This window comes from Equus asinus, chromosome 2 (genome assembly GCF_041296235.1).
Source record: "Equus asinus isolate D_3611 breed Donkey chromosome 2, EquAss-T2T_v2, whole genome shotgun sequence".
Classification (NCBI taxonomy): Eukaryota; Metazoa; Chordata; class Mammalia; order Perissodactyla; family Equidae; genus Equus; species Equus asinus.
In genome coordinates, this window is record NC_091791.1 from 162,299,382 (window position 1) to 162,371,470 (window position 72,089).

The 72,089-nt window shown below is 36.7% G+C and overlaps 3 protein-coding genes and 2 pseudogenes across 3 annotated transcripts; 4 read left to right on the top strand and 1 right to left on the bottom strand.

Annotated features, from left to right (window-relative positions):
- Nucleotides 1–10,693: 10,693 nt before the first annotated feature.
- On the bottom strand, nucleotides 10,694–11,680 carry LOC106833373 (olfactory receptor 11G2-like). Its single transcript, XM_014844563.2, has one exon. The coding sequence runs from the start codon at nucleotides 11,678–11,680 to the stop codon at nucleotides 10,694–10,696; it is 987 nt and encodes a 328-aa protein (XP_014700049.2).
- A 16,204-nt stretch (nucleotides 11,681–27,884) lies between these two features.
- Nucleotides 27,885–28,871, top strand: LOC106833372 (olfactory receptor 4Q3-like). Its single transcript, XM_014844562.3, has one exon. The coding sequence runs from the start codon at nucleotides 27,924–27,926 to the stop codon at nucleotides 28,869–28,871; it is 948 nt and encodes a 315-aa protein (XP_014700048.1). The 5' UTR covers nucleotides 27,885–27,923.
- A 10,953-nt stretch (nucleotides 28,872–39,824) lies between these two features.
- LOC123283020 (olfactory receptor 4S2-like) lies at nucleotides 39,825–41,671 on the top strand (annotated as a pseudogene).
- Nucleotides 41,672–57,245: 15,574 nt separating this feature from the next.
- LOC106833371 (olfactory receptor 4N2-like) lies at nucleotides 57,246–58,169 on the top strand. Its single transcript, XM_014844561.3, has one exon. The coding sequence runs from the start codon at nucleotides 57,246–57,248 to the stop codon at nucleotides 58,167–58,169; it is 924 nt and encodes a 307-aa protein (XP_014700047.3).
- Nucleotides 58,170–70,141: 11,972 nt separating this feature from the next.
- Nucleotides 70,142–71,093, top strand: LOC106833370 (olfactory receptor 4K2-like; annotated as a pseudogene).
- Nucleotides 71,094–72,089: the final 996 nt, after the last annotated feature.

The following is a 72,089-nucleotide window of genomic DNA, read 5'->3' on the forward strand; positions in this document are numbered from 1 at the left end:
AAATATAGAAGCACAGCAATAACATGATAATATCAAAACAGAGGCCAAGGGACGGCTCCTTGAGAAATCACTAAGAATTCTTGGCATTTGCTAATTACTTCATCCAGAACACCTGTGTATGTTTAACAGCTGTAAGCTATGTATATATTGAAATGCTGGTTATAATAAACTCAGAGTGGTCATCAGCCCTCTCCGCATCTATCCTGATGTATACATTGGATTGTGACACCGACATCATAATCCTTTAGTCCCTAGAAACTCCTAAAACATAGCCTTGATCTTATTGTTTGCTCAAAAACCATCAATGGTTTCATTCAAAAATTCTCAAGTTCTCCATAAATTGGGCTCAAATTACTTTTCCTGTCTTATCTTTCCCTACTCCCTTTTGCAGGTAAATTGGACAGAATTTCATTCTCTGAATAGCTTTCATTTTCCTGTGCTTATTTCTCTGTGGTCATTTTCTCTATTTGGAATCCTCCTTTCCCCCATCTACACCTGCATGAACTCCATCTATCCTTCAAGATCTAGTTCAAACGATGTTTTTCCATAATGATTTCACTTATTCCCCTAACCAAAGCACCTTTTCCATCTCTGAATTTTATTTAGCCATCTTTGTATCTTTGTTATGATACTTATCTCAAGCTGCTTTACGTTACGCTTATTTGTGTACTTATCTTTTCTCTCCTTTCAGACTGTACGGTCTGTGAAGGCAGAGAACTGATGTTATTGAACTTTGAATTAATCAAGATAATAAAATATGTTGCATTTATTGGTCTTTATTAAGTATTTGTCGAATAAATGACATTCTTCTTTCTTATTTTATGTTTTATTATTTGTGAAATAAACATCTGGTGCAGCAAAGTAAAAAAAAGACCTCCCAGATGCTTGGCAATATTGCATTATATTTACAGATGCTAAAGAAATTCAGAGGAAGGCATAGATCTTTATAGGTCAAAACTCATTATGAGAGACTTCTTAGAAAGCCATTTGAAGACTTGGCTTGAACTGCAATGTGGAACAGTGCTACTCAAATTGTGACCAATGGACCAATGTACTTCTCAAATTGTTGTTACCTGTCAATGGCAAATACAGAAATTAAGAGTAAACATGACACATTTACAGAGACTAGCTTTATATCTGGTGAATATAATATTTTAAGTATTTATGTTTTTATATTTCATTTTCTAGTTATCAATTTTTATTTTACAAAACTATTAACTGCAATGAGTTGGAGAAAAAAACTGCTAATCCTTCACTTCAGTTAGTTTCAGAAGCAGTGATTTAGAGAACAAGTAGAATTTATACTGAAAGAGGAGGGCAGTCTAAGAGAAACTGTGTGTGGGGAACTTGGGGGGAAAGGGCGGTTAGGCTCTGGTGTGGATCTTGGGGCTGACAGGAGAGGGGACGAAGGCGACAGGAGTGGGTGGGAAGAAAGCCTTAGGATAAGGAAGCTATTTTGGTTGAACCAGAGAATGAAAGAGGAAGAAGCAGGTTCTTCATGTATTCTGGATATCAACCCCTTATCAGATACATGATTTTTAAATATTTTCTCCAGTTCTGTGGGTTGCCTTTTCACTCTGTTAATCGTGTTCTTTGATATACCAAAGTTTTTAATTTTGATAAAGTCCATTTATCTTCTTTTCCTTTTGTTGCCTGAGTTTTTGGTATCATACCCAAGAAATCACTGCTGAATCCAATGTCATGAAGATTTCTCCCTGTGTTTCTTCCAAGAGTTTTATAGTTTAGCTCTTATATTTAGGTCTTTGATCTATTTTGAATTAATTTCTTTTATATGGTGTAAGGTAAGGGTTGTACTTCTTTCTTCTGCATGCAGATATCCAGTTTTTCCGGTACCAATTGTTGAAAAAACTGCCCTGTCCTCCATTGAATGGTCTTGCTGCCCTTGCTAAAAATCATTTGACCATACACATGAGAGTTTATTGCTGAAATCTCTAGTCTATTCCATTGCTCTATGTCTGTCTTTACACCAGTTCCACACTGTTTTGATTATGTTTCAAAATCAGGAAGTGTGAAGTCTCCAACTTTGTTGTTTTTCGAGATTGTTTTTGTTATTTGAGGTCCCTTGAGAGTTCATATGCATTTCAGGTTGGATTTTGCTACTTCTGCAAACAATGCGGATAAGATTTTGATAGAGATTGCATTGAGCCCATCCTAAAATGCAACTGATTTTTGTGTTGATCCTGCAACTTTGCTAAATTTTTTTATTAGTAGCAATGGTTTTCTTGTGGAGTCTTTAGGGTTTTTTACATATAATGTAATGTCATCATCAACAGAGATCATTTTACTTCTTCTTTTCCAATTTGGATGTCTTTTTTTTCCAATTATTTTATTGAGGCCATAATGGTTTATAACATCTTGTAATTTCAAGTGTACATTACTATTTATTATTTTTTGTATAGACTGCATCATGCTCAACAACAATAGTCTAATTTTTATCCATTAACATATGTATGTGCCCATTTACCCCTTTTACCCACCCCTGAACTCCCTTACCTCTGGTAAGTACTAATCTGTTCTTTTTATCCATCTCTTTCCTTATCTTTATATGAATGAAACCATGCAGTGTTTATCTTTCTCTGTCCGGCTTATGGCTTATTTCACTTAATTCATACCCTCAAGGTCTATCCATGTTCTTGCAAATAGAAGAATTTGGTCTTTTTTATGGCTGAGTAGTATTCCATTATATATATATATATATATATAGTTCCTCCATTGCTTCTTTATCGATTAATCAGTTAATGGGCACTTGGTTGCTTCCACATCTAGGCTATTGTGAATAATGCTACAGTGAAGATAAGGGTGCATAAGTCTCTTTGAATTGCTGATTTTAAGTTCTTTGGATAAATATCTAGTAGTGGGGTACCTGGATCGTATGCTATTTCTATTTTTAATTTTCTGAGAAATATCCATACTGTTTTGCATAGTCGCTGCATGAGTTTGCATTCCCACCAGCAATGTATGAGGGCTCCCTTTTCTCCACATCCTCTCCAACATTTGTTACTTTTTGTCTTGGTAATTATAGCCATTCTGACAGGAGTAAGGTCATATCTCATTGTAGTTTGATTTGCATTTCTCTAATAATTAGTGATGTTGAACATCTTTTCATGTGCCTGTTGGCCATCTGTATGTCTTCTTTGGAAAAATGTCTGTTCAAATCCTCTGCCCATATTTGATTGGGTTGTTTGTTTTTTTGTTGTTGAGTTGTATGTGTTCTTTAAATATTTTGGAAATTAACCCCTTGTCAGATATATAATTTGCCAATATTTTCTCCCTGTTGGTGGGTTGTCTTTTTTTTTTTTTGTTCCTGGTTTCCTTTGCCTTTCAGAAGCTCTTTAGTCTGATGTAGTCTAATTTGGATGTCTTTTATTTCCTTTTCTTATGAAAGGAAAATTGTTCTGGCTAGAATTTCCAATACTATGTTTCATAGAAGTGGTGAAAGTGGACATCCTTGTCTTATTCCTGATCTTAAGGGAATAGATTTTAGTCTTTCACCATTGAGTGTGATGTTATCTGAGTGAATTTCATATGTGGTCTTTATTACGCTTTCCATTCCTAATTTGTTGAGTTTTTTTTTTTTTTAATCATGAAAGGGTGTTTGTCAATGATTTATTGATCTATTTTTAAGTTCACCAATTCTTCTATTATCTTCATTCTGCTATTTAGCCCATGCAGTGATTTTTAAAAAATTTTTACTATTATATTTTTCAGTTCTAGATGTCTACTTGGTTCTTTTTTATATTTTCTAAATCTATGCTGAGATTTTATGTCTTTTCATTCATTATAAGCACATTTTCTTTTTGAACAGAGTTATAATAGATGCTTTAAAGTCTTTATATGATAATTATACCATCTGATGTTGGCCTCTTTTGATTACCCTATGAATGTATGATATTTCCCTGGTTCTTCATATGTCAAATATTTTGGATTTTATCTTTAATATTGCAAATATTGTAGGTAATGTAATGTTATGAAGACTCTGAACTATTTAATTTCCATGAATAGTTAAAAAGCTTTTGCTTTAGTGGTTAGTTAACTTGGCAGACTCAAATTGCAAACTCTTTCTTGCCCGTGGTGGGGGGCACCTCAAATCTTACTTCAATTCTTTTAAATTTAGTTTCAAGCTGCATTGAGTTTGAATGTGTGGTTCAGGGATCAGCTGGAGACTTAGGCAGAGATTTCACATGGATCTTGGGACTCTCCATCTCTTCTGCAGTCTCCTTTCAGGATTTCCTTCTCCTGCTCTGAAGGCTGCAGTTTCTCTGGGGTCTGTCTTCCTGCTCTGAGGTCAGACCTGAAAGACACTTGTTTCCTGTTGGAACCTTAGTTGCTCCATGCTGTCCTGTGACTATAACTTGCTCTCAGGTGAAAGCCTTAAAAATGTGAAACTCACCTCATGTCTGTCCCTTCTTCCAAGTTTCCTTGAAAATTTGTGGTTGATTCTCTAGGCCTTCATGTAGTGGCTTTTTGGTATTTTTTCCAAAGATAATTGCTGCTATCTGAGATATGGTTGATGTATGAGGAATTTATTTTACACTGGAAGAAAAACTACATAGTTATTTTGTATACAACAGATAGATATAGATTTGTATATAGACATAGACATAGTTATGTTATATACTTGCATATAAAATTCAAACGTAATCAGCATTACCTTTATAAAGAAGCTGGGATAAATAGTGAATATATTGCTTACAGAATATCATCTAGAATTCTTTAATAGCCTGACAGAATAGGTAATCTATCACAATGTGTTTGCACAGAATAAACATGAAGTCCTATAATCATGGTAAACAGTACGAGTGTCTGTACACATTCCAGGAATGGAAAATATTACTAAGGAATGCATGCAAAAGACACAAATTTTAATTGATGGCATATTGACTTTGGTTGCCAGAACAAGTGAGATTTCTGGCTTGTGCTAATAATACACTACATTGGTAAAGAGAAATTATAAACTCTGCTCTCCTGTGTACTACTCACAGTTCTGGAATCTTGGTTGAAAAGAAATGTAAAAAAAACTCTAGCAAAATTAGAGGAAATTATGAAGAGAATGAGACAACTTGAAATATATTATATGGGAATTTTTAAAAAATATATAAAACTAGAGATATTTGACTTTCAGAAGTGACACCTTGAGGTTAACAAGACCTCTGACTTAGAATATTTTAAATATTCTTAAGTGGAAAAGAAATTCAACTGTTATATATGGCCACAAATGGTGGAACCAAACCCAGTGGAAGGAAGGTCCAAGGAGTGTAACTTCCTATGGAGAAATACTCCCTGAGCCCTGTGGCCTGAGGTATGCTCCTATATAAATCTCTAATGCCTGGAGAGGCCAGCCTTCTATCTCACTATTATCCTCTGTTCCCATTACCCTGAAGGACTTTCAGTTTCCTGAATATTCTATGTTCTGCTTCGTCTCCAGGTTTTTGCACATTCCATATCTCTGCCTAGAACATTCTTCCTCTAATTCTTTATCTTGTCCTTCCTTCTTGTCCCTCTAGTTTCCTCTTGGTGCCACTTACACTGAAAGCCCGGAACAAGTGGCCTATGCATTCATTCTGTGTGACTCATAGCATTTGTACTTCCCTATCATAACATTTTCCTCATAACACAGAAATTATTTGCTTGTTTCTCTGTGTCACCCACTGGTTGTAAGCTCTATGAGGACAGACTTTAAATACATGACAGAGTTCAGTGCCTGACATCTACTAAAGCCTCCATCAATATTGTTTGAATAGATGATATCAAGACTTCAGAGATGGTTTTTAATAATCTCACCACTCTTCCTTCCTCTGGAGACTGTATATTGACAGAATTATCTGCACAAAGAACAACAGATCCATGGGAAATGGAGTGCCATTTTAAAAAATAGCTGGGCACATGCAAGATTATACTCATTGAAGAAGCTGGTTCAGGCATAGGACAGAAGGGTATTTTTAAATTTTCTCTTGAATCTAAGATGACTGGGTCTATAACTCAGATCTCGTGCTTAAAAACTCATCTAGGTGCAAGCCCAGATAAGCTGGAATAGAGGAAGGAAGAGTTTCGAGAGGAGAGGCCTAGTTCAGATGGAGATAGGAAGCGAAGGAGATATGATTGGCCCTTTTAAATCTGCTTTTACACGAAGGAGAAGAAGTGAAATAGAAGAGGTGACAGTCCTTCCATGAGTGGGTAATACCATAGCTTCTTACCTCACGGGTAAAAGAAGTAAAAGACCAGGAGGAAAACTGGGTCCAGAATTTTAGAGATTACTATCCTACTTCCATAGTAAAGTATGACTACAATGTTTCAGGCTTTGACTAATCAAATTAGTAACTCCTCTTTCTTTGGGAATTAGCCATGAGAGTTTGGGAGAAGGTTGAAGAATATGGAGAGGACACTGAGTAGTCACTGCCTCTTAACAAGCAAACCAAAAAAGCATATTGTGTTATTGATTTACTTGTCCATTTCCTCCATGAATTATTTTTTGTATCTTAGATCTATTATCTCAGGACCTAGTTGGACATTTGAAACACTTTACAAAGTCTATAAATTGTGTTTAATTAATGAAGGACTGAATTATGTAGAAGTATTTTATTTTGGGGCAGAAATCAAATAACTTTCAAAACATGTAGTGGGTGACCTCTGAAGAAAGTGACTTTCCCTTCACTGGGGGGAATTCAATAGGTTAGGCAATCAATCATTGGGGTGAAGCAATAGATGTATAGCTGAATGGGATTATCTAGAAGTTTCTTTCCATTTTTGAGAACCTGTGACTGGATGACATGTAAACCTTGTTATTTGGTAAAGATGGCTCAACAATGATTATTCGTTATTTGGCAAATGCTATCCTGATTGTGGCCACTGTGCTTAGAAGGAAAAAATCCAAAACTGTACAGAGAGTTTTTCAATTATAAACATATTTTATGGCTGTGCAAAGGTGCCAAGGGGGGATGGTTTTGTCTTTGTATGACACCACAAGAACCAGACTGGGTGTGTGGGGCTTTAGGCTTGGAAAGGCCATGTTACTGAAAAGCTATCTACTTCTGGAAGTATCTTAGTCCATTTAGGCTGCTGTAACAAAAATACTACAGACTGGGTGGAATATGAACAAGAGAAATCTTTTTTCACAGTTCTGGAAGCCGGGAAATCCAAGATCAAGGCACTAGCAGATTTAGAGTCTGGTGAGGACCAGCTTCCTGTTCATAGGTGGCTGTCTTATCGCTATCCATCTCACATGGTGGAAGGGGTGAGGGAGCACTCTGAGGTCTCCTTTCTAAGAGCACTAATCTCATTCATGATGGCTTCATTCTTATCACCCAATCACCCCTCAAAGGTCCCACATCTTAATACCATCCCATCCCACTGGGGATGAGGTTTCAACATATGAATTTTGAGGGAACATATACATTCAGTCTATAGCATGAAGGTTATAAGGATTCCAGGGCAAAAACATTTTCCTTGTTCAAAAATGGTCCTTTCCAGATTTAGCAGTGGAAACAACTCTGATTCACAAATAACAATAGTGAGTTTTTCTTTTGATATGTAACACCACTTCTACAAAGAACATGATAGTATTAAATAGAACTGTGGCTTGCCACAGCGAGGAAAGAGTTCAATTTTGTAGCAACAGGATTATCAGAATGAATGCTGTAGAGTGGAGTATGGGGTGTATAATATTTTGTTACTTGATTTTCACAGTCTAAATGCTATGTAAAAAAGTGCAGATTTAGACACAAATAAGCCTGGTTACGCAACATTCTATAAGGGAGATTCCTTTCCTGGTTTTGTCACTCTGTGTATCAAGATCTTGATGTCAAAAGTTGAGTAAAATACATTTGGATATCTACCAAAAATTGCATTTCTCAACTGGGGTGTGCACACAAGACTGGTCTATAGACATTTTGTTACAAGATTGACATGCTCTAGATCCATCCTTTATCCTCTGAATTAGAATCTCCAGGGACAGGGTTCTGGCATGTCTAGTTTGGAAAAAACCTCCCACTGATTTTGATATATATTCCTAGTTGAGAATCAATGATCTATAGCAATACTTGAAGTGGGGAGGTTAATTAGGAATTTGAAGAAGACAGAGAACAGATTAGCTGTGAAAGACCCACCTATACATCAAAATAAGAAATATAATTATGATCTTAGACACAATGTGTTCAATAAACTGTATGTATTATACAAGAAACTATTTAAGTGGAAATTTGACATCAAGTTCCAGTTTCTTCTCATGAAATAAGAGGGTATAATAATAACATATAATAATATATTTTGTTCTGGGCTGCATTTATTTATTTATTTTACAATGTCTTAACTATACTAATAATTTTATGCATATCCTATGCTCCTCACATAAGGACAGTGGGTTTTTCTGTGTCGGAAATTCAGTTTTTCCAGTTTTCCATAACTCATGTTAAGATGCTCTTTGTCAGTTATATTGCTGAAAAAGCCTGCTTTTTCTTCAACACACTAATATTTCCACTTCATGATTCAGGAATGTCTATATTATTGGTATACTCTATACTCTTTCTCTCTCTCTCTTACCTGAGCGTACATTGTTTTGACTAGTTAATTCTTTGTTCTAATGCCCATGTTTTCAGCTACATTCTAGTAATTGGAAATTTTCTTTTGGACAGAAAATTAATTTCCAAAAGAACCTGTACTGAGAACAAATTCCCTGTGGACCAAAGCATGAAATATCATAATAACGAAAATATTTTAGTGTTCCCTCTTTGCTAGGCTCTCTAGTAAGCAAATTAATTCATTTCATCTTCACAACGGCATGATGAAGAAAATTCTATTATTATTTCTACTTTAAATATAAGGTAATGGAGGCATATATGAAGTCATGCAATTGGTGGAGGCCAGGATTTGAATTCAAGCAGTCTGGTTCTTATCACTACCACATGTTGATTATTAACTACAAAATTATTTGTAATTATCTGCTACCCAATCAATTTAGTAGCCTATGTAGTGAATGATTTTGGGCCTCTTGACCCACCTCTGATTTTAATTGCAGAGTTGGTGGGCAGTCCTTGGGGGGCTCAGAATCAGTCTGTTGGCAACCTGCCCACCTCAAGCCATGTCCATGTGTCTTTCTGCTTTCTTCCTAGGGACTTCTCTGAAGTCACAGTAGCTGGCTTGGTGCACTAGGCAATGCATTTTGGAAACATGAGGCATTAAGATCCCCATGTACAACCATGGTTAGATGATATGCCATAGCCCCATGCCATTCAGACAGACAATTCTCAGACGTTCCAGTGGAATCAAGTCCTCATTGATTACAGTAGCTTCTTCTCATTCCTCATTCCTAACTCCTAAAATCACTTCCTGATAAACTACCTGCACCAAGTCCTTGCCTCAGTTTCTTCTTTTGGGACAACCTCCTTTAAATCTGTTGGAAATGAATAATTTTAAACAACTTGTTACAAAAGGATTTATTACCTGACAGTTAAATTCACTCACTTTTACAGTAGAGAGATCGGTATTTTAAATTATTCACTTAATGCCACAACTAGAAGTCTGTATGTTTAGGCAATGTAAAATATTAAGGTCATAAGAGCTGAAAGGCAGGGTTTATATTTGAAGTGGGAGAAGAGTAATTGTGAAAGAGGATGTGTGAAATCAGACCATTTGAAACTTCAGCAACAGATGTATTCTTGGGTGCAGCAACTTTAGGAAAATGTACATATATAAGTTGAGGATTTGGAAGTTGAACTATCCATACTTGTGTATCTCTTGGAAAGTCTTCATGTATCCCAGAGGCATAAAAACCCAGTTTGAAGACTAATTCTCTAGAACACTGTGTGCACACACACACCCCAAACCCAAACCAAAACAAACAAAACTAAACACAGGGTATTTGGGGTATAAATGGAAGAAATCTATGTTCCAAGGAAAGTTGAGAAGGAGATCTGTTTTAAAAGGGCTTTGCCAAAAGTAATAGGAGGGGACTTTCATGGGGGAGTCTGCAATTTCTTTTAATTCTGATAAAGAACATGAAAATACAGAATTCACGAACATTCATTTTCAATGAATAATTATTGCATACTTTCTATGTGCTAAAAATTGTTTTAGCACTTTTATACCCATTATCTCACTAAAACCTCACACAAATTGTTCTCTAGGGTAGGAATTACCATTCTAATTTTAGTTGAAATTTACTGACATGCTAAATTCCCATAGTTGATTAATGGAAGAATCGATTTCTTATCCAGATACCTGATTTAAAGTCCCATATCCTTACAAAGATATCACAAGATTGAAAAAGAAATCTAGCTAAAAGTTGAACAGAAATACAAGGCTCCCTCCCACCACAAAATATACTTCTCTAGTACTTTGTTGACTGATGTTTTCCCTAACACTAATCCCTATCTGCCACAACCCTAGACTAAATTAGTGTGTTTTTCCTTTGTGTTTCTGTGACAAATTGTACATATAATGATTAAAACATTTATTGCATTTTATGGTGATTATTTCCTTACCTGCTTTTCTCCCCTATTAGACTGTTATTTAAGGAAAGAGACTGTGCCTGAATTATCTTCATAATTATCTTCATAATCCAGTATCAAGCACAGTGTCTAACATGGAGGAGGCAATCTGACTATTTATTGAATGAATAACTTTACAAATGAGTGAAGGTAAAAGGGTGGCCATTTCACCCATAAGACACTAAAGTAGATTATTCCACACTCCTCCTGGGCCTGCTGACAAAGACTTTTACAGAAATTTTAAACTTTCCCGGAACTTTCCAGAGAGCATTTTTCATTTCCTTATTCCTGAGACTGTAAATCAAGGGGTTGAAGAGTGGAGTCACCATTGCGTAGAATAAGGTCATGATCTTTGGCATCAAGGTAGAGTGGCTGGATCCTGGGCTTACATGCATCACCATTATGGTGCCATAGAATAGCAGCACCACAGCCAAATGGGACCCACAGGTTGAAAAGGCCTTATGCCGACTGGCTGCCACAGGCAACCGAAGCACAGCAAGTAGAACCAGGGCGTAGGAGATGAGGATGAAAAGGAAGCTAAGGAGGATGATGAGGGAGCTTAGGGTGTAGCTGGCAAGCTTGGATATGGGGGCAGGAGCACACGAAAGGGTCAGCAATGGGCCCGAGTCACATACAAAGTGGTCAATTGCATTAGGGCCACAGAAAGGTAGTTGGGAGATGAGAATAACGGGCACTAGATACCAGAGAAAGCCACAAACCCAACAGGAAATCACTAGGTTGAAACAACTTTGTCCAGTCATAATTGTGGCATAATGCAGAGGATGACAGATGGCAAAGTATCGATCAAAGGCCATTGCTGAGAGAAAGAAGCACTCAGTGGAGCCCATGGAAAAGAAAAAATATAACTGCAGGAAACAACCAGTGAAAGAGATGGCCTTGGTCTCTGAGAGGAAATTGACCAACATGTTTGGGACAGTGGAGTTGACATACCAGATCTCTAAAAATGCGAAGTTCCCCAGCAGGAGGTACATGGGGGTATGGAGATGCTGGTTCCAACACACAGCACAGATAATGGCTCCGTTTCCCATAAGAGTCAGGAAGTAGATGACGGAGAACAATATAAACAGGACGACCTGAATCTCCTTGCTGCAGGGAAAACCCAGAAGGATGAATTCACTCACTGACTCAGAATGGGATCCTGATCCAGAGATGTTCATTTAGTCTGTAAGCTGTGATGCAATGAGACATTATCACCATGAGACCAAATCCAAACTGAGCATAACATATAAGGCCCTTCATGAGCTGGTCTTTATCTACATATTTAACCTCATCTCTTTCCCTGTGTCCCCTTAAGTCCTGTGCCCCAGTAAGAATAGTTGCACTTCCACCAAATGACATGCTAGTCTCCTGTTCTCTCTCTCTAAGATGTCTGATGCTTCCTCCTTCCTTCCTTCTTTCTTTTTCTATTTTCTTATCCTTTCTGGATCCCTTCAATTCTCTTTCTCATTCTTTTTACTTATTTATTGACTCACTTTTTCCCTCCTGCATAATGCACCTGCAATGTACACTGTTCAGTGATTGCTTCCCTCATTAGGTGTTGCTGGACTCCACCATCATGTACTAAGCCTTTGTTCCGCCATAGCATCCAAAGTATGTGTGTGTAAATTTACTGTACTATGTCCTATCATAACTGGTCACTTTTCTATCTCTTTACCAGTCTGTGAGCTTCGTGAAAGCAGAGGTTGTATTTTTCATCTTTATACTACTAATGCCTAGCATGGTGCAGTCTACTTCAGAAGCATGCCAACATATTTGCTGAATCAATACTAAACAAAAACATCACTATTTTTTAAGCTAGAAGGAATAAGAAGTAACATTCTAAAAGCTACAGTATTTTTCTACATTAAAGAATTTACACCTTATTATTCATATTATGGGTTTTTTTTTGTCTTCATTTACCTACTAGACTATAAACCTCTGGCAATAGAGGACAAATGTTAATCATCTTGGATTGTTTTTAGTATCTAATATGCTATCTTTTAGGCAACATGTACTTTGTAATTGCTTGAATAAATCATTATTTGTGTCTCCAGTCGACTCTTAATTCAGTTAACTTTTTACCTGGAAGCCTTAATCATTCCACATATGCAAGGAAATAACCATTCCATCAGACCTTGAAGCTGGGAGGGGAGTGGAGGGGGTATATGAGAGCAAGGTCATGCCAAAAGAGGAGGTGGTAGGCCAATATGGTGTGAGATTAGAGTAGCCAAATGTACCTGTTTGCTTAGGACTGTTCCAATTTTAGCTTTGAAAGTCTTGTGATTCAGGAAACCTCTCAGCTCTGGGGAAACAGGGACGGTTGGTCACCCTATATGAGATCCTGAGGTTGACCCAGCATACCTCAAAAGTGCACATTCACTGGTCCCCTGGGTCCTATTGAAGTCCTTTCCTTTCTCTCAGTTGTCCAAAAAGAGAAAGAAAAGGGCCTCAATATGACCCATGAGCATATTGAGAGGACACATGAAAGTCCTGAGAAGACACTTTGGAACAACAGCAAGCGGGTGCACAAACTACGTTCCAAGAACTGCTTGATGCCCTGTACAGCTGAGTATGAAAATCGTCCACCGAGGCCACACCCTGGATGTATAAGCAGTGTGGAAATACATGGCCAGGGTCCTAGGGTGTGTAGATGTACCTTTAATACTCTTTTTTCCTTCAGGACTGAATTACTCAGTAATTGCAGCACTTTTGGACCCCAAACGTTTCCTTTGAGGAACCCTGCTTTTTGCTTGCTGCTCTTGAGTCTCCTCTAGGCCACTGCTACTTTAATTCAAATTTCTCTAAAGGTATTATTAGAAGAAAAAGACTCCATTAAGTCCTTGGAAAGGGGAAACAACTGGAGAAAGCAGCCAGTGAGATAGATTGACTTGGCATTTAAGAAGAAATAGGGGCTGGTATTCTGATCCAAATTGAGTTGATTATTTTCCAAATCATTTAATGATCTATTTCTGATGATCAATCCAATAAAGAAAATATATAGCAACCTGGGGAAAACAAAGACCTAAAATAGTTTAACTTGGTCTCCTTACTTAAGGTAAAGACACACTGTACTTCACTTCTCCCAAGGAGCCTTCTGTATTGGTATAAGTACATTTGTGTCCAGCACTTCCTTCAGAACTCTGAATTTCTCCCTGCCAATAACTTGGTTTGGCCGGGTTTCCTGCCTGGGTCTGCTTCTCTCAGCTTGCAATGATATCATGGAATCTATTTCATTAGTTAAAAGTGTTACTGTAATTTTCCCAGCTCTGGCTATGTAAGAGTTAAGAAATCATATATCCATGGAAGTAAAAACAAAACAGGAAGAGCTAGCATTTCTGTAGTTTTTTAAAATGCATCTATGAAACATCAACAAACTAATTTTCTTTTCCTAATTCCATAACCTACTAGGACTTCCTCATGGCTGGTGATTGTTTATTGTAGCTTTTGTCTTCAATTCTGTGTCTCTCTGGAACCCTGTAAGGATGTGTAGATACAGCTCCTAAAATGGAACCAGGGAAGCAATACTTTTAATCCTGTTTAACATTATCTTCCATGGGTTATTAGTCATAATTGAACCCTTATTTTCAAAAGAGAGTACAATGTAACCTATTAGAGCTGTGAATAAGATAGAAAAATTAATGTGCTAGAAAACAAACTAATCTATACTTACCTTAATGACAAACACTGCAACTTTGCCCAGAATTGTAGCTATTTGAACTTTGTCCTTCAGATCTTTTACCAAGAACAGCAACAAAAAATTAGGATTATTTCTAATTCTAGAGATAAAAGACTGGGGACATGATGTGATTTTTGCATACCTGGGAGCTATGCCAGGGAGGAACCAGACCAGCTGTGTCCTTTCTTCTCAGCCTCAGTCTCAAGTGTTGATTCCCAGGACTCACGGAACAACAACCCCCCTTTTGTACAATTAACTTGGCAATGACTGCCAGGAGCCTCATCAAGGGAGATGTCTGACAGATGACGTAGATGAGACTTTGGGAGTAGTTTCTAATTTTTAATTTGGAAGAAATGATTCAAGTACCAGGTATACAAAAAATTTAATTGAGAAATGGAGTTCTGGAGAGTACTCTCTTCTCTATTTTTGGTCAGTTTCTCCATAGATTTGGCCCCTTGTGTACTTAAAAAAGTGATTTCTCATTTCAGTAGTCCTGTGGGCAGGTTAGTCTCTCAGGCTAGCATCCACCTTTGCTTTCTGTGATTAGATGCCTTCAGGAGAGGAGCTAGGAAACATAAGTAGTTATGTGAAATGAATATATGGCTTTGTCTCCTTAACTCAAAGCTAATTATGACTTATCCTTTGTTTTGTAAAACCAAATTTCCTCTAGGGAAAGGTGACAGTCATATAGTCAATTCCCAGAGAGATGTAGAAAATTTAAAAAAATATACTTCTCTTTTGTAAGGAAGAAAAAAGGGACAACTTAAGAATATGAGACCTTTGTTTTTAGTGCATAAAACGAACCCATTATGGTACACTTTTGGTTTTCTTCATAATCAATGGTCTAATCTTATTAGCTCTGTACTGTCATAGCATGATGAGTTCTTTCTTAAGATTCTTGAAAATATTCCCAATGTTCTTCTAAGCTTGTGTGTATATGTGTGTATATATTATTTTTTCATGAGTATAAGGGGCGAAAATAATCATATTCCAAAAATATTCCCTCTAACATGTTTCCTACATATTTCTTTAATATCTTACCATCTGAATTACTTTTTAGAGAAATTCTGGAATCAGGTGTAGTAACACACAATAATATAATGTCTATTAATGTCTATTTCTATTTGGTAGTGAGAGGTTGATCAAAAAATATTTAAAATTTGAAGCATTTATAGGTCATTACAGTGCAATGTGGGGAGCTCTAAGCATCAAGAGTCAGTTTGGGGTGCCAGAACCACAATATGTCCATGTGATTGGGAATGGAGGTACAAAAGGTAGAATGAACAAGAACCAAAATACATTTTCCCTACTTAATAATTTTGTCTAGGTTCTTTCTATTTTAACTTCATCTGTAGTAGGCATGCCATAGGTTGCCAACCATTGGCTTTTATACTATCCCAGCTGGAAATATTTCCACATTGTAATGAAGTGAGGCAAGTATTTCCAAATTTTGTATATATTCTGGTGGGCAAATTTTCCATTCTGATGGAGATGGTTTTATAACATCAACTTTGCAAAGATGTCCATTCTATTTCACAAATTGGGAATTCACTGGAATTTTCTTCTGCCTTAGTGGACAGAAAGATTTGGCACGTAGATTTGTTTTCTATGATATTTAGATACATTTTAGCTGACATATTCCTTCTTCTTGCTGCTTGGGGAAGCTACTGTTCCCCACCATTGGAGTTAGCAACCAGGAAGCATTTCTTCTCTTCTCTGTAAGAACTAGGGGGCAGCATGCTTTTTAACATCCAGCCCTCCCAGCCCTAACAAAGTAGGAGAGAGTTAAGAACCTGAGCATATTTTTTTAAAGGCTAGACCTCTGCTGTCCTACTCACTTTGGCTCATGAGGGAACCAAGAGCTTCTTCCATTCCATCATGGCAATTGATTTAAACTTCTCTATCATTTAACACCTTCATCCATTAACACCAGGTAGATGTATCAACATGCTGGTTAATGGATATGGAAATATTTTTTTGAGAAATGATAAGCAACCATCCCCAAAAAATACAATAACCCACATTAAAAATTCAGTGGCCCCACTTGGGGCCAGCTCCATGGCCTGGTGGTTAAGTTTGATGCGCTCCGCTCCACCAGCCCGGGTTCATCTCCTGGGTGCGGACCTACACCACTCATTTGCAGCCATGCTAAGGTGGGGACCCACATACAAAATAGAGGAAGACTGGTACAGATGTTAGTTCAGGGAAAATCTTCCTCAATCAAAAAAGAGGAAGATTGGCAGGAGATATCCGCTCAGGGCGAAACTTCCTCATGAAAACAAAAAAATCAATGGACTGGTTTAACAGCAGATAGGAGACGAGGTAGGAAAATAAATTAACTAGAAACTACATCAGAAGAATTTTTACATTAATGCATTCTGGATAGATAAAAAGAAGAGAAAAAGGAAAGAGAAGTTAAAAGTGAAGGTCTTACATTAATTGAAAATTATGGAGAAAAGAAGAGAGTCAGATAGAAGAAATATTTACAGAGATAATATATGAAAAAATTTATAGATTTGGTTAAGCACAAAAATCTACCACTTCAAGGAGTGAGCCCAACATATTCCAATCATATAAATAAAAGTAAATTCATACCTCTACAAGTTATACATAAGCAACAGAAATTAAAGAAAAAATAATAACTGAAAAGGAATGAGAAAAATATAAATTACCTTTCCAAAAAACAACATTAGGCAGAGAGCTGATTTATCAACAGTTGCATTGAAAACTGGAAGACATGCAATTGTATCTTGAATGTTCTGGGAATAGGAGGGAAACTGCCAAACCAGTCGTTCCAGCAGGAACAACATCTGTAAAACATAATGCTGAACTAATAACATGATAAACAAAAGCTGCCTGGATAAGGGTGGAAAGTCTGCCCTTCCTAACTCTGATAAACATACAAACCTGTGTTTTGCTTCTTTATACATAATTACTAAAATATCTAAGCCTGAGAGTTCTTTTGTAAATGATGTATGCTTAGCTCATTATCTGAAGTCTGGGTCTGTTTCATCTGTCTACGGAGCTTGTTGGCTTTTAATGCATGGCACCTTGTTTCATTGTATATTGTGGTAGATAAAATGATGGCCCTCAAAGATGTCTGTGGCCTAATCCTCAAAATAACATATTCAGAACCTGTCAACCTGCTACATCACTTGGGGAAATAGACTTTGCAAATATGATTAAGATTAAGGACTTTCACCTGGGGAGAGTATCCTCGATTACTCAGGTGGGCTCAATGTAATCACATGCATCCTTAAAAACCGTGAGCCTGTCCTGGCTGCAGGAATAGGGATGGTAGTGTGAGGACTTGACTCGTCTCTGAGGGCTTTGAAGATGGAAGAAATGAGCTACCAGCCAAGAAAAGCAGGCAGTCCTTCAAAACTGGAGAAGGTAAGGATACAGATTCTCCTCTAGAGCCTCCGGAGAGGAATGCAGCCCTGCCCACACCTTGATTTTTAGGCCAAAGAGAGCTTGTCAGACTTCTGACCTATGGAACTATAGATAATAAATTTATTTGTGCAAGTCACCAAATTTGTTACATTGCAGTAGTAATAGAAAAGTATACAGTTATCTTTGGCTTTGTCAGCACATTGCTCTTGAAAAGTTATTTGTGGGATTCTCTAAGACCTAGGAGGAAATGCCTTCATCCACAGAGGATTTGTGTTTCTGCCTGTTAGGCTCTTGAGGACACTATTTGTTAGGGGTATCCTTAAGCGAAGGCAAAGTCTGAGGTTCCCAGTATATGTACTAAGTTTGTCACCTTTGAGAGGGGCTCTGTGTGGCCCCAACTTCTCAAAGATCTTTTCCTCTCCTTTGTTTTCTCCCCCTCTGCTCATTGTCCTAGCAACCCACTGTACAATTCTCTACAATTCAGATGGGAGGCAAGCTTAATTCTGTTTTCCACTTATCCTGAAGACATATCTCTTTGTGTCCCAGCTTAAGATGAAGAGTGTTCTCCTATAAGGCTCCGCATCAAGGGAAGACCCTGGGCCTTAACTTCTGTCCCCTTAGCAAAACTTCTGAGATGAATCCCAAGTTTGCCATGATTGGAAATGCTGTCAGGGAAAACGATAGCTCGGTGCTCTGGTGTTTTGCTTACCTCTCTGGGGCCAGAATTACCCTAAGAATCCAGCATTGTTGTTTCCTTCTATCTTGTTAGTTTTTTGATGCTTTTTATTTATCTTTTCTTCCTGTTGGTAGTAGATCTAAACAATTCAGTTTTCTATTACTAGTAATTGAGATAGCCCCTGTCATTTCTACCTCTAAAAGAAAAAAACCCCATAATTTGTCTGTTTCTCTTCATTTCTGCTGCTTTCGCATTAATCCTTGCTTAAAAATATTCTCCTGGCCCGGTGGCATAGTGGGTAAGTTTGCATGCTTCACTTTGGCTGCCCGAGGTTCACTGGTTTGGATCCCAGGCATGGACGTGTACACTGCTCATCAAGCCATGCTGTGGAGGCATCCCATATACAAAATAGAGGAAAATTGGCATAGATGTTAGCTCAGGGACAATCTTCCTCATCAAAAAAAAAAAGAGAAAAAGAAATATATATATATTGAATCTTTCCATTTATGCCTATTGCCTTTGCCAGTACACCATTATTGGTTCCTTTTTGGAAGGCAGCCAGTTACCTGCTTTCCCATTTTCCCTGTCTGATCCTTCCAGAGTGATATTATAAAAAGTTTTATGAAATAATTTCAGTAACTTTTAAAAAATTCTTTCAAATTCTTTCCACTCTTCTTAGAATAAAGCCAAAATTCTTCACCATGACCTGTAAGACTCTGCAGGATCTGACTTCTGGCTCCCTATTCAAATTCATACTCCCCCTTGTTCACTGTAGTTCAGTCACCACGCAGTCTAAAGTTAGCCCCTCTCAGTGGCTCTCAATCACATTATCTTGTTTTATTCATTCATACCAGTTATCAAAATCTGCAGTTATTTTGCACAGTGTCGTTTTTCCATGTTAACATGTTTACCCGGTGAGCAACAGTACCTCTTCTATCCTGTTCAAAACCATAATCACCTCAACAATTAGCACAGTGCCTTGCATGTATCTGCAGCTCAATAAATATTTGTTGAATTAAAAAACTTGCTCTTTTGAGCCCATTTCCATAAGATGTTAATAGGCATTGGTGAAAGAAGTTTGATGTTGAAATAAATGTGGCAAATCCTAGTTTAAATAAAGTTTAATAGGTCTGGTTTTCTCTAGGGTATCTCAGAGCCTTTGCTATGTTAAGATGTATGGGGGATCTCCTAAATGAGATGGTATGGTGACGTGATTCTTAACTTATTTGAACCCAGAGGGTTTGTTTTCATTTTCATTGTTCTTTCAGAACAATTCTCAGGATTTGTGTTGTGTGGAATATAATTTGGAAAATGCTGTCCAATGCCATCATTTAGAAGCTTATAACATTGCCTTCATTTTGTTTTCTATAAAAGTTTTATATATGTACCCATCTTCTTAGTCCCAATTAGGAAGTATGTATCATGACTTTTTACATTCCTTGCATAGAGGTTGCTCAATAACTCTTTCCTGCTGATTACAATAAATTTACAAACATTAATATAATTAGATATTACTATATTAAGAAGTATTACCAAAAACTTAGAAATTAGACAGAATAGATGAGAACACTACATTAAAGAATAATCTAACAATCCCAGCTAGTGAAACTGGCAGGATCTGCTTGTCTAAAAAGTAAGCCTTAAATCCAAGAGCAGCCCTTGGATCAAGAAACATCACAAAAAGCGTGCCTTTGAGAGTCTTTATGTCTCCTTGACTTGCTTGATTCCAGAGGTTCTATAACTAATCAGAAAAAACAGATGAGGTTCATTTTCAGAGTTGTCATGAGTCAGATTGCTGTCCATTTATCTGTCTAAATTGTCTTTATCTTTCAAAAGTTAGAAAGAGAATGCTTTGTAAACCAAGGGTGACTTATACTTGGAGACTGGGAAGACCCAGTTATCCTGGGCAGTATATATTTCAGACAAGAATATGAAAGACCTGGCCTACTTTGGTGAGAAAGGGCATGGCAGTAATCTTGTCTCCAGGGCAAACCTGTGGCTGCCAAGTGCTTCTCCTATCAGAGACTGGAGTCCTGTCTGTGTGCCCAATATTTGCATCTGAAAGTCTGTGCAACCTTCAAAATGTGAAGTAGAGCAGTGAACTTGCAGGCGTCTCTCTTATGCTGAGGGCTCGAAATTCCAGAGTGAATGGGAGATAGAAGGGGCCAGAGCCATCTGGTCTGTACATTTTATGTCTCAATAATGGGTAAAAGCCTAGTTTTTTTTTTTAAATAAATAAATATGCTTTCCCAGGAAATGGCTTCCTTGCGCTGTTCATTTTTGTTGATTTTATTTTTTTCTGTAGGAGTGTTCACAAGTTATCTGTGTTCATATTTTTCACCGATCGTTGAATTTATAGACTGAAACTGAAAGTTCTCTGCATGTCCCTGAATGATAAAATATTTTATCCTCCTTATACGAGTGTCAAATATTTTCTTGCTCTAGGAGAAAACTCATAAATTAGATTTTAAAGCCTCTTCAATTTAGTACAGTTCCAGTTCTGATTGGCTACAGAGAATAAGTGCTCTCATAAATTTAAAATGAGGGAAAGAATTTCCAGAGAAGAAGGAAATTGAATTTCTAATAATTTAAATGTGCTAGACTTTTAAGGAAGAAAAACCCAAAAAGCTTCAAACAGAAACTGCTAGCCCAGAAGCGTTTACATGAAAGAATCCAAGTTCAGGTATTCAGAAGGAGCCCTTGAACAAATCACAACAGGTTGGTCATTTTGGTTTAGAAAGAACTATGTTTTTCTTCACCATTTTATGACAGATTGGAATATAACACAAACATGCATTTTATTTTTTCTGACTTTGTTTTCACATAGAAAAACTGGTTAATCTGAATTTAATAAACTTCCTATACTGGTTTCATTGATGAGATGAGCTAACATTACTTCTGGATATATAGCATTATTAAAAACATAAAAATTATGTGTTCAACCAAACTGAATTTTATTTCTGATAAATGTTTCTGTTATCAACAGCAGTTGTGTTGCTCTGTAATGTATCATCTTATATGTAATTTCCAATATCCTTTGTTAGCTTTCATACCTTGGACTAACACTAAATTGAAAATTAATGAAAAATGTTTGGATACCTAGACAATGTTTAATAAAATAGAATGCAAAAGCATTGATTATCAGATATAGTTTTAACTTGCCTACTATTTTTATATATTGGAGAATGGCCATCAGATAAGTTTGATAGGCTGTTTAGCTACCTTTAGACCATATTAAGGCATATGTTTATTTTCACCTCTTTAAGAAACATGGAACAGGATGTGTGTGACTGCAGGAATTCATAAAATGTGTGGTAATTGCTGATCTGCTGAGATGCTTGTGTGTGACAGAAATTCTCAAGTATCAACCTCCTGTTTCTCTCTATGCTAGTGAGGAAATAGAAGTTCATTATTGTGTTGGTCCATTCGGGCTGCTATAACAAAAATGCCATAGATTGGGTGGCATATAAAAAGCAGAAATTTACTTTTCATAGTTCTGGAGGCTAGGAAGTCCAAGATCAAGGTGTAGGCAGATCTGGTTTTTGGAGGGCCCAATTCCTGGTTCAAAGATGTGTCCTCACAGGGAGGAAGGGGCAAGAGAGCTCCTTTTTTTTTTTTTTTTTTTTTTTTTTTAAATAATGGCACTAATCCCATTCATGAGGGCCCCACCCTCATGACCTATTCACCTCCCAAAGGCCTCACCTCCAAATACTATATAACACTGGGGGTTAGGTCTCAGTATATGAATTTTGAGGGATCACAAACATTCAATCTACAGCAATTACTTTGGTTAAAGTCTGTAATTAACACGGGCAGTTGAGATTCTACTAAATACACTGGTAGCAAGGAAATATAAATGTATACGCCAAATAGTGGACAAATTTTTGTTTATTAAGAACAAAGAAGATTATTTGTTTTAAAGTATAAATGTCTGGTTGTGCTAGGATGTGAAATAAAGTGATAAAGGACAAAACTTGAGATGAAAAAAGTTGAAGTTTGAAGGAAAGTGAACTTTATTTGTCTTAGTTTAAAGTACCTGCAAATATTTTTTTCTAAGGATAAATTTTATCTTGGGTTAATTTTCTAGCTCTGTTCACTGAAAACCTCATAATGGTGGACTGTCAACTATTCTACTAAGAAATATTTCTCAGGGAAAAAAGGGTTTAATTGGTAAATTTGTCTGGAGTAAAAAGATGATGAATCACCTATTAATTCTTAGTGAGAAGCCATAGATTTGGGCATTCCTGAGAACAGTAACTCTAGTGACTAGACATGTCACTAGAGGGACCCTGGAAGCTATGTTGATGGAGCTGTGACAGGAGATACTGACTCCTATGGTGGTTGTATAGTCTAAGCCAAGGTGAATCCTACACCCTCCTCCGTATCTCACCTTTTTCCCCCTAAGGTGTCACTTTGCAGGGGAAGGGAAAAGTCTAGCAACTGGACGGCTATGAGAACTCCTTCTGTAAAAGTGAAATTTCAAATACTATCCTGCTGGTGTGCTGTACCCCTGTCCTATCCTAATGTGAAATCTGAGTATATATGTGACCTTTTGATGCCATGTTAAAATATTGTTCAACAAGCTCACTTAAGAGTCATCTAACTCTAGGGAGGCGTAATTTTGTGTAACTTAGTACTTACTATTTATGGGATCTCAAACACGTACAATTATATAGTTAGATATACTAGAAACTGCTAAATTGTGTTAATTTTCTTCTTAATGTAGAAAAAAAGATAATCCCAAAGGTTAAGATTGTATTACCCTTTAGTATATTAACCAGTTTACATATAACTTAGAAATTTTATTTCAGTGTTCTTTTTTATACTCTGATTATATAGTCACATTTTTATATTCTCTTTTGAACTGGCGTCATCATCCTCCCGTTTCTTATTACAGAGTTAAATATAATTTTGGCATGTGTTCTTCATCTACTTGAGAATTATGCTTTATAACATTAAAAAATTATACTTTGACAGCAACAATTTATAAACAATTTTCAATTACTAATGACAACAGCTGTGTTTTCTGTATAAGATCCACAGATAGCCACCAATTCGATAAGCTGCTTGAGGTGTCATCAGGAGACTCAGTTGTTGTATTGAGGCTCTATAACACCTTGAAGGAAGTGTTTCCACTTCTACAACTTCCGGTGATAACTTGGTATTTATAATTCAGCCTACCACACTCCAGAAATCACGTTGAGATAGTAACCAGAGAGAATCGTTTTACTCAGGTATAGACTGACACATAGAAAATTGATAGCAGAGATAAGTGCCAAATTATCAATCCAAAATAAGTAAAAGGTGTGTGCTGTGTTATGCAATAAGGTCTGACTGTTTCAGACTCTGCAAGGCCTAAGGCCAGCTTTCAAGTAAGAACTGAGATTCAGACAATCAAACAATAGCAGCCTAGGGAATCCCAGGGATCATTAGGCTGAGCAGTGGCATAAGGACCATAAAAGCCTGACACAGGCTGAGCCCTAGGGACAAGTCTTTCCAATCCATACAGCAGCTCTCAACTAGGGCTTGACTTATAAGGAAGCAAGTAGGGCACAGATTGGTCAAGTGAGATGATCATCTGAGAATTTCTCATTTTGCTGGCCTGAGACTATGAAGAAGGGGCTGGTGGGATAAATATTCTTTCCTTGAACCCACACAGCTCCTGACAAGCAATGATGTAAGTTTCTCAGATATGTTTAGTCAAAGTTCCACTCACCTCACTTGTTCCTCTTTCTGTCTCTGAAACTGTTTTATACCTCCTGTTGTCCATACTCTTTTTCTCTTTATACTCTGGCATTTATCATTTTTAAATTTAAGAAATCATTTGAGTTTTGTTGCTCTATGTTTGTACACTTAGAAGCATTCACAAAACGATGAAATTCCTACAACCTCGGGATTCTAGGGCTGGTGGTGTCTTGGAAGGTGGTTACAAGTTTTGGATAAGATAGGATCAACTTTATATAATAGAAGACACCGGATTCATGGTAATATTGTTTTAAGATTACCTAATTCTACCATAGTCCCTCCTAGATCCTATTTTCAATTTCTTGAGTTATTTCAATTGCTTTATGCTAATCTTCTTCACTTCCCCCAAACACAATTTAAAATGCAATATTATAAACAAAGCCAAGGATATTTACAGCAGAAAGATGGGGTCCATTTCTTGGTGTTTCAGGAGAAATTAGAAAAGGCATCAGATGCCTCCAGAAGGAGTTCACATGGTGTTTATACTCCAACTAGCAAATCACTTTCCATCATTTGTGAGGTGAAGTTTTTTTCCTTGGAGAATCCTTTTAGTTCAACACAGACAAAAATAAACAGATAAAATAGTAAAATATAACATACTCTATTGTTTAAAAAAAATACACACACAACTCCCATGAGGAAAACTTTACTCTCTTTTTTGGTATTTTCTGCATGGTCCTCTCTGGTTGCTGCTTAGACAAACTGAAGAGTAGCTGCTCAACTGTCCATAAAGAGCCCTTAATTATTTAAAGGGCTTAATTTTGTCCTCTTCCTTCCATGCTGCATTAGGCCCTTCTGTAAGGACTTTCATTTCTTATTAAACATTCTCAATGTGTTTGGCTCATTTTGTCAACTTAAAAACATTTTTATTGACTTCTGCAAATTCTTAGGTTATTCTTGGGATGCAAAGTATGGTAACACTTGATAGGGCCTGATCCTACAGCTAGGAGTGTGATAATGCAGCTAGCAATTTTGGATGTTGTTTCCCAGGCCCTGCAGGGGTTTGGCATGGGAAACTATGTTGTGGTGGAGGGTGGTTTTATGGATAGTCCTTCATGCTGATGGATACAATGCTGTTTTTCATTCTTCACAGAACATTCACAGGCTGAATTTCTTATTGTGATCAGAGACTTCAGAAATGTAGAAGTTGGAAGTGTTTCTACCAAGCATGGCAATTTTAATAACACTGAAAGCGAACTTTCCATGTCAGCTGGCATTATGTTTTCATATTATCTGAAGGCAGAAAATTTCTTAAGTCAGGAAGAAAATCTAAGAATATCCAGAATCCAGCCCTTACCTTAATTACAAGTCAAATAACTAAGACACATGGTGGCCTATTTTTGTCTCATGAAATTTAAAGATTTTGAAATTATTATTAGTCAAATCTTGTTACACTAATTTCCTAGGAAATATCCAAAAATATTTATTGTACTGAAGATTTCCAATATTAAATGTTACTTTAAAGAGGTAGATCATAGACTAGGGCTTAAAAATGTTTTGTAGCAATTTGAATTATAATATATTTTACACGTTCCTGTTTAATCTACTCTTCTGATTCATTTAAATTTAATATTATCTGTCTTAATACAGGCTTATCTTTTTTCTATATCCTGTGGAAACAATAAGTGCATAACAGATGATTGTCATTAGCATACTATGTCTTCACATTAGGAAGTAATCACGTTGCTTCTCAGCCATAAATTACAACAGTGCTTCAGATTCTGCTTTTGCATTTGTTTTTTTCTTCTTCCTAGTTTTCAGAAACCTCTTTTAAATCTTTTTATAATTTTGGTTGTTCTTTTTTAGTTTCCCTAAGATGAGGTTTGATATTAGATCCAGGATTTTAATAAGAGCTGGGCCTCTGCTAATTAGACATTTTAGATAACTGGAAAGAACATCAGAATGCCATCTCCATGTGGAAACTGACAATCCTTGGTATGTCCAAAGAAGACTGGAAAATTTCCAATGTATCCGAGCTCAAGTAGGGCTGCACATATTACAGCAAATGGTTGTCTGTCGTCTTTGATTTGTTTTGTTTTCCAAATAATTCTAGAAAGTGAGGTGGTTCCTTCCATTAGCTATGAGACTGTAGAATTAGATATACCTGGCTCTATAGGAAGATGAAGAGGTTGGTCATATATGTGTGTGACAGAGACATCCAAATTTCCTTGGGCCTCAAATCTCTCTCCCACTTGCTTATCTTGAGATAATGTATGGAGAGAAATTTCTTGGTATTAAGAATTTTTCTTTTTGAAATTCAAGTTATTTTCTGCATTGTCTGTGGAAATCCTTGACATTTAGTACCAATAACTATCAGATAGCAATCCCTGAATGATTTGAGGAAGCAGAGTGCAACATGGAATAGGCAACTGGGACTGGGGACAGAAAAATAGAAATTTTGTCTCATTTAATATTTTGCCTAGAGCTAGTTCTAGATTGAAAATATCCTAATCTACACAAAGAGACATCTGCTAATTCTTAACCATTTCAATGGAAGAAACGCATCAATGTTCCCTGATTTTTTATTTGTAATCCAAGATATTTCCATCCAATGTTGGGGATGAATGTAAGTGCAGAGCAGGAGAAAATGGATAAAACAATACCTTAGCTTATCCTTTATTTCTGTTAAATACACCTATGGTTGTTGAAAAGTCCAAAGGCAGCATACTTCAATTTCCATTTTTATTAAAATTTATTATTTTTTTGAAAGATTGGTACCTGAGCTAATAACTGTTGTCAATCTTTTTTATCCCCCTTTCTTTGCCCAAAGACCCCCAGCACATAGTTGTATATTATAGTCGTGAGAGCCTCTGGTTGTGTTATGTGGGATATGCCTGAGCATGGCCTGATGGGTGGTGCAACGTCTGCACCCAGGATCCAAACTGGCAAAACCCTGTGCTGTGGAAGCGGGTGCACGAACTTAATCACTCGGCCACGGGGCTGGCCCCCCAATTTCCCTCATAATCCTTTCCTACAAAATGGGTCATGGCGAGCCTCTTTCATACATGCCTCAATGATATGGATCATCGCCCTTGGTCTCTTCTTTTGGTGATTAGTGTGTTCCAGGTCCTATCCTACTCATCCTGAGTCTGATGCTTCCCTAAACATTAAAGGTAAAGTTTTTCTTTCTTATTTCTTTTACAACATCCCAACCTCTGTCACCTCAGATAATAATGACAAAGAACATGAGCTTCTTTTCAATCCTTCCTAAATAATTTGCTTCCCAATATGTACATTTATAATAACTGCTAATCTTTGTACAATATACCAGTTCATAGTACAAAGCATTTTTCCTTCAATATGATAAATTATTTTGCATTAAGCATTGTGATGTGAGTACAAAGATGAATAAAAAAATATTCCTTCACTGGTAGACACTTAGTCGTTTTTTTGTGTAAGTGTATAGTGCTCATAGACAGATTGCATTTGATTTTCAAAACATTAGGGGATACTATTATCTCTATATTAGACTGAATAAACAAAGAGTAAAAGTCAGATTTAATACCTTGCCTGAGGTCACTCCATTGGTGAGTGGTAGATTGGATCTAGATCCTTCATTCTGGAGCTCTTGTCCTTAAAGGATATAATTCTGTTTAATAAAAACTGGAATGATTCTCATGCTCTCATCACTTCATGCTCAGGTCACTGTCTCCCTTCCTAATTTGTTGTAAAGGTAACTTAAAAGCATTACAGGAACAAAGAGTTGGAAGTGATACAAAATGTTCCTTGTTCTGGCTACACAAGAATGTACATTTCCTACTTCACAGAACTTGCTTAAAATTTTTTCATCTTGAAATATGATTCTGTAAACACCAGACTCAAAATCTGATGACATAAATATATATATATGTATCTGAGCTTTCTCTAAGTTAAATCTCTCTTGTTTCAATTTAATTCTTCTTTCTCTAGGTCACTTGGTATTCTTGACTTGATGAAAAAAGACAATGGTTCTAAGGTGACAGAATTTGTTCTTCTGGGTCTGTCATCGTCCTGGGAGCTACAGCTATTTCTCTTCTTAATATTTTTGTTGTTTTACATAGCTATTGTGCTGGGGAACCTCTTGATAGTGGTAACAGTGAGAGCTGATGCCCACCTGCTCCAGTCTCCTATGTACTATTTTTTGGGCCATCTGTCCTTCATTGACCTATGCCTGAGCTGTGTTACTGTGCCCAGGATGTTAGGGGATTTCCTACAGCAGGGTAAGATCATCTCTTTCTCAGGATGCCTGGCCCAGATCTACTTCCTGCACTTTCTGGGAGCCAGTGAGATGTTTCTGCTGACAGTCATGGCCTATGATAGGTATGTTGCCATATGTAATCCTCTGCATTACCTGATAGTCATGAATCGCCAGCTATGCCTTCAGTTGGTTTTTGCCTGCTGGTGTTGGGGTTTCATCCACTCTATAACACAGGTTGCACTGGTCATCCAGCTTCCCTTCTGTGGCCCCAATGAACTGGACAACTTCTACTGTGATGTCCCACAGGTCATCAAGCTAGCCTGCACGGACACATTCGTGGTAGAGGTGCTGATGGTCTCGAACAGTGGTCTGCTATCTCTTATTTGCTTCTTGGTCTTACTATTCTCTTATGCTGTCATCCTGATCACCCTGAGAACTTGCTTCCACCATGGCCAGAGCAAGGCACTCTCTACCTGTGCCTCCCACCTAATAGTGGTCAGCCTGATCTTTGTGCCGTGTGTATTCATCTACCTGAGGCCTTTCTGCAGCTTCTCCATGGATAAGGTATTCTCCATCTTTTACACAGTGATCACACCTATGTTAAACCCCCTCATCTACACACTCAGAAATGCTGATATGAAGACAGCTATGAAGAAGCTGAGAAAAAAGCATGTGGCATCCTTCTGCCACGTTAAAGGATGAACAGGAACAGAGATTTAGAAAACATACTCTCTTGAGGCATTCTTAACGCATCTGTACATCAGTACATGCATGAAAGCCAATTTGGTATAAAAGACAAGCCATCATAAACATCTCGCTGCATAGCTGGGAGGCATAGGTGGCTTTCTCAGGTATTAAATATTACACAGGGAACTCATGAATATTTACTGGTCCATGAATGATAACAGGAAGTAATTGAGCCCTAAGTTCAAGAGGACAACTTTGAAAATCAACTCTTCTATCCTTTTGTCTATACATGGTCTTCATTTATCCATTCATTTCACTTTTAAACTCTCTTCAAATGAAAGAAGATATTACATCTCCTTTTTGTACTGCTCCAGAGTTTTACAACTCCAAGTATCAGGAAGTTCTTTATGACATCTCATCAGTGTCTCTTCCGAAGCAGCATGGACCCCTTTTGTCCCATCTTTAATAATGCCTGAAAATAGCACTAATGACCCTATATATTAGAGTTCACTAGGAACTGTGTTTTATATTGTGCCATATTTGAGAAATGCACTTGTACTAAATTCACTTGAATGAACATATGCTGTTAGCAAAGTTTATGTGTGAAGGGATAGAAATCTGGGAATGCTGGGGTGATGGAAGCTCTTAGTGTTCTGCCATAGAGGCTTCTCTAGGAGAGGTGTTCCATTTCACCTGAAGTTTTCCTTTGAGTGGAATTATAGTGGGGCCAAGTTGATAAGCTGGCTCTTCAACTGATTATAATGTTTAAGAGCTCTAGACTCTAAAGAAAAAGACGAAAAAAAGAAAATGAGTTGTGGTTTAAAGCATTCACAGTTATTACCTCTGAGTCTCAAAAGTGCTTTGCGGAGTAGGTAATGCTATTCAACTTGATTTTTACAAATGAACTCAGATTTGTTAAGTGTCTTGCCCAAGATCATGTAGGAAAAGTATAATCAACCAAGAAACGTAGTAATTTTAGATAATGATGATTAACCCAATATTTTTCTCCCCAGAAAGAGTATTTATCTTAATTAGATGGGCCAATTACTTAATTTCTACTATATCTATATAGGATCTCCAGAGCTAGAAGATGTGTGAAAATATTCACTGGAACATTTATATTTAAGGTTACTTATTTCTGACATAAGCACTCTTTGAAATTTTTAGGGCTATGGACAGGTGTTTATTCTATTTAATAAATGACAATATAATGATAGATTTTTAGCAATATTTTTGTATTTTCTCACTTTATTTCCTAATCAATTGCTATAGAGAGCCTTTTCTGATTACTTAGTTGAAAAATATACCTCAAGAAAAAGAAGTCTGAAATTCCACCTAATCTTAGGATTTGCTAGGTAATTTGCAATACCCCTGGCAATGTAAGAGCTTGGGCATCTTGTCATTTGGGTGTTCCAGCAAGCATCAATAGATCATCCAAATATCTAATTATAAAGTCTCCCAATCTCCACAAGATGAAAGTTAGTGCATTCTAAGATAATATATAAGCCCAGATCATTGGGAGAAGTAGAACAGAGAGGTCAGAAGTGTGGACTCTGGAGTCAGATAGCCTCATCATGGTCCAGCTCCATGACCTACCAGAAGGCAAGGGACTTAACCTCTTAATGCCCCTTTGTCTGTACAATGGGGGCAATAATAGTATCTGCCTCATTGGGTTCTCAGGAAAACTCAACAAAATAACACTTGTAAGGCTCTAATAAGCATGTCTACATATGGGCAGCACTCAATAAATATTGACTGCGTATGTTATCATTATTACCAATTGTTCTGTTAAATTAAGAAGGAAATAAGACTGAAAAAATATTGTGTAATTGTTTGATCCTAGAGCTTGACAGGGCAGAAAGATGGACTAGAGCTCTGACTCCAGATTCCTGCTATATGATAGTAAAACGCCTAGTAACTCCCCCGTTCATATTGAAATTAGCCTCAACACAAGAAATTTCATGTTAGGTGATATATGCGTCCTCAAAATTATGTAAAAAATAACATTTTACCTACTTTTTAAAATGTCCTGATTGACATCATTCTTTCAAGTCTTTTACATCATTGTTTTTCATTTAAATGATTAAAGCAATTTTAGAATAGTTTTAAATTTTAAAAAAAGTCGCAAAGATAGTACAGAGTTTCTATATGCCTCATACCATTTTGCCTATTGTTAACATCCTACATTAGTATGGTACGTTTGTCACAACTAATGATGCAATACTGATACTTTATTATTAAGTAAACTCCACATTTTATTTAGATTTCCATAGTTTTTCCTTAACAAATAGGCTTACCCAAGTTATCTATTGTTGATTTATTATCATGCTAGTTGTTGATTTATTGTCATTATGCTCTTTATGTTCTCAAGAAGCTTTTTGTAATTACTCTATAAACAAACAAGCACTTTGTAAGCTTCTTTCACTTAGAGGAAATGATAAAATCTATGATGTAAGTATATAATGTAAGTGCTCACAGTACTGTCTGGTACCATTCTTTTTTTCTTTTTTTTTTTTTGAGGAAGATTAGCCCTGAGCTAACTACTGCCAATCCTCCTCCTTTTGCTGAGGAAGACTGGGCCTGGGCTAACATCCAGGCCCATCTTCCTCTATTTTATACGTGGGACGCCTACCACAGCATGGCTTTTGCCAAGCAGTGCCATGTCCACACCTGGGATCTGAACCGGCGAAACCCGGGCCACCGAGAAGTGGAACACGTGAACTTCACCCCTGCACCACTGGTCTGGCCCCTGGTACCATTCTCTTGAGTGAAGAACTCTGACTTCCTATCCCTACCAATATTTCCTTCAAGTCTACAGTTTCTGATCTGTAAGTTCTATCCTGACCCAGACTCTGGTACAAATATTATCATGGGAATCTGTAGGGGTATGAGGTGGACATGGTGATAAGAAAATCTTGGATAATACCTAGGAGTCCCCATATTATAGATTTTGTTACAGTACCACTCTAGACCTTGGGCCCAGTTTCAGTGACTAATGATCCTAGTCCCTGCTTACTGCCCCAAGTTCTGTCCCATTGTATAGACCTCTGAACCATTTGTAGTTTCCTCATACCTTTATGCCTCTGAACATGTTGCTTCCTCTGCTGCGATTGCTGATCCAATTTTTGCCTTCAATACTCAAATTAAGAGTCTTATCTTTTTGGAAGTCACCTCTGATCCCGTCCTTGCAGAGTTTTATCAGCTAATTTCATATGAATTCTCATGGCATGCTGTACTTATCTTTAGTGAGCATTTACCATTTTTATTACAATTTTCTCCTCACTTGTTGGTTGCCCCATTATTCAGTGGTCTTTGTAACTAGAGTACTGAGCACAATGCCCAGCCAAGAATAAATGCTCAATAAATGTTTTTTTATTGAGATATAATTTACATAAAACATTGTGTAAGTTTAAGTTGTACAGTATGTTGACTTTATACATTTATATATTGCAATGTGATTACCACCATAGCTTTAGTTAACATGTATATCGTTTATGTAATTATCATTTCTTTTTTGTTATGAGAACATTTAAGATCTAGTCTCTTAGCAACTTTGAAGTATATAATATAGTGTTATTGACTATAATCACTATGTCGTGCATTAGATGTCCAGGACTTATCTTCTAGTGACAAGTTTGTACCCTTAAACAACATCTCCCCACTTCCCCCAGACCCAGTCCCTGGTAACTACCATTCTACATTCTGTTTTGATTTTGGCTTTTTCAGATTCAAGATATAAGAGATATCATACAATACTTGTATTTCCCTGTCCAACTAAATGTTATTTTGAAGGAAGGAAAGAAATGAAAAAAATAGAAAAAAGAAAGAACATAGGAAGGGAGGAAGGAACAAATGAAGGAATGAAAGAATGAACAGAACAAGACAAGGGAGGGAGAGAAAGAGAGAAGCATGTGACACGTCCTTCATCTCAAAAGGAATCTGAGTGGAGAAACCCCGTAAAAATAGGACTGCCTCAATTAACTATATCCGCGTCTAAGCATCTTCTTCACTTATAACACCTAGAGTCATAGAACAATAAACTGTTACCAACAACAACAAAAATCACTTTTATGCTGCAACATCATAGTTCTTTTTACCTCAGAACATCGCTAGCCAAGGTGAATTCTCTTTGGGTTCCTACATTTTTCTTATGTGTCATTCAAACACGCAATCCTAACATATTCAAACTTTAGGCCTGACCTGAAAGTTCACACTGTAATTTAGTGATAAACTTTATACTTGATTTCAGAGTTGTAATCCTCGACTCTAGTCCAGCATCCTAGACCTAAATCCCTTAGAAATTCACTCAGGTAATAATATGGCTGAGGCAGTATCGTCACAGTGTCACTAAATTAAACATTTTGCTTGTCTACTTGAGCTTCAGCAAATTTTAAATTGAAGTAAAATATTTTAATAGTTTTATAAACAAATGCACAATTTTGTCATTAGGCTACCGGAACAATATAGTGATACTGAGCATCATTAGGCTACCGGAACAATATAGTGATACTGAGCATCATTAGGCTACCGGAACAATATAGTGATACTGAGCATCATTAGGCTACCGGAACAATATAGTGATACTGAGCATCACTTTCCCCCTTCCCTTGCCCCGACTTTAAGTCAATTGTGCAAAACTGTGGAAATGGCCCGAATCTTTATGAACTAGATCATTTCCAAGTAGCTTTCAATATAGTTTTATAGGGAGTAATGTAGTGGGAATTACACTTGCACTTTCTTTGCCTAACAATACTCTCCAACTGCTACCCAATTACTGGGCCAGCAATTCCCTGAGGTTGTGCTGAGGCATAAAGATTGCTGACAGTTTCTCTCTCTTGGAAGCCAGGAACATAGAAAGAAGCTCTTGTAGACCAAGATCAGAAGCCATGGCATGGCTATAAACTCAACACCCTATCTTAGAAAAAGAAAGAGAGAAAGAAAAAATTAACAAATGCAGAACTCAGGACCTCTTCTTAGGCTGCATGTGTAATCCTTTTTTTGTGTGAAATGTAGCACATAAGAGAAACATCACTATACATAACTCAATCTTTTAGTGTGAACATCTGGATATAGATCATGTTTCCATCTCAGAAAGGTGTATTGACCCAAGAATATCTCAGGTTGTCCAAATCCATGTTGTGGGGCTTCACTCAAGAAGAAGGCCAGAGTAAGTTTCCCTTCTGGAATGACAAGTTAGTAAGGTGAAAGAGGCGAGGGCAAATTTCATGGAGCCAAATCGTATTCAAGGATAAAGAGGAATCTTTAAATTCTTCACTCACTTTACATCATCTATTCTAGTAATTTTATTAAATAATTTAGGAAAAATTTAGTCCGATTTAAAAGATGTATCAATATTATTTCAATTGATTTTAGTCCTAGCTTTATCATTAACAGTGAAACCTATATAATTCAGTTTCCTCTCTGCACTCCATTTGTTTCACCAACAGTTAAATGAGTGGAATAAAGTCAAGTGATTGCTAAGATCCTTTTTACCTATATAAATATAGATTTTGCATAAGCTATAGTCCAGTCTAAGAGAATTTGAGGAGATCATTTAAAGGTATTATTCTAAAGTGAATGGTTTATGGTTTTTATATTCGCAGCAAAGTACCAGACACAGGGAATGTGCTCAGTAAATATTTATTAAGTGAAAGGATAAATATCGGTGCTGTGGAGACTATATATATATATATATATATATATATATATATAGCATTATGTTACACTAACTCATTTGCAGATTTTTCAAGATTTTATTTGCTCAAATACTATTGTACAAAGAGCTTGCCATGGGATAGAGCTTGCTGTTAGGAAAGAGATCCAGAATGTTTGATCTCTGCCCTTTGCAAATTGCTCACATGAGAAATTATGACTAAATACCTTTCCCAGAGGATTTCCAGGAGCTGAAGTCTTGCTGTTTATTCTATTTGAAGTAATTTAGATGGGCTGACAGAGTTAAATAAAGGAGCAACCTTGCTTCTTTAACAGCATAGATCCCATTATAACTAGCATACCTTCTTTGGCATCATCCTCGAGAAAACAAATTTGACCTAAAAACCTGACTGGACCATTGGAAATAAACAGTCCCACAGAGGCCCTGGTCCATAGAGTTTAGGTGTCTGACACTGATGTTCCTGAAGTTCCACCACTAAAATGATTATGACTTAGATTTGCAGATAACTTATTATTTTCATGTCCATTAATTAATTTGATCCTTTCCATGGATGGCATTGTTCTCTCACAAGGGAGAACACTGAGGTTAATAGAACTGAGGATTGTGTGAAGATTGCACAGCCTGTGAGAGGCAGAGCTGTGAGTCAAGCGCTGTTGCTCTATCTTTAAATCCTGTGCTCTTTCTCCCAATGAAGATAATAGAAAGATCTTACGTCTTGGACTTGGATTAGTTTTATGGGATCCTGAGGGGGTATCCCAGATAAAGTTGAGATTGTTACCACTTAGGAAGAATAGGCCAGCTACCCAAACATCTGTGGTTATCCTTGCTTGAACTCTTAAAGTCATGCAAGGATGTGGACTATACTTTATTATCTCTCCAACCAAAGGAATATATTTGAGAGGGCAGGTGTCAGCACTAGAAGCATTTTCTAAGATTTTAACAAGCACGGAAACACATATAAATGAGAATTAGGAGATGAACATAGTAAGGAGTTTAGCATCCTAAGATGGCTTCTATCCAGTCTTCTCTCCTTCCTTTCAGTGTGCATGTACTCCAGTCACTAAGATGGGTAATGATAACTATATATTCACCACAGTGTGCCTTTATATGTAATGGATATTTAATCCTTACAACACTTCTGTGGTATGTACTATACTTATCCACATTTTACACTTGAGAAAACTGAGGCAAAGGAAGTTAACTAACTTTCCTAAAGTCATAGTCTTATCAAGTAGTAAAGCTGGAATCTGAACCTAGGCAAACTGGATTTCAGACTTCTTTTTAACAACTACTCTTCACCACCTCCCATTCCCACTGCCCTCCTGCCACTGGAGTGATCTTTCTTTATGAGCCTCCAAATCATTCAAGATAAATTCCAACTCCTCAACTTAACTCACAAGATTCTTTATGATCTGAGCAATTCTTCCTGTTCAGCCTCATTTCCTGACACTTCCTTTCATGTGTGGGGACCTGAAATTGGCCACCCCAATATATGTCTCTGGCATCAGGATTATTTTAGGCTGATTGCTTTTGATAAATTGGGACAGGGAAGGAGGCTCTGAGGAATGGAACTTGCCCTTTGTTAGGACACATTTACATTTGTAAGGTAAATCTCTATCTGTAACAGGTGCCTCGCTCTCTGTACCAGGAAGAAGAAAGGAGATGACCTTCTCTCTAGAAACTCTTAATCAATACCAAAGGCAAGGACTTAAAATCTGCATTTTATTGTGCTTCTCTGGTAACCTCCTGTAACTGACTTCCCTCCCCCTCCCAATGTTGGCATCTCCTTAAAGATTAAGCATTGCTCTTTAGGCTGGGAACCGATTGCAGCGCTCATCTGTGACACCCCATCCCGAGGCAAAACATCTGCCACCCCGCGGCGTTCACTGAGACTGCAGACCTGTCTGCTATTTCCATCAAGAGCTGTGCTGACAGAGCAGCCTTGTGACTATTGTAAAAGGGACATTTCAATCATATGTGAAACACCCTGTTTGGGGGTATATAACCACTCTGTGCACCCCACTTCTTCGATGCCCTTTCTTCCTTTGGGACGAAAGGCCCAGGCCATGGTTCCTCATAAAGCTTTGTTTAATTTTCTCTTGCTATTCTGTCTCATGTGAATTTAACTCATTCTCCGGCCAGACGAACCCACATTTGGGAAGAAGAAATGCCTTCCTCCCCTACACATGAATCCTGTGCTGAATCAAGTCAACCTATTGGCATTCCCCGTGGAGGATGCTATGATGATTTATACCCGTTTATCTTCATATATCCTATTCACTAACCTGGATATCCTTCCTACCCTGTCTGCTTTGCTGTGGCCATACCCTGAAATCCTCTTCATCATCAGGTTAACACTAACTCACATTTCAAAATCCCACTCAATGGTGACTTTCTCTGGAAAAGTGTCCCTGACTGTCCTGGGCTTCCTTTCCCTTGTCTCAGAGAACTGTGATTGTTAGTTTGTGTGCAGACCTCCTCTATCTGATTGCCAACACGTCAGATGAAATAATGTCTAGATTAATGATCAATATCACATCACTTGTTATTGCATTCCCATTGTAAGTTTAATTTGAACAAAGTTGGGCATAAACTGTGGATTTGTGATGATCTTACCAGTTCCAACTGTAGTCTATATTGGATATAGTTAACACTGGATACAGTTAAATATATATAAATACTGGATATAGTTAAAAAAATAAAAAACCCAACTCTTTAAGATTAGAATAAAAGGAGACTTTTAACCATTACAGAGGGTTTAAGATTTTCAAATGAGAAAGAAGATATGATGAATTTGATGCCATCAGCCCCAGTGGCATGCATATGCATTAAAATAAGCTTCGAAGTCCCATTGCCTAGGTTCAAATACCAGCTCTGCCAACGACAAGCTCTATGACCTCGAGTAAGTTATTTACTCTCCGTGCTTCAATTTCCTTATGTCTGAAAAGAGGATAATAATCATAGCCTACCTCATAATATTCTCATGAGAATTAAATGTTATTAACACTTAGAATAACACCTGGCACATAGTAAGTACAATATAACTGTTTTCTATTATTACCTAAATATTTTTTCAACCCTTATGATTTCGCCAATTGGTTATGACTGAACAAAATTTGGTTTTGCTGATATAGTGTCATGGTATTTTCAAAGATTTTTAAGTGTCGATGAAAATAATCCATAATCAATCTATAAATGAAAATTTGGGTGAGTTTATTCTGAGCTTAAATCTTAGGATTATAACCCGGGAGAGTCTTTCCACAAAGGAACAGAGCACTCCAAAGAAGTGGGAGTATAAGGGTGGTTATATACCCTCAAAGAGGGTGTTTCAGGTATGATTGAAATGTCCCTCCCACAATAGTCACAAGATTGCCCTGTCGGCACAGCACTTGATGGACACAGCAGGTAGTGGGTCTGCTATCTTGGTGGGCGTAGCAGGAGGCAAGTCTATTGTCTCTAGCTGGGCGGTCACAGGTGAGCTCAGCAATCAGCTTCTAGCCTAAGGAAAGATACTTAGTCCTTAAGGAGACGCCAATTTTGGGAGGGGCAGGGAAGTTGCACCTTTATCTCAAGGGCCTTTTGCTCTTGCCATAGGGAATCTCTAAAGCAGATATACAATGCATGCTCAATAGCCTTGGTCAGGCCCTTTTGGAAAGACAAGGTCAGGCCGAATTAGGTTTACACCAAAATGGCTTCCTCATATATTCCAATATATCCTATTACTTGTCATTTTTATTTGACAAAAGACATGGATCATATTCTCTCATCAAAGGACTTTGCACCATACGAGAGCAAATGATGATTTTTGTTTCCTTTGGAGAGGAAGATTGACCCTAAGCTAACATCTGTTGCCAATCTTCCTCTTTTTTTGCTTGAGGAAGATTGTTGCTGAGCTAACATCTGTGCCAATCTTCTTCTATTTTGTATGTAGGACGCTGCCACAGCATGGCTTGAGGAGAAGTATGCAGGTCTGTGCCTGGGATCCGAACCTGTGAACCCTGGGCTGCTGAAGTGCAGCATGCAAACTTAACCACTATGCCACAGGGCCGGCCCTACAAATGATGTTTTAAATGCAATTCTTTTTCATGAGAAGTTTGTCTGTCCCTCTATCATCTCGTTCCCTCTTTCATCTATCTTCTTCATCATCATCATTTTTTTTCTATTTATTACGTCTTTCTATCATTTTTTTAAAGGGGATGTGTACTGCACGGGATCAGGAGGCTACAATTTAAATACCAGACCCTTCACTGACTGTATTGTATTGGATGATTTACCTAACTTCAAACTTTCCTGTTCTTTAAAATGAAGTCAAAGATTATAATGTTTTTGGGAGGATAGAATGAGGTAACATATGCTAATAGTTTAGCATACAATCCTGTACATAGTAATGTGTTTAATAAATATTAGCTACTATTAATAGTATCTCTTTAATGGAAATGGCGGATACTATAGTTTATTATTTCAGAAATAAAATTATGTATAAATTTTAATATTTTATATTTTTCATCTATATAATTTTTGTATAATAGCTGAATAAATCAAATTGCAAATTCTGTTTAATAAAATGATCCCACTTCATAGATTCAAATTGTAAAGTAAAACACTTCATAAATGCAAAAAAAGGCACATAGAGGATCCCATTTTATTTTTGTAATAGCTTTGTGAGGTAGAAAATTTTATCATCCATCTTTTATAGATGAGAAAACTGAGATTCAGAGTGAATATAGACTAATTTACCTAAAGTTATCCAGTTGATGAGGTGCTCAGGCTGTAATCACTCAGCTTCTGGCCAGTGCTCTTTACACTATCCACACAGAAAAGAGGTATTTCTAGTAGAGAAGAAGGATAGCTAATAATGCTTCAGAAAATCCCTTTTTATTCCAAGGAACTTCTTTAGACTTTGTTTCCTGATTCATCTCTTTCAAGAATTCTTCCCTGATTATTTTTATCCAATATTTTTCTCTATATGCCTTAAGCATTTCTGTATATAGTTTGTAAAATGGTATCAGACATTTATTTTTTAAGTACCATTTATAGCATTATCTTTTTGGGAAATTTTATTCCTAATTCTTAACTATGATTTCAGGGAAGAGGGCTTTTTCAAGGCAAATGGACTGAGGGTAATAGGATACTTAATCATTTTTAAACTTTTCTACTCTTTAGAGCAACATAGGAAAAAAGTATTTCTCGGTATCGTTTGACCTTTCGTCAGGTATTCTTCGTGGACAAGCAAAGTGGAATTTTCACATGCAGCCTGAGGCTTAGGACTGAAATTCCCCCAGTGATTTATAAGCATGGGTTTTGGTAAGCAGGAGGCCACTGTATATGTTGTTCTCAGTCACTAAAAATGGTTTAATTTCTAATTGTTTTGAAACTTCCGATCTAATTTAGGAACTGGAAACTGAACCTGCTTTACTCAAGTAGAACATTATTCTTCTATAGTTGATCTGTGTATATTATATTAAAAAGATTCATCTGAGAATTTTGACAGCAGATTTCTGATTCTGACTTCTTGCTTTTATCTTCGGTCTCAAAAATTAATTTATTTATTTAATAATTAATTCAAGTTTTTTCATTCCAAAAAGAATTTCTGACAAGAGAGAGAGGGAGGGAGGGAGAGATAATAGAGATACAATTAGGGAAAAACGTTAAATCTAATAGAAAAAACCTCAATCTGGATTCTTGTGTGGGAGAAAGGAACTGTAGATCTAAGTGTAACAGAAAATCAAATGTGAGTCAATAATGTAGTAAGAAAATTAATAATGAGAAAAATATTAATTAACTGTAGTCAAGAAATAGGAAGAATTTCCTCTACTATATTTAGCATCACTTTTTTTTTTTTTTTTTTTGAGGAAGATTAGCCTTGAGCTAACATCTGCCACAAATCCTCCTCTTTTTGCTGAGGAAGACTGGCCCTGAACTAACATCTGTGCCCATCTTCCTCTGTTTTATAAGTGGGACACCTGCTGCAGAATGGCTTGAAAAGCAGTGCCATGTCTGCACCGGGATCCAAACCTGCAAACCCCGGGCTGCCAAAGCAGAACAGGCAAATTTAACTGTTGCACCACCAGGCCAGGCCCTAGCATCACTTATATATGTTAATAAGGCTGCTCCTGTTAGACTTTACCATGCTTACAATGGTTTTTAACATTTATTTATTTTTACAGGGAATCAGAGCCACTCAACCAGTCCTGCCTGGGTCCCCATGGAAGTGGTCAAAAATGTCACTGAGTTTATATTCCTAGGACTTTCCCAAGATGCCAGAATCCAACAGATTTTCTTTGCCCTTTCCTCCTCTTCTACCTTGTGATTGTGGTAGAAAATCTGTTTATTTTGCTTATGGTCTTTTCTGATCCCCAGTGCCACACACCCATGTACTTCTACCTCAGTAGCCTGTCATTAGTGGACATGGCCTATTCCTCAGCCACAGCGCCCAAGATGATCGAAGACTATTTCTGAGAAAAAGACTATTTCCTACTGGGGCTGTGTAACTCAGATGTTTACCTTCCACTTTTTTGGTTGTGCTGAGATTTTTGTTTTGACTGTCATGGCTTTTGACGGTTATGCCGCCATCTGCCAACCTCTTCGTTATACCACCATCATGAGTGCCAATGCTTGTATTGTGCTGGCATCACTGTCCTGGTCAGGAGCCCTGGGTCATTCCTTTTTTCAGACCCTCCTGACCTTTCAGCTGCCTTTCTGCAATGGTCAGGTCATCGACCACTACTTTTGTGATGTCCACCCAGTCCTAAAACTTGCCTGTGCTGATACAACCCTAGTAAATATGTTGGTGATTGCCGATACCTGTCTTATCTCTCTGGAGTGTTTCCTCATTCTTCTGGCCTCCTACACAGCTACTCTATTTAATCTTCAGAAGAGGTCTGCAGAGAGTTGTCACAAGGCTCTCTCTACCTGTGGATCTTATCTGATTGAAGTAACTTTCTTCTTGGTCCCTTGTATCTTTATTTATCTCCATCCGTCCACTACTTTCCCACTGGATAAGGTTGTGTCTGTGTTCTATACTACCATCACTCCAATGCTAAACCCATTCAGCTATACTCTCAGAAATGAGGACGTAAAGAATGCCATGAAATGACTATGGAGTTGCAAGCTCTCCTTGAAGGAAAAGCAGAAGGGTTAATTTGTCAGAAATGCAGTCAGAGAATTAGCTGATACCTTCAGTGGTCTCTACCTTATTAATAACTTTAAGGAATAATCTCTAAATTCAACTATCTTGTACCTTTAATTTAACAGGGAATAATTTGAGGCTATTTCATTTCTCTACCTTTAGGTGGACTAAACTTAAGCCATCCATACTGGCAAGATTTTTCCCCTCTTGCTTCTATAGTAGGAGAGTAAGCACTCCTACTCAGTATCTCATTTAACTGCTTTAGATCCCTTCAATTCAAATCAAACTCTCTTAAGCTATAATTTAATGATTTAGAATGAGGTTACAAGAGAAAGACATCTCTGAGGAATCAGATCATTTCTCCTAAAAAAGGTGTAACTTCTCAGGAGCTGCCTTTTTGTTTTCCTCCCTGCCTCTTTCCTCCCTCCCCCCCCTTCCTTATTCCTTCCTTCTTGTTTTCTTTCTTTCCTAGTATTTTCCCACAAAATTATCACATAATCTGGTAGATGAAATAGATTCATAAAACTATAGTACAATGTAACAAATGCAGAAAATGTGACATACACTGCATACAATGAAGAAGTTGATATAAACTGACAAACTGCCCAAAGGATGGTTTCTGTATAGGAAAAGAAAGAAAACAAAAAGAGAAAGAGAGAGAATTTCACATATCATGCTGGGGAGCAATTTTTTTTAAAGAACTTCTTGGAGAATTTGAATATTCTCTATCACCCCAATACCATCATAATATTTTTATTGGAAGCAATCTTTTTGGGTTATTTTTGCAATACAAAGAACAGATTAATTAAAGCAACTAAAATGAATTGACCTTTGAACTAGTGAAATGACTAAGTCAAGGAGATGTATTTCTATTATGAATTTTTAGTTAAAATTGTGTTAAATTTTTACAAAGTAAAAATGGAGTAAGCACATTTCTTTTGTGTGTTATTCTTAATAAAGTTGGAGAGTTGCTGGATATTCCCAATACTTCAGCAAAGGCATTTTTATTCTGAGGAACTTTTTAGGTTTTGTTTCATAATTCATATCTTTTAAGAATTCTGCCCTGATTATTTTCATCCAATGTTTATTTCTTGTGTACCTTAAATGCTCCTATATATAGTTTATAAAAGCGTATCAGATACTTATTTTTTTCTGGTTTTTGTTTTCTAATGGATTTTATTTAATTTTAACAACTTATCAAGGATATAAATAGTGTATCTTACTTCTTTCCTATTCTCTCTCCATATAGCACAGAAATGGCTGTGCAATACATACTTGTGACAGAGTCGGCCATTTGTCATCCCAATATCCATTGTTTCCTTTTTCCTTAGTGGCAGAGACTTGACATTATTTCTGGTCACCCAGCTAAAATATTGTATTTACCAGGCTCTCTCTTGCAGCTAGGGGTGGACAATATGATGTTAACAGTAGCTTGTGGGTGGGACATTTGAAAATTCTTTAAAATGGTTTCTCTACACTTTAGCCCTTCTGTACATGATCACCATGAACATTTGCTGCATTTATTTACAGTTATTTTTCATGTTACCTTTCTTCTGAAGAAAAGATCGTTCTATCCTTTTTGTAAACAGAGTTTTTAAAAATAAGCAATAAATAAACTGAAATTACATTTAAAATGGCAGGCCACATTATTTTTCTTTTTCCCTCTTAAGATCTAAATAAAATAATAATAACAACAGCAAAAGGGAAAAGAGTTTAGACTACAAGAACAAAGAGAACAGGATAGAAGTTAGATGCATACAAAAGATTCCAGTACATGTTTGGAAAAGAGAAGGCAAAGGTGTGGCAACTGATTTGGCAGAGTGGAAAAGACTAACTCTACAATCTGAGAGGAACACAACAGAAACGCACAGATTTATCTCCCAGAATCCCTGACGTGTTTGAGATGCCAGGATACCAGGTAAAGGAAACAGTGGGGTTCAGGACTGGTAATAGTGAGATTAACAGAAAGGAATATTTCAGTCTCCCATCTGCTCTTTCTACATCTCACTCCCAGATACTCACATAGACATATCATTCACAAACAGAATATTGGCATCTTTGTGTTAAGAAATTGAATGGTATTGGAGAAAAATCTTTCACATTCTGCCTTTGGAGATCACAAATGCGATGGCTGCCTCTCTACTGGAACCCTGACAAGAAGCCTACCAATTAGTGAGCTCTGTTCCATTGATCCAGAGCATTTAGTCAAATTTTTGGTGTTTTATTCTTTAATATACATGAGGCAGTTAAAGAAAAAAAAGCGAGTCTTTAGGAAGACCAAAAGGACTCTGGTGGAATCAAAGATAAGACAAGAAGAAATAGATTTTACAAAACCATTCATATCTTCAAATGATGAGAGAAAATACTTTCAATCTTGAAATGAGAAAATGATGCCATAAAAAATAAACAGAAGGCATAGGATGCAATAGAGATGAACGAAAGTAGAGACATAGAAGCCCCAGGCAGGGAAGCTTCAGAAAACAAAGAGAGGAGAGTAAGTATTATCTAAAATGATGTTGGAGCATCTTTGTCATAAATGTATAGTCAATCAGATGGAACAAGTTTGTTTATTTAAGGAAACTATATATATTATTTAGAACCCTAACAGAAATTGATGACACAGTCAAGATAGCATAATTGGAGGATGGTTTATTCACAAAGAGACTGTCTGTAAAATTGTAAGTATAGGGATATGGAGGTATGGCATTAGACAGTGCCATAACCAGGTGTTAGAAGCTTCAGAGCTGTTAACACTGTTATGCCTGAAGGGACTGTGAGAAATTGAAAAGGAGAGAGATTTGACATAGACCTTTGAGAGGAACAGTGACCTTCAATGGAAAGACAATTGGCAGGAGGTTAAGGGAATAAATAGCCCTATCTTACTCTTTTTTCTTGAATCACCTGTCAGGGAATATTGTTGGCTGAACCCAACCACAAAACAGATGACAGAAGAGACTTGTTGATAAAATCCATAAAGGTCTTCTGGGACAGAGTGAAGGAGAAGAGGGTAGTGAGAGGATCTGGTGGGGCAAATGAAGATTTTCAGCATATCTTCCAAAAGAAATATGACATGACTACTAACTTAGTAAAAAGAAAAAGGCATACAAGAAAGAAAGTATAATTATCATTCAATACTTGGCTTTATGGAGAAAAATATAAAATCATAGTAATGTTATTCTTACTATATATTTAATTTAAAAATTGATACAATTAGGAGAATGTAAAGAAGAAACATTAGACAGGGTTATATTTGAGAGCTAAATTCTTATTTTGCCATGACAGAAATCAAATGATAATGTTTAAAAGGAATTTACAATAAATAACAAGGTGTGTATTTTATTTAGATAATACAGAGTTAATACTGAAAGTAATAATTTTAAAAAATAATAGAGTATAGGGCAGAAGTTAGCATAATGCCTTCCAGGTTCATCCATGTTGTTGCAAATGCCAGAATTTCTTTCTTTTTAAGGCTGAATAACATTTTCCATTCATCTGTCAATGGACACTTAGGTTGTTTCCATGTCTTGGCTGTTGTGAATAAGGCTGCAATGAACATGGGAATACAGATACCTCCTCAAGATAATGACTTTGTTTCCTTTGGATATATACCCAGAAGTGGATCACATGGCAGTGCTATTACATGAAGGAAGCATCATACCGTTCTCCACAGTGGTTGTACCAGTTTGTTTTCCCACCAACAGTGCACAAGGGTTCCCTTTTCTCCACATCTTAACTAGCATTTATCTCTTGTTTTTTAGTGATAGCCATGCTAACCTGTTTGAGGTAGTATCTCAATGTGGTTTTGATTTGTATTTCCCTGATGATTAGTCATGTTGAGCACCTTTTCATATACCTGTTGGCCATTTCTATGTCTTCTTTATGTATCTTCAGGTCCTTTGCCCATTTGTTTTTTTTTTTCTATTAAATTGTATAAGTTCCTTGTATATATTAAATATCAACCCCTTATTGGATATGTGGTTTGCAAATATTTTCTACCATTCCATAGGCTGCTTTTTAATTTTGTCGATAGTTTCCTTTGCTGTACAGAGCTTACTAGTTCAATGTAGTCCCATTTGATTATTTTTTCTATTATTTCCCTTGCCCAGTCAGACATGGCACTTGAAAATATACTGCTAAGACTGATATCGAAAACTGTACTGCCTATTTTTCCTTCTAGAATTTTTATGGTTTCAGGCCTTATATTCAAGACTTTAATTCATTTTGAGTCAATTTTTGTGCATGGTGAAAGATAATTGTCTGCTTTCATTCTTTTGCAAGTAGATGTCCAGTTTTCACAACATCAAATCTTGAAGAGACTTTCCTTTCTCCATTGTACGTTCTAGGCCTTTTGTAGAAATTAGCTATCCATAGATGTATGGGTTTGTTTATGGGCTCTCAATTCTGTTCCAGTGATCTGTGTGTCTGTTTTTGTGAAAGTACCGTGCTGTTTTGATTACTATAGTTTTGTAGTATATTTTGAAATTAGAGAATGTAATACTGCCAGTTTTTTCTTTTTTCTCAGGATTCTTGTGGCTATCTGAGGTCTTTGTTGTTCCATATAAATTTTAGGATTCTTTATTCCATTTCTATGAAAAATGTTGTTGGGACTTTGAGAGGGATTACATTGAATCTGTAGATTGCTTTGCAAAGCATGGACATTTTAATTATGTTAATTCTTCCAATCCAAACATGGAGTGTCTTTCCTTTTTTTGTGTTTTCTTCAACTTCTTTCAACAGTGTTTTATGGTTTTCAGTGTATAGGTCTTTAACCTCCTTGGTTAAATTTATTCCTAGAGATTTTATTCTTTCTGTTGCAGTTGTGAATGGGATTGAATTGTTTTTGTTGTTGATTTTTTTGAGGAAGATTAGCCCCAAGCTAACATCTGCTGCCAATCCTCTTCTTTTTTTTGCTGAGGAAGACTGGCCCTGAGCTAACATCCGTGCCCATCTTCCTCTACTTTATATGTGGGACACCTGCCACAGCATGGTTTGGCAGGCAGTGTGTAGGTCTGCACCACGGATCTGAACTGGTGAACCCCGGGGTGCCGAAGCATAACATGTAAACTTAACCCCTGTGCCAACAGGCTGTCCCCAGTGGGATTGTATTCTCAATTTCTCTTTCTGCTACTCTACTGTTAGTGTATAGAAATGCAACTGATTGTTATATGTTGATTTTGTATCCTGCAACTTTACTGTATTCATTTATCATTTCTAAAAGATTTTTGGTGGATTATTTAGGGTTTTCTATATATGATGAAATCATGTCACCTGCAAATGGTGATAGTTTGACTTCTTTGTTTCTAATTTGTATCTTTTTAATTTCTTTTTCTTGCCTGCCGGCTCTGGCTAGTGCTTCCAATACTATGTTAAATTAGAGTGATGAAAGTGGACATCTTTGTCTGGTTCCTGTTCTTAAAGGGATAGCTTTCAGTTTTTCTCCGTTGAAAATAATATTAGCTGTGGGCTTGTCACATATGGCCTTTATTTTGTTGAAATACTTTCCTTCTATACCAATTTTATTCAGAATTTTTATCATAAATGGATGCTGTATATTCTCAAATGCTTTTTCTGCATATATTGAGATGATCATATGATTTTTGTTCTTCATTTTGTTAATGTTGTGTATAACATTGATTGATTTGCCACTGTAGAACCATTCCTGCTTCTCTGGAATAAATGCCACTGGATCGTGGTGCATGATCTTTTTAATGTATTGTATTCGATTTGCTAGTATTTTGCTGAGAATTTTTGCATCAATGTTCATCAGTGATATTGGCCTGTAATTTTAATATTTCATGTTGTCCTTGTCTGATTTTGGTATCAGGGTAATGTTGGCTTTGTAGAATGAGTTTGAAAGCTTCCCCTCCTCTTCAATTTTTTCAAAAAGCTTGAGAAGGATGGGTATTGTCTTTTTTGAATGTTTGGTAGAATTCACCAGGGACTTTTATTTTTGGGGAGGTTTTGGATTACTGTTTTGATCTCCTTACAGGTCATTGGTCTATTCAAATTCTCTATTTCTTCTTTATTCAGTTTTGGAGGGTGGCATGATTCTAAGAATTTATCCATTTGTTCTGGATTATCCAATTTGTTAGCATGTAGCTTTTCATAGTATTGTCTTATAACATTTTGTGTTTCTGAGGTGCTGTTGTAATTCCTCCTCTTTCATTTCTGATTTTATTTATTTGAACCTTCTCTCTTTTTTTCTTGGTGAAGTTAGCTAGGAGTTTGTCAATTTTGTTTATCTTTTCAAAGAATCAGCTCTTGGTTTCATTGCTTGTTTCTGCTGTTTTTACAGTCTCTATTTCATTTATTTCTCTGATTTTTATTATTTCCTTCCTTCTACCAATTTGGGGCTTTGTTTTTTCTTTTTTCTCCACTTCATTTAAGTGCACTGTTAGGTTGTTTATTTGAATTTTCTTTGTTTGTTGAGGTAGGCCTGTTATTACTATAAACTTCTGTCTTAGATATGCTTTTGCTGTATCCCATTAATTTTGGCATATTGTATATTCATTTTCATGTCTCCAGGTATTTTTTGATTTCTCCAATAATTTCTGCATTGACACAATCATTGTTCAGTAGCATTTTGTTTAATCTCTGCCTGTTTGAGACTTTTCTGGTTTTCTTCCTATAGTATAGTTGTAGTTTCATACCATTGTGGTCAGAAAAGGTACTTGGTGTTATTTTAACCTCCTTAGACTTACTGAGACTTATTTTGTGGTACAATGTGTGACCTATCCTGGGTAATGTTCCATGTGCATTTGAAAAGAATTTGTATTCTGAGGTTTCTGGATGGAATGTTCTAGATATATCTACTAAGTCCATCTGGTCTAATGCGTCCTTTAAGACAAATGTTTCCTTATTGATGTTCTGTTTGGATGATCCATCCATTGGTGTAAGTGGAGTGTTAAAGTCCCCTACTATTATTGTGTTGTTGCCTATTTCTCCTTTTATGTATGTTAATAGGTGCTTTATATATTTAGGTACTCCTATGTTGAGTGCATAGATATTTACATGTGCTACATCCTCTTGTTGGATTGTTCCCTTTATCATTATGTAGTGTCCTTCTCTGTCTTTTGCTACAACTTTTGTTTTAAAGACTATTTTGTCTGATATAAGTATTGCTACCCAAGCTTTCTTTTCATTGCCATTTGCATGGAATATCTTGTTCCATTCCCTCACCCTCAGGTTGTTTGTGTCTTTAGGTTTGAAGTGTGTCTCTTGTATGCAGCATATATGTGGTTCTTGTTTTGTAATCCAATCGGCCATATTATGCCTTTTGACTGGAGAATTTAGTCCATTGACATTTAAAGTAGCTCTTGATAAGAATGTATTTATTTCCATTTTACTACTTTTTTTCTGAGTGTTTTAGTAGTGCTCTATTCCTTCCTTCTTCTCTTGCTCTCTTCCTTTGTGGTTTGATGGCTTTCTTTAGTATTATGTTTGTGTTCCTTTCTATTAATTATTTGTGTATTTATTATAGGTTTCTGGTTTGTGATTACCATGAGTTTCATATATCATAACCTATGTGTATAGCATCCTATATTAAGTTGATGATCTTTTTATTTGATCTCTTGCTGAAAACTCTACTCTTTTACTCCCCTCCTCCCACTTTTATTTTTTCAATACCATATCTAACCTCTTTCTTGTGTGTGTGTATCCATTACAGTCTTATCATGGGAATAGATAATTTTAGTACTTTTGTCTTTTGACCCTCATACTATCTTCATAGGTGGTAGATCTGCTACCTGTACTGTATATCTGCCTTACCAGTGATTTTATCACTTTATTATTATTATTATTATTTTCTTATTCCTATTTGTGGTCTTCTCTTTCCCACTTACATAAGTCCCTTTAGCACTTCTTGTAAGGCCATTTTACTGGTGATAAACACCTTTAGTTCTTGCTTGTCTAGGAAACTCTTTATCTCTCCTTCCATTCTGAATGAAGACCCTGCAGGAATAGAATTCTTGGCTGTAGGTTTTTTTCCTTTCAGCACTTTAGATATATCATGCCACTCTCTTCTAGCCTGTAAGGTTTCTGCTGAGAAGTCAGCTGATAGCTTTGTGGGGTTTCCTTTGTATGTCACTTATTGCCTTTCTCTTGAGTCTTTTAGGATTCTCTCTTTAATTATGGACATTTTAATTATAATGTGTAAGTTAATTATAATTTAATTTTAATTATAATGTATAATTATAGTGTGTGTGTTTCTTTAGGCTTATCTTGTTTGGTGCTCTCTGTGCTTCCAGTAACTGGATATCTGTTTCCTTCCATAGGTTAGGAAAGTTTTCAGCTATTATTTATTCAAATAGATTCTCTGTCCCTTTCTCTCTCCTTTTCCTTCTGAGACACCTATAATATGGATGTTTGTGTGCTTGATGTTGTCTCAGAGGCCTTTTAGACTGTCCTTATGCTTTTAAATTGCTTTTTCTTTTCTCTGTTAAGCTTGGCTGATTTCCTCTAGTTTTCCATCCAGCCCACTGCTCTGTTCTTCTGTAATATCTCATCTCCTCTTGAGTCCCTCTAGTGAATTTTTTGTTGCCAGTATTGTATTCTTAATTTCTGATTGGTTCTTTGTTATATTTTCCATTTTTTTCTTGAAATTCTCACTGAGTTCATCCATTCTTCTCCAGAGATCAGTTAGTATCATTATGACTTTTTGTTTGAACTCTTTGTCAGGTAGGTGGTTTATTTCTGTTTTATTTCTTTTTCTGGGGTTTTGTTCCAATGTCTTACTTGGAACATATTCATTTGTCTCCTCACTTTGCCTCTTTCTCAGTGCTTATATCAATGTATTAGGTAGGTCAGCTATCACTCCCAATCTTGGAGAGGTGGCCTCATGTAAGAGATGCCTTATGAGGTCCAACAATGTGCTTCCCACTTGTCTAGACGTTCCAGGAGCGATCTTTGTGTGGATTACATGTGTCCTTCTCTTGTGGCAAGGGTTGCTCTTGTTGCAGGTTCCCAGAGAGACTAGGCTTTCCCCCTCCCCAGCTGGTTGTAATGCTCAACTGCTTGTGGCTTCTATGGACCTTCAGTGATTTTTATAAGGTGTGAGAAGCCCAAGCACAGTTAGTTGCAAGGTCTAATAGGACATTCTGATTGCAATTTTTCTGTTAAGTGAGTACATGTCCAGTGTGGCTGGTTTCTAGGCTCAGGGTCTTACAATCACTGTAGGCCTTCAGGCTCAAGGCTGTTGTCAGCTATTTCAGGATTGCAGCTGAGTGGGGCTGGCCCCAGGCATGGCAGCACCCAGTTTGCTCAGGCTTTGGAAGGCAGGGCCAATCCCCTATGTGGCTGTTTGAGAAGAACAGGTCTTTGGCCACTGAGAAGACCCACTGCCCACAGAGACAAACTCACTGACAACAAAGTCCTGCTTGGTGCACACACCCTGACCCACTGAAATGGACCCAGCCACCCCACTGCAGAGGCCCCACACACTCCACCAATGCCCCATACAGACCACCTGCTCCTTCACATGCCCTGCCCCACAGAGGTGGACTCACTCACCTGGCTGCACAGGTTTCAGGTATCCCACTTATGTCGTCCCAGAAGTTGCCTGATGCCTTGCTGTTTGGTAGGGCCAGCACCCATGTTGGTCTGCCTGCCAGACTGGGGTAATCTAGTGGGTGGGGCAGACCTCTGGTCTAACAGGCCAGGGGAAGAATTCCAATGACATCTAACAGTGTCTGTGTCAGCATGCCTATACTAGGTCACAATAATGGCTACTGCTATTGTCTCAGTTCCAGGAGAGGTCTCATCTTTCACTGAGATGCACCCAGAGTTTATCAGGTGAGTTTCTTTTCACCAAAGGACTGTACATCTTTCTTGTGATTTAGGTTGATTTCTGAAATGGGTGAATTTGTGCATGGGCCTTTTAAGAGTAGACTTTTTTTCTGTTATGTCTCATAGCTTTTCTGTGAGAAATCCCTGATGTAGCTAACAGACAGCAAAGCTAGATGTTATGACACTTGTCTCAGTTATGCTGAGTCCAAAAGCTGCTTATAGTGGTAACACTCCCCTTCCTAGATCCTTCACTCCTCCAAGACGTCTTCAGAACTTTAGATTGCTCCCAGCTAGCTGTGAAATTCTGGGACTCATGAAGGTGGTGTTTTTTCTCTCCAGAATGGAATTTCTGCCTCTTCCACCTAAATCAGCACTGACCCTTGTTGCAGAGGTTCTTTTTATCCAGTTTTCAGTTGTCTCTCTGGGGTAATTTTTCCAAGAGTAGTTGTAAATTTGTTGTGTCCATGGGAGAAGACAAGTTCAGATTACACCTTAAAAGGTGGTGGTGTCACCATCTTGACACCATCCTGATTTTTCAAAATATTATCTATCTTGATGACTAAAGTTTTTAGTCGCTTGGTAAATTTTGTGCCTGGGGCAAGTACCTCAGTTTACTCATCCTCCTCTTGGCCCTGCTGGCTTTCTTGATATATATGTACCAATAATCTACCATAATTTATTTACTTTTTTTATTTTTGAATTTTATTATAACATGTAAATTAACTTTTCTTAACCTTCTATTTACTTTTAACCTAATAAATGAGCTTCCAAGTAGGATTCTATTTTTTCATTCACTGATAGGATTTTGGTGTTTGGATTCATAATTATTCCAGTGTGGCATTATGTGATACATTTTACAATATTTATTCCTTAAAAAAGCTCTGCCTAGTTATGCTTGCCTAATTTAGTTAGCATTCTAATAACTCCCTTTGGAAATATTCAATCAGGTCTTGGTAGTCTCAAATCTTGAAAGCACTTTCTCCATTGCATCATAAAGAGTTAGAGGAGGTCTCAAAATCTAAGTTTCCCTATGTAGAACAAATATTTATGAACAATGACAAGAATGATCAGTTAATATTTTATTAGGGGGGTGGCTAATTTGTGAGAGTTACATAAAACTCTTGGAGACTCAAATTTCCTGGGTGGTGGATATTCATATTTACAAGAAACAAGAAGGGGAACACAATAGAAAAAATACTGCAACTATTCTACTGGTTCACCTGCTGCCTTGGAATACAGGTCAGACTTTCAGTAGGAATAGCCGGAGGCTGGGTCTAAATTCAGCAGTGCGGCATTTCCTACCCTCTCCCTCAATAGAGCTCTATTTGCTCTTAGTGCTTAGAATTACTTTAATGGTGGATAAAAATTTTCATTCTATTATTATAATTAAATGAGATGATCAATAGCCTTCAGATAAGTTGACATCTGGTGTTAAAAGTAAGAAGCATACAAATAACTGATATATTTTATTTTCCTTAAAGTACAGATGAAGGGAGGAAGATGCAGAACGAATAGGTTAAGGGTTCTAGAGAAAAAAGTTAACAGACTTTATGATTTTGCAGATGATTAGCCCATAACTCTAAATTTCATACTCAACACATTTGAGAGCGTCTTCTGTTGTTTATGGTTCTGTTTTTCATCAACATTGGGCTTTGACAGAGAGAAAGTTGTGCAAGTGAGAAAAGCTTGATATACAAACTACTGATTGCATAGGCAATTTCACACGAAGTCTTTACTGCACCTCCACAATTTCTTCCCTTTATTAATCACTCAGATTTATGAAGCTCCATCACACAAGATTTACCCTACAGACATTGACAGAGGATCTACTGGCAATGGATCCGTTCAATAGAGCTACCTCTTAACATTTAAATATTTTCAGGGTTAATTTTGGTCTAAACACACTTGAATAAGTTACTTATTATTACCATCATCCATTAGTTTTATCCTAATATCATCCCTATCAAATAGAAGGAGTCAACACATTAGTCATAGATGAAAACTCAGCCTTCTGAAAGTAAAGTGACTTTCCCAGGGTCATACATTTAGTGAATAGCTGAGCCAAGGCATTAGAATTAGATAAAATGATTCTAAACCAAGGCTATTTCTGCATTACTACATTGCCTAAAAAGCTAGCATTTGAAGGGAATTCAGAAGTAATTTAATAGAACCATCCACTTTTGTTGATGAGGGAATTTCCTGGCTGAAGACCTATGCATTTGTTTAGCACTTTCTATATCCATTATAAGCATCAGTATCAATTAAACATTTGATCAGGTCTTTCAGCCTGATCCACATTTTTCATAATATATAAAACTTGTAAATTTATATTTAAATAATTTACAAGCTTCAATCAACATGCTGATACATATCACACTCAAATTTTTGGAAACTGTGTTAAATATATTCATTTCATTAGAATTATACTAATGAGATTTACTTTTCTTAAAAAAGGTAAATCATATCATTTTATCCAGTTCACTTATATGCAGAAAAAAATATATGAGGAAATGGGAAATAATTAGTGGTTCAGATTTGTAAATTGCGAGGATACCATTCAAGAGAAAATGGTTAGTACTGAAGAGTGAATTATACATTTTTATTTTGTAGACCAAATGTTTAGAATAGAAGATGATGGGAAGCATATACATTGCTCCTTTTTGCTTGAAAGAAACAATGAGGGTTTTTAAAATTTTTGTCTTTAGATGTAATGGCAAAACAGCACAGGATATAATGGAGCTGCAAGTAATATGAGGACAAGTAGAGAGTGAAAAAAATCTCAGAGTGAAAGAACATGGATAAATGAGAAAGAGACAAGAAAATGATAGAAAAGAGCAAGATGCAAAGAAAGAAAAGTAAATAGGGAAAAAACATTAGATGAAAATGAGAGACAATATATTACCAGGGGAAAAGAAACCACAATCAAACATAGAAAAATAAATTAGAAAAATAAAGGCTTGGTGATGAATGAAAGGAGAGAGAAGGCGAAACGAGAGAAAACAAGGAAAGAAGCATGAGGAAGTGTTTCAGAGATGAGGAAGTAAGCCCCTTGGGTTTCTAAACGCCTGGCTCTGGGAGCTGGTCTGACAACTTCCACTCCAGGCCGCACAGTGTTGCCTCTAGATGCTTGTGTCTTCACCCTTCTCCCTCGCCTTCCCTACTCTACTGTATCATCGTTGCCAGAGTCAGATGAATCTCTGAACTACCTGAAATGGTAAAGAAGATTAGAGGTATAGTGGTGAGGATTTAGATTTCTATTTTTGTGTCTTCTGAGAACACTTTTCCCACTAATTTGGCTAAAATAGAATATTTTTTTCCTGAAGAGGGCACTAATTTTAGATTTTTTCCCTAGAAACTTATTTTATTTTACTTAGAGAAATGCTCATCTGATACATAGTCTCTGGGATCTATGCCAACCACCGTCTCAGAATCACAGGTACAGAAGGTACATAGACGAGAATAGGATGTGGGAAGAAAATGGATCAAATATGACAGGTAGTATGGAATCCCATCTGTTAGGTAATAGTGAGAAAACAGAGATGAAAGACAGGAAACAGAGTGAAAGAGCCTATAACCCTTGATCACAAAGACCCTCAGAAATCCCCTGATGTCTTAGACGTATCATTAAATAGTAATATATCATGAAAGCCACCCCCGCCCCCCCACACACACACCAACTGAGCTTGTGGGATCAACAAAACCTGAATAAGTAGAAGGGGACTCCTGAGTGTATTTTTATAGGAAGACAATGGAATGAATGTTGAGACAAAAGGTTGCCTAAGTGGAGAAAAGAAGTGAGCAGAAAAGCTAATTTTGAGAACCTGCAAAGTATTTTTTTCTGTTAAAATTTTGTGTAGTTTCTGCTTTGCCTTTGTGTGTGTGTGGTGTATGTATACATATATATGCTAATATGTTGAAGTGTGACTTTTATAAATTCCACCTGTGGCTGCTAGTAACACATGGGAACTCATATATTGACCTCTTTATTCAGCTCTAGAGATACTTCAAGCAGATAATTTTAATGTTTTCTAAAATATGTACCCTAACAATGCACTATATAGATTTACTGGGGGCTGTTTTTCAACTTTTCTACTTATCTCCTCTTCTATTTCACCCTCACCTTTCTCTCTTCCTGTCTTTCTTTTCCAAGTACTAACTCACTAGCATTTTCCTTCAAAGATTTTCCCTCTTCTTTGTACCCCATGTTCAACAGAACTTACTTAAAACAAATGTGCTATTTAGCTAAATAGTATGGGGATGTTGGTATATATTACCTTTTACTTTTCTTCAGATCAGCAATTTTCAAACTTTAAAAACATTTCATACCCATAAAACATTTTTGAGCATGTACCTTAAATATATGCACATTGATTTATAAAGTGTATATGTACTAATATATACTGCAAATATTAAAAAGCATTGAGAAGAACAAAATTAAAATGCAGTGTTATATGCATATATATGCATAATTATATACCTGTACTAAATATTTATAAAATACTATTTTCTTTGCACTCCTCAATGGATCGTTATGTGCCCCTTCTGGAATGAGCATATATCACGGAAGTGAGACATAAATCAGTATTTCCCACCATAACTAGTATTCTTTTATTTAGACATAGTTCAACCTCTAATTGTAAGCCCTTTAAAGGAGTGATTTTAGATTAGAAATATTATTTTTAGTTATTCAAGTACACAAAAAAGAGCATCCGTTGATTAAAGCTGGTTTAATAATGTTTTTATGTGTTTAAACTAAATAGTACACACCTTCATTCTTCTACTACTTGTCAATCCAAACAAAAAAGAAAAGTCATTCTAAACTTAAGTAATGTAACCACAGTAGCTTTCGTTTTCCTGTTTTTGAAAGGAATAGATTAGACTGTAGAATCTTTATTATTATTCCCACCTCTTTTATGCTATTACTTTATGAATTCAGGTAATTAATTTTCAAAAATTTTACACTGGCATATTTTGTATTGCAGCATTTGGTGTTTGAAAAACTCTCCCTTAAGTGCCATAGTGGGATCAGAGAAAGAGGGAGATTGGGAAAATATAATACGCAACTGAGATTCAGAGGCTGTTAATTAAGCTGCATGAACAAGGTATGGAGAGGTTACATAAGTGGTACTTAACTAGGGATACAGCAAGGAAACCACCTCCAAGTAAGGTGAAAAGTAAAGTTATTGTTGAGATCCTGGTGATCAATTTGGAATCAGAGTAATACAAGGACACAAGAGCAGAGGAGGACAAGAAGGAAATTAATAAGAGAATACAGAGTGCAAGGCAGAAAGTTATCAGGCAGGAAATGGCAATTCCACAGAAACTGAAGAAAGGAAATTTTTTGTAAAAATTTGGGGTTGGTAGATGAGGAGAAAAGGGGTGTTTATTCAAGAAAAGAGCTCAGCTGCAAGCACAGTACAACCACAAGAATGCAAAGATCTTGATAATTGGAGTTAGGTTGTATTGCATTCAGGAAACTTCTCTTTTGGCTCAGGAAGGTAGGAATTCCAAGGTGTGGTATGACAGACTCTTAATGTGGAGAACTGTCCTATAGAAGCGCATGGTTGAATGGCAATATGCATGTGGCTTTGGGAACAGGATTTTTGTTTGTTTGCTTGTTTTAAATCTAGAGAAAGGGAAGTTTTGGAGTTTACCCAGGATATTGGAGAGGGTTGAGACGTGTTGCTTTTAGCTGAAGTGATGGATATATGTCAAATATTTAACTACAGAAGAACTAAGGTCTAGATGGAAGAAATAGTCATAACAATAAACTCTGCTTCTTGATGCACTACAGACAGAGGAGATGGAGAGCAATAACAGTACAGTGGTGTCAGAATTCATACTCCTTGGTCTTACCCAATCTCGAGATATTCAGCTCCTGGTCTTTGTGCTAGTTTTAATTTTCTACCTCATCATCCTCCCTGGAAATTTCCTCATCATTCTCACCATCAGATTAGACCCTGGCCTCACAGCCCCCCTCTACTTCTTTCTGGGCAACTTGGCCTTCCTGGATGCATCCTACTCCTTCATTGTGGCTCCCAGGATGCTGGTGGACTTCCTCTCTGAGAAGAAGGTAATCTCCTACAGAGGCTGCATCACTCAGCTCTTTTTCTTGCACTTCCTTGGAGGAGGGGAGGCATTACTCCTTGTTGTGATGGCCTTTGACCGCTACATGGCCATCTGCCGTCCTTTACACTATTCAACTGTCATGAACCCCAGAGCCTGCTATGTCTTGCTCTTGGCTCTGTGGCTTGGAGGCTTTGTCCACTCCATTATCCAGGTGGCCCTCATCCTCCACTTGCCCTTCTGTGGCCCAAACCGACTGGATAATTTCTTCTGTGATGTGCCTCAGGTTATCAAGCTGGCCTGCACGGACACCTTTGTAGTGGAACTCCTGATGGTCTTCAACAGTGGTCTGATGACCCTCCTGTGCTTCCTAGGGCTTCTGGCCTCCTATGCGGTCATCCTCTGCTGTGTACGTGGGTCCTCCTCTGAGGGGAAGAGCAAAGCAATGTCCACGTGCACCACCCATATCATTGTTATATTTCTCATGTTTGGGCCTGGAATCTTCATCTACACTCGCCCATTTAGAGCCTTCCCAGCTGACAAGGTGGTTTCTCTCTTTCACACAGTGATCTTTCCTTTGTTGAATCCTGTGATTTATACCCTTCAAAACCAGGAAGTGAAATCTTCCATGAAGAGGTTGTTTAATCAGCACACAGCCTAATTGAAGGCAAAACATAATATGAAAATCAAGACTGGAGCATTTCATCCAAAATTTACTTACTCATTTCCAAATACTTAATTTATTGAGCAGCTCTCATTTGTCAGGACTATTCTAGGCTCTGGGAGAAAGAGCTATTAGAGACAGGTAAAGTCACTGCTCTCTTGGAATCTAGTGGGAATAGACAGCCCATTAAGATAGAAAATAAACACCATGGTTTAAGGGAGATATATTGTCCTGAAGGAACTAAAAAGAAAATCAAAATGATAGCTAGATAGGTAGGTAGATAGATAGGTAGACAGACAGATTGATCAATAGATAGATTGATAGATGATAGATAGAGAGTGTGGGGTGGAGGTAATCAGTTTACTTTCAGTCTTCAAGCAGGCCCTTCTTGAGGAGGTGACATTGGCTGCTATCTAGATAAACTGAAAGAGTCAACCATAGGAATGTCTGGAGGCAGGAAATTCTAGGCAGAGGGAACAGATACTGCAAAAACCTGAAGATGGTAACAAACTTGGTACATTTGAGGAACACCACAAAGTTCAAATTGATGAGGTATAATAAGTGCATGTGAAAATAATTAGAATTAAAGTTGGAGATATTGGTAGCGTCCGACACACATATGGGTCTATGAAGGGAATGTAAAGAGTTTGATATTTTTCATGATTATAAGAAGAAATCGTTCTAAATCTTTATGCAACATAATGATTTCAGTGATCCAGTTTCATAAATGACTTAGGGCTGTAAACTCAAGATTCTGTACAGATATCAAAGAGTTTAAAATATCATGAGGGAAATATTATGCTTATAAGTATATTCCGAAAGAAATTAAACTGCAAGTTTTTCTTCCATAATTAGAGGAAGGCAAAAAATCTGGATATTTTCATATGCAAAGATCATTGAAACATTTTACTTTCTTTTTTTCAGAACTTCATGATTATTTCTAGCAAATTTTCATGATTCCTAGCTGTTTGTTGATTTCAACCCCAACTGATTTCATGCTGAACATAATGATAATTCTTTGGTGGATCAATCAGGAATCTATCACAGATAGCAGAAGCCATTTTAGTTATTTTAAACATAATGTGATTTAATATGGAGAATTATATGCTTACAAAATAGTTGAAAAGTCTAGGAGAAAACACTATAGGTTGGGCATCCATAGACATCTCCCAGAACAACACAGGAGACCCAGGCTGTCAAAGGAGCTGTTCTTGCTGCAATCTTTGCCATCTGTTGTGTGAAAAATACCACCACATTAGCCATAAGACAAGGAACCACACAATGACCTAGAGCCTCTGTGTGCCTATCAGATCTCACCTAGCAAAACAGAAGTCTCAACCGCTAAAACCTCTATGCCTAATTAAATTATCCAAATTCAAGTCTCTTATGAGTACACTGAATGGGCAGCATCCAAAACAAATCTGGAACCCAAAGTGCAAAAGATTTTGGATTAATTTTTTGTATTTTATATTTTAAAATTAATCAAATATTAAAATATAAATGATTTGCATGATAAAAATATTTAGGCTATGGAGAAAAATGTCTTCATATCTGAGATATCTCCTTCCTCATCCTCACTCTCAGCTTATCACGTTGTTTCCTATTTCACTGAGAAAAGGAGGAGAAAAGAATTCCTCAAGCTCCTAACACTACATCTGCTCTTTTATCTGCTTCTGAAACTGTTTCCTTTCATCTCTCCTCAGACTGGATGACCTGATATTGCTCCTAAAAAAGTCATCTCCTCCATCTGTGCATCAGAATCCATCCCCTCTTTCCTACTGTGGTCAATTACTTTGGTAATTCTTTCTCTCTTCTGCATCATCAACTTTTTCCTCCCTTTTGGAGTTTTCCATTAGCATATGACCACATTTCTTTCATCTTAAATAAAACCTCTTTGTAACCTTTCTCTCTCCATATATTACCCTAATTTCTCTCCTTCCTTTTATAGCAAAGCTCCTCAAAAGTTGTTTATGCTTAAAAATAGATTTTTTTAGAGTAGTTTTAGATTTACAGAGAAGTTGAACAGAAAATAGAGTTCCCATAGACCCTCTGGCCCCCACTACACACATGTATTTGCCCCTATTAATATCTTGCATTAGTGTAGTACTTTTGTTATAATTGAACCAATATTGATACATTATTTTAAAATAAAGTTCATAGTTTACATTTGGTTCACATTTTGTGTACGATTTTATGGATTTTAACAAATGCATGTCACATATCGAGCATTACAGTATCATACAGAATAGTTTTACTGTCCTAAAAATCCTCTGTGCTCTGTGTATTCATCCTGCCCTCTCCCCCAAGCCCCTGGCAACCACTGCCCATTTTACTGTCTCTCTACTTTTGCCTTTTCCAGAATGTCGTATAGTTGAAGTCATATAGTATGCAGACTTATCAGACTGGCATGATTATACTGTCTGCTTCAAATTTCTTTCCTTTTCAAATCACTCAATCATGCCACTAAAACAGCTTTTGTCATGGTCACAAATGATCCCTAGTCTGGTCTCATCACATTTGACCTCTGAGCAGCACTTGACACAGTGGATCACTGCCTTCCCAGGACTCTCCACTTTCATAGTCTCCTCTCTACCTAACCAGCTGTTTTTTAATTCTTCTTTGAGAGTTTTTCCTTAGCTACTTAGCTTTCTTGGCTTTAAATTCCATCTATATGTTGATAACCTCTACGCATAGCTTTCTCATGAACTCTAGACTCCTCTACTCAGCAGCCCATGCCACTGCCACAGCTCTACTTTCATTTCGTAGTATTACCTCAAGCATAACATCCCAGACTGACCCTTGATCTTCACCACACCCTTCTCCCCACCCCACACTCCATCTCAGTTAATTGCAATTCCATCTTTCCAGTTTCTGGTCCAAAATTTTGGATTCACAATATTTCAGAAATATTTTCTCTCATATTCCACATCCAATCTGTTAAAAAATCTAGATTAACTCTGCCATCATAAAATTGCCTGATTAGATCATCTCTCCCTCAAATTCTACCTCCTAGACCCAAACCACCATAATCTTGTGTGTACGTTATGGCTGTATCCTCTTTATTGTTCTCACTTCCTCTCTTGTCTCATTTTGGTTTATTCTCATCTGAGCATCCAGAATGCTCTTGCTCAAGTAGTCATGTCATTTCCCTTCTCTTCTCAAGATCCTCAGTGAGTTTCATCTTACTTAAAGTAAGAGCTAATGTCTTTCCTCATTGTCTATTAAGATCCATACGACCTTATCTATATGCCCCAACTCCTAACCCTTTCCACATTCTGACATCTTATCCTACTACAGCCCATCTCACTCACTCTATTCAGCCCTACCCTCCTCCTGATCCTTGAACATGCCAGGCTGCTCTCTACTCTGGACACTTGACTTGCTGTTTCCTCTGTCTGGAAGGTGTTTCCCAAGATATTGGCATGATTCACTTCATAATTTCTTTCACAACTTCCCTCACCTTCCATGTGAGAACTTCCCTAATCACCCTATTGAAATTTGCAATGATCTCCCACAAAACTCCATAACCCACTTCCCTGCTTTACTTTTGTCCATACGATTTATCATGTTTTAATATGACATATGTTCCACATATTTATTGCCTGTTTTTTCATAGTATGTAACGTCCATGAAAGAAGAGATTTGTTTGTTTGTTCTGTCTACTGCCTAGCACGAAGAAGGTGCTCATAAATATTTATTAGAGAAATGAATTAAAGGATAATTTGAAAGTTACACCACACAGAAATATCTAATACTAAAATTTTATCAGTTTTACATGTATAAATACATTATTATTTTTATAAAAATTGGATCATATTATACATGTAGTTTATAACTTGTTCTTTTCTCTTAATATTATGGGCACGTTCTAAATAAGTAAATGTAGAACATGATACTCTTTTAAATGACTATGAATTATTCAATTACCATTTTTAAATTATTATTGATTTAAGTAATCACTGCTTTTGTATATTTAGGTTATTGCTATCATAGGCTAAGTTCATGTAATAATGTTTTAAATATAACATTTCACATTTACTTGCTTATTTTCTGAAAATAAGGTTTTAGAAGTACAATTACTAAGTCATAATTTATAAATATTGATGTACAGCAAAATTATGTCAATTTAATTTTCCACCAACAATGTATGAAATTATCTGTCCTTGCTATTTCCGATAGTATTATTTTCCTTCTTTCAAAGATTTGCCACTTGGAAAAGACAAAAATATTATAGTTATTATAGCTTTCAATTTTGACTGTTGCAATGTCCATTCATTAAATGTACATTTTCATGGACTCAATTTTCATGTTAATTGCTTACTTTTAAAAATAAGCATGTTTATTTTATCCATTTGATTTAAATAACTGATTGACAAATGAAATAAATTAATTCTGTAATTTATGTTTAAAAGATTTAATCAGTTCTTAAAATAAAACCAGGATCCCTGCTTCTGATCAAGAAGGAGTAGCAGGAACTGAATTTACCTTCTTGCCGGAAACAACAGAAAAATGGACAAAAATACAAAACAGCAGATTTCAAGACACTGAACATCAGGCAACAAATGGTAAAAAAAAATCCTGTGAGCTCTATGGCTGCCCAACTTATTTCTCTGAGAGAATTTCTGGGGCACAATGAGGGACGAGGGAACCAGGGGGAGTCAGCAGACTCTGTGTTGAGAAGCACCTGAGTTTCTGGGGTCCCAGAATCTAAGCAGCCCTGATTCTTTTCCTTGTAGAATGATATCAGAAACCATGGTCCGGGTGCTAGGTGTGTTTTTATTGTGGCTAAAATAACAAAATTATCTTTGTTTTCGGTGTTTTACTTCCCTTTATCTTTAATGCTCTACTTGAGTATTTGCTAACCTGTTCTGATATATAGCTACAATTTTCTGATTTTGTCTCCCAATTGGTTTTTTAGTCTCCATTTCATTTATTTCTGGTTTGATTTTTATTATTACCTTCCTTCTACTGATTTGGGGACTTTTTTTTTTCCTGAAAAAGATTCACCCTGAGCTAATGTCTGTGCCAATCTTCCTCTATTTTGTATGTGGGTCATCACCACAGTGTGGCTGATGAGTGGTGCAGGTCTGGGGCTAACATCCAAACCCATAGGCAGCCAAAGAGGAGTGCACAAACTTAACCACTAGGCCAGAGGCCAGCCCATGATTTGGGGCCTTTTCTGTCCTTATTTTTCTAGTTCTTTTAGGTATACTGTTAAATTTTTTATTTGAGATTTTTGTTTTCTGTGGTTAGCCTATACTGCTATAAACTTCTTAGTTTAGTACCATTTAGTATTACTTTTGCTGTATTCATAAGTTTTGGTATGTTGTATTTTCCTTTTCATGTGTCTTCAGGTATTTTTCTATTTCTCCTTTGACTTATTCATTGAACCAATAATTTTTCAGTAGTATTTTGTTTAATCTCCACATGTTTGTGGCTTTTCCAGTTTTCTTCTTGTAGTTGATTTCTCATTTCATACTTTTGTGGTCAGAAGAGATTCTTGGTATTATTTCAATCTTCTTAAATATATTGAGAGTTGTTCTGTGGCCTAATATGTGATCTATCCTAGAGAATGTTCCATTTGCATTTAAAAAAATGTGTTTTCTGCAGTTCTTGGACGCAATGTTCGTATTTAACTGTTAAGCCTGTCTAGTCTGATATGTCATTTAAGGCCAATATTTCCTTCTGTTTGATTCATCTATCCATTGATATAAGCGGGGTGTTAAAGTCCCCTACTATTATTGTGTTGCTGTCAATATCTCCTTTTATGTCTGTTAATAATTACTTTATGTATTTAGGTGTTCTATATTGGGTACATAGATATTCATAAGCATTATGTCCTCTTCTTAGATTAGACCCCTTATCATTATGTAGGGCCCTTCTTTTTCTCTTGGTATAGTTTTTGTTTTAAAGTCTATTTTGTCTGATATAAGCATGGCTACCCCAGCTTTCTTATTTGTTTCCATTTGCATGGAGCATATTTTTCCATCCCTTCACTTTCAGTTTGTGAGCGTCTTTAGGTCTAAGGTGTGTGTCTTGCATGAAGCATAAATATGGGTCTTCTTTTTTTTTTAATCTATTCAGCCACTTTATGTCTTCTGATTGGAGCATTCAGTCCATTGGCATTTAATAGCTATTGATGCGTGTACTTATTGACATGTCATTACTTTATTTCCAAGTATTTTAGTAGTTCTTCTCTGTTCTTTCTAATTCTCTTGCTATTGTCCTTTTGGTTTTGGTGACTTTCTTTAGTATTATGTTTGGATTCCTTTTTCTTGATCTTTTGTGTATTTATTATAGGTTTCTGATTTGTGATTACCATGAAGTTCATATATAATACCTTATGTAAACAGCAATCTATATTGAGTTGATAGTATCATAAGTTTGACCTCTTAACTGTGCACTTTTACTGCCCCTCACATTTTATGTTTTTAATACCATATTTTAACACTTTTTTTGTGTTTTCGTGTATCCCTTAACCTCCTATCATTTTTCTTTTGACCTTCATAGTAACTACATAGATGATTGATCTCTTACTTTTACTGTATATTTTCCTTTACCAGTGATTTTTTTCATTGATAGTTTTCTTATTCCTATTTGTGGTCTTTTTTTTTTCCACTTAAATAAATCCCTTTAACATTTCTTATAAGGCTAGTGTAGTGGTGATAAACTCCTTTAGTTTTCACTTGTCTGGGAAACTCTTCATTTCTCCTTCCATTCTGAATGATAACCTTGCCTGGTAGAGTCAGTGGATGTAGGTTTTTTCATTTCAGCACTTTGAATATATCATGTCACTCCCTTCTAGCCTAAAGAATTCTGCTGAGAAGTCAGCTAATAGCCTTGTAAAGTTTCCTTTGTATGTAACTTACTGCCTTTCTCTTGCAGCTTTTAGTATTCTCTCTTTATCTTTAAAGCTTCACATTTTAACTATAATATGTGAGCCTTGGGCCTTGGTGTGGGCCTCTTTGGGTTTATCTTGTTTGGTGCTCTTTGTGCTTCCTGTACCTGGATGTCTGTTTCCTTCCTCAGGTTAAGGAAGTCTTCAGCTGTTATTTCTTCAAGTAGGTTTTCTGCCCCTTTGTCTCTTCTCCTTCCAGGACACCTATAATACTGGTGTTAGTATGCTTGATGTTGTCCCAGGGCTCCCTTAGACTGTCCTTGTTCTTTATAATTATTTTTCTCAGCTTAGGTGATTTCCTCTACTCTTTCATCCAGAACATTGATCCATTCTTTTGTATCATCTACTCTGATGTTGATTCCCTCTAGTGAATTTTTCATTTCCATTTTTGTATTCTTCAGTTCTGATTGATTCTTTTTTATGTTTCCCAATACTTTGTTGAAATTCTCACTGTGTTCATCTATTCTCCCAAGAGCATCCTTATGAGTATTAGTTTGTACTTTTTATTAGGTGGATTGTTTATCCCTGTTTTGTTATTTTTTTCCTGAGGATTTGTCCTATTCCCTTATTTGGAATGTATTCCTTTGTCTCCTCATTATGCCTACTTCTCTGTTTATATCACTGTATTAGGTAGATCAGCTATATCTCTCAATCTTGGAAATGTGGCTTTATGTAAGAGATGCTTTATGGGGCCCAGCAATGTGCTTCCCTCTCATTGCCTATTCCAAATATTCCAGGAGTGTCCCCTCTGTGAGCCATGTGTGCCCTTTTGTTGTGGTGTGGTGACTTTTGCCTCAGGCTTATGAGTAGGCTAGGCTAGACCCCAGGCAAGCTGGTTGTGAGGCTCAGGAATCTGAAGCTCCTGTGGTTACTTTATTGGGTGTGGCAAACCTAGCACAGGGAGTCCAAAGATTAGGTCTCACTGTTTCATTAAGCCTGTGCTTCTGCGTGTCAACTTTATAAGTGTTTCTCCATTTTACTTCCTTTAGGTGGGACAGGATGGCTAGAGTGGACTGGAGTTAAATATTTCCCTTCTCCCACAGGGAAGGCTAGAGATGACTGGAGGACTCAAGTTGAGTATTTCCCTTCTGCTATTTAGAATCAGTTAAGCTCTGATAATACTAGAGCAGGTTAAATTCTGCTTGACTGGTTTCTCAGGGCAGGCCTTGTTAAGAACAGAGTGCCCTGACATATTTCAAAATTGTTTCTCTTCCCCTCTCCCTGACTGAAGCAAAGGGAGATTTTTCTCCAATATTTACTGTGAGAACCTCATCCAACTCTTATAGGTAAATATCAAAAGACTGTGTCCCTATGACTGAGTCGCTGGAATTTTGAACTCTCACAGTTTTTTTCACTAAACCTTTAGCAATTTATCAATTACAGTTCAAGTTTTCCTACCCAGCACTGGTTCCAAGGACAGTTTCCCCTCTTGAGTGTCTGCTCTTGCAAGTGGTGACTCCCTGTATTTGCTGGTCTCTCTCTCCAATCTTGGGGGCAGTAGGTTTTTTTCAGTGTCATTATCTCTCTTACAGATCCTAGAAGAGTTGTTGATTTTTCAGTCTGTTCAGCTTTTTACTTGTTAGGATGGAGTGGCGACCTCCAAGCTCCTTACATGCAGAACCGGAAACCAAAAGTCCTCATCTCACCTTTCTTTTTTCTTCTTTAATTTTTTCATACATGCTTTGGAATTATATATATATATTACATATGTATCATATATATTTATATATATATGATACATCTGATTTCTTTCATGTAGAATGTTTTTAAGTTTCATCTAGGTATCAGTACTTCATATTTCATTCCATTTTATGGTTAAACAATAATCCATTGTATGGCTATACCACATTTTGTTTCCTCATTTATCAGTTGATAGATATCATCACCTTTTGGCCATTGAAAATAGTGCTGCTATAAACATTCATGTACAAATTTTTGACACAAAGTGCTGCATATTGTATGATTCCTTTTATATCAAATGCTGAGAATACACTAATAGATATAGACAGAAAATAGATTAGTAATTGCTAGGAGATGAGGGAAGAGAGATTTGAGAGTGAATGCTTAATGGCTACAGAGTTTCCCTTTGGAGTGATAAAAATGTTCAGGAACTAGATAATGGTAATCATTCATGTGTAGATCTTTTTGTGGACTTACATCTTCATTTCCTTTGGGTGAATATCTAACACAATTTTTCTGAGTTATATGGTAACCATATGCTTCACTTTATGTAAATTGCCAAGCTGTTTTCCAAATTACCATTTTACATTCCCACCAGCAATATATGAGAGTTCCAATTGCATTCTGTTGTATTCTTAATACAATGTTTCCTTCCAGTCAGTGGAATATCTTTTCATTTACTTAACAATAACTTTTCAAAGAGCAGAAGTTTTAAATTTTGATTTAGCCCAAGTTATCATTTTTTTCTTTTCTTAGAAAATTTTGCCTAACTCTAATTTACAAAGACTATCCAATTGTTCTAACAAAGAATAATTGTCCTCTGTTGAAAGGCTATTCTTTCCTACTGAATTATTTTGGCAGCTCTGTTAATGATAAGTTACTATATATGTGTAATTATTCTGGACCCTCCGTTCTGTTACATTCATCTGCTTGTCTACCCTTAGGTAAACACCACACTGTATTGACTACTACAGGTTTATATGAAATGTTGAAAACAGTGTGAGCCTAATAAATGTGCACTTCTAACAAATTGTTTTGATGATTTTAGGTCCCCAAATAAATTTTTAGCTACAAAAATAAGTGTTTTTCTATCCAGGAACATAGCCTGCAACCTGCCCCCCCACCCCATCTCTTTATCCTGGGATCCAAGCAGATGGAAAAGGCGCAATGGTGGAATCGTATATAGAATCTTAAAACTTCTGCTCGTATTATACAAGTCATGTATCCAGGCTTTGGTAAATAAAGTGGGAATTATACTTCTCCCACAGTGAGAAAGTGTCCCTGAAAGGATGGGCTGAGTAGAATAAACGGCCAAATTTGATTTAAAAAAATGCAATCTATCATAGAAATTTCCACTGGATAATAATTACGTTGTTTTTATTCGACAAATAATTCATAATGACAGAGTTACTTGGAGTTCTCATTTTGTTAATCACAATCACATTCACATTGCTAGTACCTTAGTTAAAGTGATCTCTTTATAACTATTCCAATTAATAATCTGGTGCCATTAACTTCTCCCTTCTCCAAACCATCTGGATAAATCCTTAAAAAATACTATTTTCAAGTCAACATAATCCTGCCTACAATCTTACAATGCCTTTTTGTTGTTCTTAACATCAAGTTATATTTTAGAGTGGCATTCTTGTTCTTCCAATCTGCTCACCAAATACTTGCTCCTGAAAATAAGTTGCAGTTTTATTCCCAACATACATTTTATTTTCCTGCCAATCAAAATTTTGGTTTTAATTCTAGGTCAAGTTCATGACTTTTCTCCTGCAAGAACACTTTCTTGATTAAGTAAGCACATCATAAATTTTTCCTTTACCTAAAATCCAGTTTACTCATGATCTCTGAGAATTGGTTGAACACTAGGTTTATTTGGCTGTATTTTTTTCACCCATTGTTTTGTTTATGGGTGTTCAATATCTGCAAAGAACCTATAAATTACTTGAAGCAGATGTGAAGGTTTTGGGATTTTATTCTCCACTGCCTCGAGAGCAGGGTTAGATAATTGAATGCTTATTAAAATTCATTGATACTTCCTGCTACCTCTTAAAGGATGGCTTTCCCAAGTTCCATTCCCTGAATCTCTCAGGTCCAGGTGAAAACAAATGTTGTAAATTCCTGGAAGACTCTTGAAATATCTTCCTGTTGCAAACCAAATAATACCATCTTTGTTGTTTAATAAATCTCATTGCAAGAGGATTTCTTGGTCAATTCCCAAGTTCCTGCAACATCCATTTAATCTACAAATGCTAAACAACTAAAGATTCAACTAGGTCATTGATTTTCATTTAAAATTACCTCCTATATGCTCTCTGTAAGAACCTGTTTAACACTGTGAATAATCTAAAGCCCTGATCCCACTATAGATCTGGTAAACAAAACTGTTTTACAAACGATTTCTACCAAAGGATTTTAAATGTCTGCCTTTCTTACTTCCATCTTCTACTCCATATTCCTTGAGCTGAGGTCAATAAAGCAGTTTATGCATGTTAGCAAATATGAAGGGAGAATTCAAGCAAGGTGCCACTAAAGAGATTGATATTTGAGCTCTTTTCCATAAAAGTGATGTGATACATTCTTTCGGAGACAAAGATAAAATTGTAAGTCATAAAACTGTAAGTGTTTGCAGGAGGAACAGACATATTTTAACAGGCAAGAAATTGAGAAGAAAAGAAGTTAAATGCCTTTCCTTGGGCTGTTTGGCTATATTGTAGTAAAACTGGACAATAAATCAATCTTCTTTCATTGGATAAGTATCAGCAAAACTAATTTTCTCTGTGTTCATGATAGATTTCAAACAGGTAATTTTTACATGTGAATATGTTAACAATTCTTCTATGGAAATTTACAAAATATCTATGTGTTCATTAAAGTCTCTTTATAACGTTGCTTAGGAGCCCATGTCGCATATATGTGATAGAATTTTTATATGTTCTTTCAATAAAGATATACTTATGCATGAATTATAAATGACTAAATGTGTCTGTCTGTGTTTAACACATTGTCAGTCCAAAGTACTTAGTTAATGTTGGCTATTATCTTTAGAATTATATAGGCAAATGGATGGACAGATAAGTAAATAATGGCATCTGTTCAGGATGCCATAATCTCAACTTGAGTGTCATTTAGTACCAGAGAGGAAAGTGTCATTTGAACATCCATGATTTAAGTGGTATTTCACTATGAGCCTTAGTATCCTATAATTATCTTTCAAACCAATATACCAAAATAGGATGGAAAGAACAGTAAAGATAAGTTTTTGTGGAGGAAATGAAGTCTACGAAAGTGGATTCTTGGAAATGGAGCTTTTGCTTCGATAGACTCATACTTTCTCTTGATTTTTTCTTCCTTCGATACAGGCTTCCACATATCACTCAAGACAATGGATGTGCCCAATAAGTCTACTGTTTCTGAATTTGTTTTTCTGGGACTCTAATTCCTGAGAGCTACAGATGTTTTCCTCCATGGTATTTTCATAGTTCTATGTGACAACAATGGTGGATCATAGCCTCATAGTCATCACAGTTACAGCTGACTCTCACCTACACTCTCCTATGTATTTCCTGCTTACCAACTTTTCTATCATTGACATGTCTCTTGCTTCCTTTGCCACCCCTAAGATGATTACAGACTACCTCACTGGACATAGAAGCATCTCCTTTGATCGCCGCATCCCCCAGATATTTTTTCTACACCCTTTTGTTGGTACTGGGATCATTTTACTCATGGCTATGCCCTTTGACAGGTATATTGCAATATGCAAGCCTCTCCGCTATGCTTCAATCATAAGTCCCCAAGTCTATGTTGCTCTCATGGTGGCTTCCTGGGTTGTGGGAGTCTTGCATTCAATAAGCCAGGTCATACTTGCTCTTGTGTTACCATTCTGTGGTCCCAATGAGGTAGACAGCTTTTTCTGTGATTTTCCTGTGGTGTTCCAGTTGGCTTGTATGGATACTTATGTCCTGGGCCTCTTTACTATCTCAACAAGTGGTATAATTGCCTTGCCCTGCTTTATTCTTTTGTTCAGTTCTTATGTTGTTGTCCTGTGTAATATCAATCATCATTCTTCAAGAGGATCATGTAAGGCCCTTTCTACCTGCACAGCTCATTTCATTGTTGTCTTCATGTTCTCTGGGCCATGCATCTTCTTCTCTATGTGGCCACTCAGCAGTTTTCTGGTAGACAAGATCCTGTCTGTGTTTTATACCATCTTTACTCTCATTCTGAAGCCAGTAATCTATATGTTGAGGAATCAAGAAGTGAAGACAGCCATGAAGAAACTGAAGAATAGGCTCCTAAATTCCAGCAAGACAACTCCTTCACATCATTTATAGTTTTATCTCCTAGTACTAGTTAACTTCTAGCTTCAACTTTCTAGGCACTAAGTGCCACAGTTTTTGTGTACACAGCATTTGTCATAATGCTGTGATAGGCTCTTATTTCTGGAGTTCTTATCAAATTTTGTGAGGGAACAGGTATGTTCATTTTAAAACTATTCTCAGGCATATGTTTAAAATACATTTTAAATTTCAGAAAAGCAAATTGACAGAAACAAATTCTTCCAGAAGCAAAGAGGATCTATAAGAATGCCAAGAGTGACTGTTACACTTAGGAATTTCAATATTAATATTCCATTCATGGGAAAAGAGGAGCAAAAAAATGAGAAGAGAAAGTACAGATTAAGGAGAACTGGAGATAATAACAGTTACATACAGCAGCTGAGTTACTCGGAAAGTTGTCCCTAAAGTATGAGAAATTAGCAAGATTGCTATAAACCTTAGAAACTCCCTACTGCTGTAGGAGTAGCTCTGACAGCTAGACAATGATTTTCTACATATTTCATGAGTCATTCATACTTAACATTTAAACCAATTTATGATCTCTTCTATTAAAGAAAACCCTGGATAGACTTCATTACAAGTGTTGATGGGGTCCAAAGAGAATGCTGTAAGTAGAGGAGTCTCCACCACTCACTTTGGCTAATAAGCAAAGAAATACAGCCATGATAACTCCTTGTGATAATGCAGAGCAAATAAGGAGGCTGGAGAAGTCTGCAAATCAGAAAGTATTACGAAATGAGTTTCAAAGCGGTACATTTTGTTTCATACAGACACTATGTAAGCTTAATGCCTGGAAAGTTAAAACCAGAATTAGGAGATGCAGTTTATGATAATAAGCGAATTTATGGAGAGCCTATGCTTTCATTTTAAAGTATTATATTGCTTCACACTTTGCTTAAATTACTTTTCCTTTTAAGATCTGGATGAAATATTTGGAAGGAATTTGTGTTTAACAATACACTACCAATGTAAAAAGCTCGTTTTCTGCAC

Excerpts from the sequence above, each read along its gene's own strand:
- LOC106833371 (XM_014844561.3), top strand. The coding sequence starts at position 57,246 with ATGGAGAGCAATAACAGTACAGTGGTGTCAGAATTCATACTCCTTGGT.
- LOC106833372 (XM_014844562.3), top strand. The coding sequence starts at position 27,924 with ATGAAAAAAGACAATGGTTCTAAGGTGACAGAATTTGTTCTTCTGGGT.
- LOC106833373 (XM_014844563.2), bottom strand. The coding sequence starts at position 11,680 with ATGAACATCTCTGGATCAGGATCCCATTCTGAGTCAGTGAGTGAATTC.